The sequence below is a fragment of the Desmodus rotundus genome, chromosome 3 (genome assembly GCF_022682495.2).
Source record: "Desmodus rotundus isolate HL8 chromosome 3, HLdesRot8A.1, whole genome shotgun sequence".
NCBI lineage: Eukaryota > Metazoa > Chordata > Mammalia > Chiroptera > Phyllostomidae > Desmodus > Desmodus rotundus.
This window is the reverse complement of record NC_071389.1, coordinates 84,611,948-84,684,036: the sequence shown is the minus strand read 5'-3', so window position 1 is coordinate 84,684,036 and position 72,089 is coordinate 84,611,948. Positions and strand designations below refer to the sequence as shown.

The window sequence follows — 72,089 nt, the reverse complement described above, 5'->3', positions numbered from 1 at the left end:
CGGACAAACGGCGGGGACAGAAGCAGACCGCACAACCCAGGGCTCCAGTGCCGGGAAATAAACCCTCAAACCTCTGATTGAAAATGCCTGGGGGGTTTGGGGCAGCAGCAGGAGAGACTCCCAGCCTCATGGGAGAGGTCGTTGGAGAGACCCACAGGGGCCTAGGGTGTGCACAGGCCCACCCACTCGGGAACCAGCACCAGAGGGGCCCAGTTTGATTGTGGGTATTGGAGTGAAAGATTGAGGTCCAGTGGAGAGGGGAGCAGGCGCCATTGCTCCCTCTCGGCCCCTCCCCCACGTACAGCATCACAGCGCAGCGACCAGTGTTACCCCGCCCCAGGGAACACCTAAGGCTCCGCCCCTTTAAGTAACAGACAAGAAAAAAAAATGGTCCAAATGACAGAACATTTCAAAGCTCCAGAAAAAATACAACTAAGCAAGGAAGAGATAGCCAACCTATCGGATGCACAGTTCAAAACACTGGTTATCAAGATGATCACAGGTTTGGTTGAATCTGTTCGGAAACCAGATGAAAAAATGAAACCTATGCTAAGAGAAACAAAGGAAAATGTACAGGGAACCAATAGTGATGCAAAGGAAACTGGGACTCAAATCAACCAGATGATGGTGTGGACCAGAAGGAAGAAAGAAACATCCAACCAGAAAAGAATGAAGAAACAACAACTCAGAAAAATGAGGAGAGGCTTAGGAACCTCCAGGACATCTTGAAACGTTCCAACATCCGAATTATAGGGGTGCCAGAAGGAGAAGAGGAAGAACAAAAAATTGACAACTTATTTGAACAAATAATGAAGGAGAACTTCCCTAATCTGGCAAAGTAAATAGACTTCCAGGAAGTCCAGGAAGCTCAGAGAGTCCCAAAGAAGCTGGACCCAAGGAGGAACACACCAAGGCACATCATAATTACATTACCCAAGATTAAGCAGAAGGAGAGAATCTTAGAAGCAACAAGAGAAAAGGAGACAGTTACCTACAAAGGTCTTCCCATAAGACTGTCAGCTGATTTCTCAAAAGAGACCTTACAGGCAAGAAGGGACTGGCAAGAAGTATTCCAAGTCATGAAAGTCAAGGGCCTACATCCAAGATTACTCTATCCAGCAAAGCTATCATTTAGAATGGAAGGGAAGATAAAGTGCTTCTCAGATAAGGTCAAGTTAAAGGAGTTCATCATCACCAAGCCCTTATTATATGAAATGTTAAAGGGAGTTACCTAAGAAAAAGAAGATAAAAAATATGAACAGTAAAAATGACAGCAAACTCACAGTTATTGACGACCACACCTAAAACAAAAACAAGAGCAAACTAGGCAAACAACTAGAACAGGAACAGAACCATAGAGATGGAGATCACATGGAGGGTTGTCAATAGGGGAGTGGGAGGGGGAGGGGGGGAAAGGTACAGAGAATAAGTAGCATAGATGATAGGTGGAAAATAGCCAGGGGGAGGGTAAGAATAGTGTAGGAAATGTATAGAACTTATACATTTCCTTATACATTAAGTATGACCCATGGACATGAACTATAGGGGGGGAATGTGGGAGGGAGGGGGTGGGCAGGATGGAGTGGAGCGAGGGGGGTGGACATGGGACAAGTGTAATAGCATAATCAATAAATATATATATTTTTAAAAAGACATCTCTCCCAACATCAGGAATGAAGCAGAGGCTATCACCATGGATCTTGCAGTCATTGAAAAAATAACCAGGGAATGTTTGGAACACTTTTGCTTATGAACTTGAAAATTGGCAGAAATGGATCATTTCTCTGAAAGCAAACTATACAAACCTAACGAAGATAAAATAGATAATCTTACTATACCATAACCATTAAAGAAATTGAATTTATAATTAAAACCATTCTAAAAAAGAAACCCAGAGGCCCCAGTGGTTTCATAGCATGTGTTGGGAGCCCTCAAGGCTCTCCCCAGTTTCTGTGGTTCGTAGCAGGACTCATAAACTCACCATAGTGTTGTACTCATGGTTGAAGATTTATTATAGCAAAAGGATACAGAGTGAAATTAGCAAAGGGACAGGCACATGGGACAAAGGCTTGAGGAAATCAGGTGCAGGCTTTCGAGAGTCCTTTCTAGTGGAGTAAAATAGTTCCTCCAGTGAGGAGTCATGACCACCCATGTGAAGTCTTGCCTACAAGGGAAGCTTGCCTGAGCCTAGAAGTCCAGGGGTTTTTTTCATCAGGGTTGCTTATGTAGGCACATAGTGCCTGGGTGACTGACCACAGTCCCAGAGGTTCCAGATGGCCAGAAGGAAAGCTATGGTTCAGCATGAACCTCATCCCATGAACAGACAGTTTAGGCACAGTGAGCACTGTTCGCATTTAAGGAAACTGCTTTATCACGTTAGGGATATATTTGCCACCCAAGTTTACAAACACTAGCCAGGGCAACCTTGCAAGCAAGTTTTTGTAAGAATTACAGTCTCAGGTCTGCAATGTTAATTCTTTTCTGCACACTGGATAATTCTACCAAACAACTAACGAGAAAGTAAAAAAAAAAAATTTACACAATATATTTCAGAAAGCACAAGAGAAAGGAACACTTCTTAACTTAGTTTTTAAAATATTTTTAAATTTATTGGGGTGACATTTGTTAATAAGACTGTATGTTTCAAGTGTACGATTCTATAATATGTCACCTGTTCATCACATTGTGTGTTCACCACTCAAGTCTCTTCTGTTACCATATATTTGACTCCCTGTACCCTTTTCTACTTCCTGCTAACCTTGTCCCTCTGGTAACCACCATACTGCTGTCTGTGTCTATGAGTTTTTGTTTGCTGTTTTCTATTTTATATCATACATATGAATAAAAGCATATGGTTCTTGTCTTTTTCTGTCTAACTTTTTTTACTTAGTGTGACATTCTCACAATCCACCCATTTTGCCTCAAATGGCAGTATTTCACCTTCCTTAAGGCTGAGTAGTATTCCATCGTGTAGGTGAGCCACATCACTTTTCATCCAATCATCCATCGAAGGGCACCTCAGTTGCTTCCATGTGTTGGCTGCCATGAATAATGGTGGAGTGAACATAGACGTGCATGTATCTTTACAAATAAATGGTTTCAATTTGGGGGGTAGATATCCAGAAGAGGGATTTCTGGGTCATATGGTAGCTCTACTCCTCATTTTTTTAGGAGCCTCCATACTGTTTTCCATAGTGGCCATACCAGTTTACATTCTCACCAGCAGTGAATGAGGGTTCCTTTTCTCCACAACCTCTCCAACACTTGTGATTACTTGCCTATTGATATAGCCATTCTCACAGGTGTGAAGTGATAGCTATTTGGCTTTGATTTGCATTTCCCCTATAGCTTGTAAAGTTGAGCATCTCTTCATATATCTGATGGCCATTTGTATGTCTTCTTGGGAGAAGTTTTTGCTTAGGTCTTCTGCCCATTTATTAATTGTTTTGTTTTGTTTTGTTTTTTATTGCTGAGCTGTACAAGTTCTTTATATACTTTTGACATTAGCCATTATTTTTTTATATAGAAAATCCTAACCAAACCTGTTAGAAACAATAAACAAATACAGTAAAGTTGTAGGCTACAAAATTAATGTACAAAAATCTATTGTGTTTCTGTATGCTAACAATGAAATTTCAGAAATAGAAATTTAAAAAAAACCACAATTCCACTTGCAATTATAACTAAAAGAATAAAGTACCTAGGAATAAACTTAACAAAGGATGCAAGGACCTATATACACTGAAAACCATAAGATGTTATTAAAAAAATTGAAGAAGACACAAAGAAATGGGAAGATATTCCATGTTCATGTATTGTAAGAATCAACATAATTAAAATGGCCATGTTACCCAAAGTAATATACATTTTAATGTAATCTCCATCAAAATCCCAATGGCATTTTTCAAAGAAATAGAACAAAAAAAAGTCATTAAATTTTTATGGAACCACAAAACACCCCAAGTTGTTAAAATAATCCTGAGGGGAAAAAACAAAGCCAGCAGTATCACACTCCCTGGCTTCAAACTATACTACAAAGCAACAATAATCCAAACAACATGGCACTGGCAACAAAATAGACACACAGATCAATGGAACAAAATTCATAGCCAAAAAATAAATCTACATGTATATGGTCAAATAATTTTTGACTAAGGAATTGAAAACACACAATGAAGAAAAGAAAGCCTCTTCAATAAGTGGTGGTGGAAATTTGGAAAGCCGCGTGCAACAGAATGAAACTAGACTGCTAGGTGACACCACACACAAAAATGAACTCAACATGGATCGAAGACATACATATAAGACCTAAAACAATAAAATATATAGAAGAAAAACGACTAAGCTTATGGACCATGGTCTTAGAAAAGGTTTTGTGAAGTTGACCCCAAAGGCAAGGGAAGTAAAAGCAAAAATAAATGAATGGGACTGTATCAAACTAAAAAGCTTCTGCGCAGCAAAAGATATCATCAATAAAACAAAAAAGCAACCAACCAAACGGGAGAAGATATTTGCAAACAATATCTCTGATAAGAGGCTAACTCAGTTTTTGAAGCCAGTTTTATCCTGATACCAAACTAGAGAGACAATACAAAAGAAAGAAAACTACAGACCAAGATTATTTATAAACTTAGATGCAAAGATCTTCAACAATTTCATCAAACTGAATCCAACAATGTATAAAGGGAATTATATACCATGACCAAGTGGAATTTATTCCAGCTACACAAGGCTGGTTTAACATTTGGAAATCAATCAGTATAATCTATCATATCATAATTACAAATCATATATCATATCAATAGATGTTATAAAAAGCATTTGACACAATCTAACCTCCTTTTATGATTAAAAACTCTTAGCAAATTAGAAATGAAAGTGAATTATCACAACTGAATAAAGAATGTCTAGAAAAAAACTATGGCCCATATCATAACCAAAAACACTGATTGTTTCCTCTCTAAGATCAGAAATGCAGTAAAGATGTCTGCTCCCACTGCACTTATTCATAATACTGGGGGTTCTAGAAGAATAAGGCAAGGAAAGGAAGAAAAAGATATAGAGATTAAAAAGAAACTATTTGCAGAAAACATAATTGTTTATGTAGAAAATCCCAAGGAATCTACAAAAACAAATTCCTATAACAAATGTGAGCTCAGTAAAGTCACCAGATAAGATTAACACAAAAATCAATCACATTTCTATATGCTAACAAGGAACATATATAAACTAAACTGAAAAACACCATATCATCTATAATTTTTCCAAAGAAAATGAAATGCTTAGGGATAAGTGTAATAAAATATGTATAGGACCTGTGGAGGAAAAATTAGAAAATGCTGATGAGAGAAAGCACAACAGTTCATGGTTTGGAAAACAACATAGGAAACATGTTAATTCTGCCCAAACTGATCTATAATTTTAAGAGAATCCCTATCAAAATAAACAAGGTAATTTTTCATAGATAGAAATAAACAAGCTTATTCTAAAATTTATGTAGAAATACAGGTGCTAGAAAACTAAGTAAATAATCTTATTTTTTAAAAGATTTTATTTATTTATTTTTGGAGAGATGGGAAGGGAGGGACACAGGGAAGGAGACAAAGAGGGAGAGAAACATCATGTATGAGCAATACATGGACCACTTGCCTCTCATGCGCACCCAGCTGGGACCCTGGCCCACAACTCAGGCGTGTGCCCTGACCAGGAGCCTAGCTGGTGACCTTTTGGTTTGCAGGTCAGTGCTCAGTGCACTGAGCCACACCAGCCAGGGCTAAGTAAAATAATATTGACAAAGAGGAATAAAGAGGGAGGAATTAGTCTTTTTTATTTAAATCATTTTTCACTGCTTTTAGGGAGAGAGGAAAGGAGACAGAAAAATTCATGGGAGAGAGAAGCACGGATTAGTTGCCTCCCATAGTGCCCCAACCAGGGATCGAACCCACAACCTAGGTATATAACCTGACCGCAATGGAACCCACCACCTTTTGGCTATAGGATGACACTCTCACCAACTGAGTCACACCAGCCAAGGCAGGAATTACTCTATTTTTTTAAAAAAATTGATTCAGTTGTTTTTAGAGAGAGGGGAAGGGAGGGAGAAAGAGAGGGAGAGAAACATCCACGTTAGAGAGAAACTTTGATCAGCTGCTTTCTGTACATGCTCCGACCTGGAACCAAACCCACAACCCAGACATGTGCCCTGACCATGAAATGAACCAGCGACCCTCTGGTATACAGGGAGATGCTCCAGTCAACTGAGCCATACTGGTCAGGGCAGGAATTAGTGTTTCTGAGAGTAAATTTTACTCTATAGCTAAGTAATTAAGATTGTGATATGGGTGGAGAGAAAGACATATTATAAATCAATGGAACAGAATAGAGACCCTGGAAATACAGCCACACATATGTGCCCAAGTGGTTTTGAAAAAGGTTCAAAAACAATTCAATGGAGAAAAAAAAATAGCTTTTCATCAAGTGGTGGTACTGGAACAATTGGACATAAGTAGCTTCCCCTCCCCCGCAAAAAGATGACCTAAACTTCTAATTTTTTTTGTTTAAATAAGTGCTTTATGGGTTTACACATGAGAAAATCTAGGGGCAGGGTCATTGTTTAGAAAGTTTAACGGTGCCATCAAAGACACGGATTCTTTCATCACACCACCAGCTTCATTCCCAGACAGGCTGGGCTCCCTTTGCAGTCATTACATTGCTGCCAAGAGCATCTGGAGCCACACGCGTCCTCACTGACATTCTTGGTGGTTTATTTGTGAGTGGCAGTTCTTGGGACTGTGGCAGCCTTCAGAATATTCTACAAGTTACCCCTGCAATCTGTATTATCCTCTACAACTGGCTCATGTGATCTGTAATTTTTGTCCAGTTCTCAAACTTTCATTGTCATTTGAACATTCCTCTTGAGTGCATCTGTTTTTAAACGTCCTCTGCGTCTTTTGGCTTCCAAACTTCCTATCAGCTGGCATTCTGTTGGCTGTTCACTCCATTCCTCGCAAGATCGGCTGGGTGTCCCAGTCTGGTGCATAAGAGCAAGTGGATTCAGCTCCCACTTACCCTGCCGCCATTTTTCCCCTCCCTAAATTTCATGTCTTAAAGCTAGCCAAGATAAATCATAGACTTAAAGGTAAATGTATAACTATAAAACCTTTAGAAAAATTGGATGAAATTTTCATAATTTGGGGCTGGCAAAAAGTTTTAGGCTTGACATTAAAAGCATAGTTCATTTTTAAAAATTAATAAGTTGGACCTCTTCAAAATTAAAACCTTTTGCTTTGTGAAAGTCCATGTGAAGAGGAGGGAAAGACAAGCTACAGATGACAAATATTTGACAAATGATTAGTATCCAGAATGTACAAAGAATTCTCAAAATCCAATAGTCAAAGAACAAACAATTAGAAAATGGGAATATAAGATGAAGAACTACTTTACCAAAGAGGATATACAGTTAGAAAACTAGCACGTGGAAATGTTCAACATCATCAGGCAGCAGTGCCGAAAACACTAGCAAAAGTTGATGGCAGTTTTTTGACAGACAAGTCCTGAGTCGGCAGAGAGGTGTGCTGAGAGGTGAGTGGCTCAGCACACTGCTGCACGTGCAAACTGTGACTTGGATGCATCTCCAGGAAATTATGCTGGGTAAAAAAAGTCCAATCCGGTAAAGTTACATACTGTATTATTCCATTCATAATATTTTTGAAATGACAAAGTCTTAGAAATGGGGGACAGATTAGTAGTTGCCGGGGCTTAGGCATGCTTGTAAAAGCACAACCCGGGGGTGATCGTGGTGGTGGGAACCCCCAGTGTCCTGACTGTGGTGGCTGATGCATGAGCCGGAAGATAATAAAACTGCATGGAACCAAACACACACACACACACACACACACATAATAATCTTGAGGAAACGTAAAAATCTTAACTCATCAGATCACAGGGTTGTATTAGTGTCAGCATCCTGGTTGTTATATTGCACTGTAGTTTTGAAATACGATACCATTGGAGAAAACTGAGCAAAGCACGTGAATCTACAATCATCTCAATGAAAATTCCAATAAAAAAGAAGACATTTGATTCTTCCCTACTGAAAAATCCTGTTTGGGTAAGCGCTAAACAAACTTCCATGCCTTCAAGGACATGTGCCCTACATTCCTGGATTAGAGGGCCCTGCAGGGCTTTCTTGAGAAGGTTTGCTGTGCAGGGCCTTGCCACCCATCCCTACCCCGTTTCAATACTGCTGGTCAATGTTAAACTTAGTTTCTTTCCGAAGGTAAATAAAAGTGAAACAAAGTTTCTCCCCACTTGGACTGTGCCCATTATTATTGCTTCCTACATAAAGGAGAAACTAGGGACTGAGCCCTCTGGCTTTGACAAATACTAGTAGGGCACTCCCTAGTGGCTAACTGGCTAGTCTGCAGTCTCTGGCAAAGCTCCTGGAATTCGAACCACGTGTTGGAGGATCAGATAAGAAATAATTCAGACCTTTTTAATGCAGGCCCCACGTTAGTCCAAATTTAAATGTAGTATAGTGGGTCACCGGGATGTGTCAAGGGGCGATGTCCTTGGTTAAATTTGCACACAACAGACGTCTTGAGGAGCCTACTCTGTTCTGCACCGGGTGGATCTGCGTGAGCGGCTGCAGCCCTTACCTGGGCGGGCTGAGTAAATACATACGATGGAGCCCCGGTATAATTTTGCTCAATCAGGCAACAGCGTGGGCATTGGAATCAAGGCAACCCACCATGCTGCTGCATAGACGGTGGGGCAGATGGGGCGGAGTGGGTTCAACACACAAGGTCAAACAAAGGATTCGGTCCAGAAAAGAACTGCTGTTACTTTCTGTTCCAGAAAATCTGGGTGCCTCCGAAGGGGCTTCACAATTCTGTCTATTCATTCTGGCATGTTCTAGGACCGTCATCCCAGAATGCTATTTTGGCCACGGGAAGCCAGATGGACCTGGCACAAGATGGAGAGGGGAAGTGTTGGAAGGGAGCGATGAGCCACTCCGCGTTTCCTCGGGAGGAGTTGGGAGTGCTCAAATAAAGGAACATCCCAGAGCCAACATTTCCTAACAGCTCCAGGAGCAGAGTGGCTGTGTCCGATGCCATGTGTGTGGGCCCACTGTCTGGTGGGATGATGCCGAATAAATCATAATTAGTATAGTGTGGATTTTAAGTTGAGACCAAATAGTCCATGAACTTTTAATACAAAAGTCCTCTGTGTGTGTGTGTGTGACATGCAGTCACCATGCTGTACATTACATCCCCATGACTTACTTATTTTAGAACTGGAAATGTATACATTTTGACCCCCTTTTCATCCATTTTGCCCACCACACCCCTGAAATTATATTTTAAAAAAGATTTTCAACAAGCTTCCCACTTCAGCCTTCACCCTCCATAAAGTTTAAACAAGGATAAAATTGCCTTTCTAACCTAGCATTCCACAAGGGAAGCACTCAGGAGAAAATAGTTTCTACTCTGGAAGGATTCTGTGGAAGTTAAAAAAGAAAAGCAATGACGTGTAAGGCATGGTCTTTGCCAGCAGAATGTTATGACGTCGTTGAGAAGATGCTTCCTGTACAAAAGAAGAGTCACCAAGGAAGTGGAAATGCCACTCATGTGACACAACCAGCAACCGGTGCAGAGTAGGGGAAGGAGGGATCACTGTTTGCAGAGGCCAGGGAGGGCGCGGTTCTGCAGGGGGACACAAAGGGACCAATCAGCTGAGAAGAGGGACTAGAGCAGTTCAGCTGGGGTAACTGCTCGAACAAAAGGACAAAGGCAGCGGATCCCTTGGGAACTGCATTGGGTACCTGTACGGAAAGCCCAGCAAATGGCTTAATCCAATCATAATATTATTTTTCCTTTTTAAAATTTTTTTTACTTTTTATTTTTTGAGTATATTTTATTAATTATACTATTACAGTTGTCCCATTTTTTTAGCCTTTTTATCCTCCTCCGCCCTGCACCCCCTCTCCCTCCAGCATTCCCTACCCACTTAGTTCATGTCCATGGGTTGTACATATAAGTTCTTTGGCTTCTCCATTTCCCATACTATTTTTAACCTTCCCCTGTCTCTTTTGTACCTACCATTTATGCTTCTTATTCCCTGTACCTTTTCCCCCACTCTCCCCCCACCCCCAGCGTACTGATAACCCTCCATGTGATTTCCATTTCTGTGATTCTGTTCCTGTTGTAGTTGTTTGCTCAGTTTTTGTTTTTGTTTTTTAAGTTCAGTTGTTGATAATTGTGAGTTTGTTGTCATTTTAATGTTCATAGTTTTTTATCTTCTTCTTTTTCTTAGATAAGTCCCTTTAACATTTCATATAATAAGGGCTTGGTGATGATGAACTCCTTGAACTTGACCTTATCTGGGATGCACTTTATCTGCCTTCCATTCTAAATGATAGCTTTGCTGGATAGAGTAATCTTGGATGTAGATCCTTGCCTTTCATGACTTTGAATACTTCTTTCCAGCTCCTTCTTGCTTGTAACATTTCTTTTGGGAAATCAGCTAATAGTCTTATGGGAACTCCTTTGTAGGTAACTGTGTCCTTTTCTCTTACTGCTTTTAAGATTCTCTCCTTATCTTTAATCTTGGGTAATGGAATTATGATGTGCCTTGCTGTGTCTCTTCTTGGATCCAGTTTCTTTGGGACTCTTTGAGCGTCCTGGACTTGCATGTCTATTTCCTTTGCCAGATTGGGGAAGTTTTCCTTCATTATTTGTTCAAATAAATTTTCAGTTTCTTGCTTTTCCTCTTCTCCTTCTGGCACCCCCATGATTCAGGTGTTGGAACATTTAAAGTTGTTCCAGAGGTTCCTTAGCCTCTCCTCATTTTTTTTTTTTTTAATTCTTGTTTCTTCATTCTATTCCGGTTGGATGTTTATTTCTTCCTTTTATTCCAAATTATTGATCTGAGTCCCAGTTTCCTTCCCTTCACTGTTGGTTCCCTGTATATTTGCCTGTATTTTTATTGTATAGCCTTCATTTCTTCCTCTATTTTGTGAACATAATCATTTCTGTCAGCATCCTGATTACCAGTATTTTGAACCCGGCATCTGACAGGTTGGCTATCTCCTCATCACTTAGTTATTTTTCTGGAGTTTTTATCTCTTCTTTCATTTGGACCACATTTCTTTGTCTTACAATGTAACACCTGTTACATTGTAAGGGGTGGAGCCTTAGATATTCGCCAGGGCAGGGCAATCTACCCCACTGCATTGTAGCACTGTCTGTGGGGGAAACGTCAGAGAGGGAACAATACCGCTTGAGAGCTAGTTCGGCTCTCACCCCACTTTCTGTCACTTCCCTCACTTCCCACAAGTGGATTGTGCCTTTTCAGATGCTGATTCCTGGGTGGGTGGATTTGTGTACATTCTAGGATCCCATGGGCCTCTCCAATGGACTCTCCTGTGAGACTGGGAGTTGTTCCTGCTGCTGCAACCTCCACAGGTTTTATTTCCTCACACTTGGTTTGTGTCGCTCCCCAGTTATTTCTCCCAGCTTATTCACACACAAAAGTGGGACATCCCAGTCCACCAGTCACTGTTCCACCTGCCCAAGTCTGCCAGCTGCTGCCTTGCCACAGGTGCTGTCTGCCCACTTGCCCGTCTCCACCCCTGCTACCAGTCCGCATGAATGTTTCTTCTTTAACTCCTTGTTTGTCAGACTTCCATGCAGTTTGGTTTTCTGGCAGTTCTGGTTGTTTTTTATTTTTAAATTGGTTGTTATCCTTCTTCTGGTTGTGCGAGGAAGCAAAGCATATCTACCTACACCTCCATCTTGTCTGGAACTCCCCTGTAGTATTATTTTTCTCTCATAACCTAATGTCTCCAGGTAGGCAACCCAGGGTTAGTATAATGGCTGTTTGATGCCATCACGGCCCTATTCTCCTTCTATCTATATTCTGTGCAGCCCTCCTAGGCATGTGGCTTTAGTCTTCATGTGTTTCAAGCCTTGTATTCACAAGATGATGGCTGCTCTATATCCTTTGTAAGAAGAGGAAGGGGAAAGGGGAAAGGCACATACCTGGGGAGTCTGCCTCTTTTTAGAAAGTCCACAAAGAAGCATCACCCAGAGACTCCTAGAGATGTCTAGAGATCAAAAACATCCTCCCAGAAATGTGTCCCGTGGCGTTCCCCTACCCCACAGGCTTGCTCTGCACATTTTCACCCAGAACAAGATGGTAAAGAAGATGCAGAGACTGGATGGTGGTGGTAAGTACAGGCAGGAAAGTGCAAGACATGTTGGGGGCTAAACGTTAGTGAGGCAGAAATCTGTACAATAGTTCCTGTGTGGCACAGTTAATTGTTTTCCAATTCCTTGCACATTTCTTTTTACTATGGTAGGAAACTAATTTATAAGATATGGGGTGCATCTTATTTGTCAGAAGCTTTGGATAGCTACTAATGCTTCCCTTCCCCTTTCCCAGGGCAGCAGTGGCCCCTCTGGAATGTATTTTTAAATGTTTGCAATATACACCAGCTTTGGTGCTGTCTGTCAGTCTCATATACTTTGGGCAAAGGCTCTGATGACTTCTTGACTGAGACTGAGTGATTTCATTGTACTGATGCTTGGACCTCTTTGCTCTTTTGGGTACTATAGCTTCTCATGCTTTTATGATGGTTGACCCAAAACTTGAGGCACTAAAGTTGCATCGTGTCATGGCCCACACTTATGCTCCATTGTTGTGGCAAGAAGCAGCCTTTTGTCTTATGGCCCCGCACTCAGGACTCAGACCTGTGCAGGACACGCTTTGTCCACCAATGCTGAATCACAACTTCCCTCTGATGCCTAAGGTGTTATCATGAGCTCAATCTTCCTAAACCTGGCTCCTTCCCCACTTAGAGGGGGTTTCTTATGAGAAATCCTTTGGTGATGCCTGAATAGAGACCTTGCCCCTTGCAGTGTGTAGTGGAAGGGTACAGAGCACTCTGATATTTCTAGTCTACAGAAAAGCTAAGTCAGTTTGAATCAATTTACTTTCTCATCCAATAACTATACTTCAGTTGGTTCCAGGGGCTAGTCCTTATATTAGACACAGAAGGAGAATACCAAGATGAGTAAACATTTGATCATTGGCTTCAAAAAGCTAAAAGATTGGGGTCATTATTCTCCCTACCTGCTCTTCTCTATCTCTTTCTTTGATTTAGTCTGTTCTTCCCACTGGGATTATAGGAAAATACTAGTGTTGGTTTGGAGGCTCTTCATTTACCCCAAAATAGACATACTCTCATTTCCCCATGCTTGAAAACTTGAAAACGCATCAGCTACCTTTTAACCCTCACATCTAATCCATCTTCAAATCCTTCTGAGTTTGTCTTTTGGATTTTCTCCCTCCTTTCTAAACCCCAAACCACTATTCAATTCATAATTTCATAGTCGAATCATGGCACTATGGCCCGGTGGTCCTTTCCCTACCTCTATAATCTCTCTCTTTTCCATATTATTTATATCAAACTCTTTATGCAATTCTCCTTAAATGGTCTACATCACTGGCCTTCAGAGTCCCTCCCTAACTTCTTCCTACCTGACTGACATCCTTTTTATCGCCCTGTAGGAATTACCATTGCATTCATGCTGATCTTCTTGTCTTCCACACATTCCCCGCTCTCCCCTGCACTTCCTTCCGGGCCGTATTTTCATTGGTGTATATTCTTTTCACCTTTCTACTCATACTTGTTTTGGCCCCTACAAAGCCCAGCTTGAGACACCATCCCTGTGAATCCTCCACCTAGTGATTCCTCCAGTCTCCTTTGTTCCTCGGCTTCAGCACAAGCATGAAATTTGAAGTATATTATTGTATATTTGTTAAGATGCTATTGTACAGGAATGCTTAACACTGCTTTCCTATGGTGGTCCTTCTTTTTTGTTCTGGGAAGATAAATTTATCTTCCATTCATTTTTAGTGTTATGTTATACTTGGCTCAACAACTGAAATCATCAGGTTTTGAATTAACATCATTGACTTATTGATTGAAATGTTGGACTCAGTCTAAACAGCCTAACCCTTCTAGTCGTTTCCTTGGTGAGCTGCCAGTTAAGTAGAATATAATGACTGCTTGGTTGTGGGTTCTGTCCCCTCAAAGTTAAGTTCACCCAGAGAAAAGACCTGTAGTGTGACCACCTGCTGTACCTCCATCTCCCAACAACCATCTTAGAGAAAGCCATCCTAGGGGTCTTGTGTAAGGGGGTGTGGGGGGCTCGGCATAAACTCATTGTTCTTGTTAGATTCATGGCCTAAATGACCCAGCGATGGATTTATGATGGTGGATCAGTAAGTGAGCTTCATAAATCACACATGTTATGTGATACAATACAAAACAACATTTTGCCAGAATAGGTTGTATTATGTTTAAGTAACAGATGCATGCCAAAATCTCAGGTGTTTAAAACAATAAAAGTTTATTTCTCAGCCAGTCAAGGCCACTGAATGGTGGGTTGCACTGAGGATAACCCTCCTCCCTGTGGTCACTCAGTGCCCTGAACACACTGCTGCCACCTTGTGACTCTCTTCCCAATAATCACCAAGGCTGCGGGGGAGATGGTGGAGAAGCTGAGCACTGGCCCCTCAGTGCTTGGACAGAGGAATGCAGGTCACTTCCACACATAGCTTACTGGCCAGAAGGCCACAGGGCCCCTCTGACTGCAAGAGTGTAGCTACTTGGCAAGCAGTAAACATCTCTACCCAGACACGATCGGCTGCAATGAACCGACATGGATTTCGAAGTTGTCTAACTGACGGTCTTGGTGTGGGTGAGAGCCTGAAATAATGTACTGTATATTATTCTCCCAAAACAGCATTTGTAACCACAATTGCTCATCCAAAGAACGACTAGACTTAGATGGATTTAGGGTAGAGAATGCTGGCTAAAGACAATAATTAGTTCTTGCTCCGTCAACTCTGCCTTCCATAAATAAATCACGCCCCTCAGTGCTGTTAAGCATCGCTTTCCTATGACAGTAATGGCGTTTTCTTTTCATCGTTACCATAAATTTGTGTGTACAATGCTTGCTCTGTGATTAGTGGAGGGTTTGGGGGCAGAGTGTTTATGAAATTAAAAACTTATTAAACTTTACATTTTTTCAAAGGAATATATGTTCACCATTATAGCAAATGATATGGTTCACCAGGGCTTACCTCAAACGGTCAGTACTGTTACTCCACTTCCATCCCAGATACTACTCTGGAATGACACTACTCTCTATTTGAGCTACTCAGTTTTTTCTTTGAGGATACAGATAAGTAACCAACCTAAAGTGCTATTTCTTGACTTTCTCCCCAGGTTTGAAGTTATGCATTAAAATACTGCCATGGGAAATGACGATTTAGAGCTCAAACTCACCACCTTTTTCATGCACTCTTCTATTTATTTATGCATCATCCCAATAAAATCATACACCATGTTTGGTAAATTAGTATTCAGAATTTATCTTATTGTGACCATGGAAACATTGTCCATAGCTGGACCACGTAGTGCATTGTAACTGTATTTCCTTCATTGTACAATTTTTCTTGTTTTTTTTCCCTGGAGTTTGTAATTGACTTATTTAAAAATTTTTATTGTTCTCCTAGTTTTCCATTTCACTGCCAATGATTCATTCATAGTCAGCCAAAGACTTTCCTGCTAGTAGTCTCAATTACATTTCTAGTTTCATCTTTGAGAAATTTTATAGAAGATCTCTGTGCCTCCTCGGCCTACCCTCTCCTTCTCGCCCCCCAGGACTGGAAGCTTGCAAACTGGTCATTCAGACTCCTTTGACAGCTGAATTCTATTCAAGTCTGCCAGTTGGAGGCATTTGCAGAAATTAGGAAGTGTGAGAAGAGAGAGCCTACTGCTGGACGGCACAGTTCTAACTCCAGTTGGCTTTGCCTCCCAGCAATCCCAAAACAACATAAACGGCAGTGATCTTGCAGTTGAAAATTATGACCAAGAGGATTCCTCATGGCGTGGTTTCATGAGATCCCTGAACTATGAGGAAAGAGAGAGGGACCGGAGAAGTTTCCAGTGTACTAGCCCCATGCATGAGCTAATGTTCTGCTGTTGATATATTGAAAATCTCAATGCTTTTTAAACAAGGGACCCCACATTATCATTTCACACTGAGCCCTTCAATTTATGTAGTTGATGCTGCCTTTTGTACTAACTTTCCAGTTTTCTTTTTTTTTTTTAAAGAGTATCTGTATTTTTACCTTTTTGTTCAAATTTCTGGAGATGTCCTTAAGTTTTTATTCTAATTCTTCCTTGGGATCTTTCATGGTTGCTCTCATATTTTTTAATTTCCAAGAAGTTTTTCCTGTTACTAAATATTACTTTTCTTGTGGCATCTTTATTTTTTCAGGAAAGCACTATCTTTACTTCATTCTCCTGAGAATGCTATTGATATGTTCTTGAATTTTCCTATCCCATTTTGTGTTTTCTCTTTTGAGTTCTCTCTTTTGAGTTCCTTTTTCTTTTCCAATTTTTTGGGGAGGGCTCAATATTTTATGTTAGAGGTAAAAGTAGATGCATTCAGTTTGGAGAAGACAAAGGATTCCCCTCGCTGCACCCTCCCCCACCCCGCCCCAGATGCAAGAGAGAATGAAAAAAGAAAGAAACAATTGCAAATATTTTAATGGGAAAGAGGCAATATTGAGGAAACTCACCTGAGGCAAACTTCACATCTGGAAATTAGAAGAATTTGTTTCTCCAACTGTGAGGTATCAGGAAGGGCAAGAGCTAAAGATCAAAAGGAAACATTTGGAATATCTGCAATGCAGGAATCAACAAATGTTGAAAGCACTGAGTGGCAGTGAAAGCTACTCTGAAGTCCAAAAGCCTCACTTTGCTGCTGGCCCAGGCTCCAGTGGGGTGACCTTGGCTGATGAATGCAGGGAAACAGCTCAAGATTTTGGTCAGGGTTAGGGTGTGGGGTAAAGGGGAGAGCAACAGTGAGGGGATGGGAGGATGAGAGAGAGAGAGAGACAGAGAGAGAGACAGAGAGAGAGAGACAGAGCCCAGATGAGGTGAAGTCCTGAGGGAGCCCCTGAGAAAACCTGTCCCCTAAGTTTTCCAGGCAGTGAGGAGTCAGTTTTTCAGTCCTCAGAGAATAGAAGACCTGGTTGCTGTCAAGAGAGCACAAAAATGTAAAACAATTCTACAGTTGGGAATCAGAGGCATGGAGTCAGGTCCTGGGTGGGCTGGACCTAGAAAAGGTCACATAACCAGCCCCCATCAAGGCTGTGAATCAAAGAGGTTGGATTTGGGTCTCATGTTCCCTTCAGCTTCAAATTAAGGAGCTCTAAAACAGATTGCAGTCAAAGAGGGAAATTTCGGTTACAACATATAACATTGGCCCTGTGGAGGAACCCTTTGTACGATGATGCATTTACAGGGAAAACTGAAGTATAAAATGCCTGTGTTGCAGATTCTGCGGCAGAGCCCTCTCGAAGGAACTAATGTGGACCATTACATCACTCAGCTTGTATCCCCGTACCTATTGGCTACAACCATCAGATGGCGCTGTTGGCCTAAGATCTAGTGCATCCTAGCCTGGTGGTCCTGGGAGAGTCTGACCTGAATCTAAAACCTCCTTAACCACCGCATTTGATTCAAAAACAAAACAGCAGAAAAATGTTGCGCATCCCAGCGAGGTCAGAATATAGCATCTCACAGTACTGAGTGACCTTTAGGAAAGTCATCCATGGTTATTTAAAGTTTGATTTTAGGAAAATGACTTCAAAATGTAGAGACTTGGGAAGCGGTGATGCCAGGCCAGCATACCTCCCCGCAGTCCCCGACGTAGAGCTTCGCTGTAGCCGCAGCGGCGTAGCTGGCAGCGCGGTGCGGAGCTGGCGAGCTAGGGGGACCCACGCAACGTCTGTCTGTGCTGTGCCCAGATGGAAGGGGCTGCAGAGGCCTCCAGACACCTGCGGCTCTGTAGCGCGTCTCCAATTCTGGTCCCCCACCATCCCTCATTACCCCAGCTCCAGGGCTGCAGCCCCGGGGGCTCTGGCCAACCCCGCACACCAAAGCCGGTACTCTCTGATTGAGCGTTGGGCAATGTAGTTGGTGGCAAGGGAATAGGCCCCAGCTGGGAGGCCCAGTATCCAGGGCCGGCCTATTTACACACTCGAGGGGTCCTGGGAGCCTAGCGCGTACTTCCCATTAGCATTTTAGAGACAACTGTGGCTCTCACCAAGCCCCTGCGCCTCCCCACGGCGAGTGCGCTCCTGGGCAGGTGGGTGCTGCAGGCGGCAGCGTAAGCCCTCGCGGCTCTCCCCCGGGCCCGCAGCTTGGCTTCCCCTCTGCCGCAGTGGCTGCCTTAATTGCCCGCTGGCTTCTGCTGAGGTCACGTGCTCCTCGCTGATCTGGGCTGTGGATGAGCAGAAGCTGATGAATTTTTCATCGCAATTCACTTGTCTGTTGATCTGAAGGCAGCCTCTGGGTCAGGCCGTTAAGGACCCAGCTGTGCCAAAGGCAGCCCTCCCCACACCTGGACCACTAACTTCTGACCTGGGAGAGAGACCGCGTTTCTCTCCTCAATGTGTTCCTTCGTGCCTTTTGACATTGTTTGAGTCTCCAAGGAAAACTGGGGTCTGGGGATTTCAAGGAATGGGGCTGAGCACGGAGCAAGCCGTGGAAGGCAGAGTGAGCAGAGGCGCCTGTCAGTTTAATCGCATTTGGGAAAAACCCCAAACTGGCTCAGCCTAGAGCAGGAGCGTGGGTGTAGTCATATTCCTGCCCTCGAGGGTGTCCTGGGCTGCCGGGGAATTGGGACTCACAAAAGAAGGCCGAAATAGGTGAATGAAAGTGTGAGACGACGTGTACCAAGAGCCAGTTAAGAGGGGCTGACCGTGAGCTGCAGAGCAGCCCAGAGGAGGGAAGGTGCAGTGAGTGGGAGAAGGTGTTGAAAGAAAAGGGAAAGGACCAAACACGTGGCTGCAGGACAGGCAGAACGAAGGCTGGTCTAACTTTGACTTTGCAGCAGGAGAGGACACTGCCGTGTACCCTTCAGACCCCCCAATACACAGACGTACTAGGTTTCTGTAACTGACATTTTCTTAAAGTCCCCTCACGCCTTATATAACAGTTTGAAAATACATGGAGGGAAATCAGTATCCAAAGAAAAACAAGTTTGGGGTTTTTTTGTGGGGGGTTTCTATCCAGGTTTTTTCTTCCCAATATGGATTTTTTACATAATTATATGTTAAAAATGCATACTTAGTATATGTTAAAATTATTATATTTAGATATTTTTTAAAACAGGGGATCTAATTATAAAAAGTAGTGTGTTCTTGTAAATTTTGGCAAAATAAGGTAATATATGAAGACAAAAATAAAAATCACCAAGATTCCAAGTACAATAATCCTTTTAGTGTATTTTCTTAAAATATTTCTTCTGGGCATGTTTAATTTAGTTGAGACCATACGGTACTTGCTACTTTTTAAACATGGCCAATATACAAACATTAATCAAAGGCTTTGTGAAAAGGATTTCCTTATCTCAAGGTGGGAATCTTCTCAAGGATCCCAAGTGTTCACTGAACTCCCCCACCCATCCACACTTGAGGGAGGGTGCCATCCACTGGTGGGGATTCACAACACATTCCAAAGACATCCCCCCCATTCCTCCTCACAAATGATCCCAGCTCCTCCTCCACATCTTCTGTAGGGAGGCTCAGATCCTAAAATTTCTTCTCAACCACCTACTTGGAAAACCTACCCAGATATTGCTTTGTAGCTATCATCCTTTTTGGTGTCTTGCTCCAAACATTAGGTAATTCTAACACTTGTTACAAAGGAACAAAAAGACTCACATGAGAGTTGTCTCTGAAACACTAAGTGCAAAAAGAATATGGAACAACACTTACAGATTTTTGAGGAATAGGTATTTGTGAAGCAAGAATTTTGTTCTATGTCGAATTATCTTTCATATTTAAAGCCAACAGAAAGACATTTTCATTAAATAAGAAAATATGCCACCTGGTACATTTCTTGGGAAAAAAAACTTGAGGGAGGAGGATTTCCATTTCTGGCTGTGAAGGAGTAGTTTGTATCAGAATAACCCTGGTGCTGAAGAGCTGTGAAAGCTGAATAAAATAAAATGGAAAATAGTCTGATCCTCAAAGAGCAATCAGAGTTGCCAGGATTGGAAGGGCCAAGATGCTAGACAGGAGAGAAATGCAGCGAAGTGATTCCTTTCTTTTCACCTGTTCTTCTGTCCTCGGAGCAGCTGCTGATTCAGGCCCTGGCATGGGGTGTGGAACCTACACAGAACTGTTAATAGTTTGCCTCAGTCAAAGAAAAAAAATCAACGGAATCTGGCCAGGTGGGTTAGTTGCTTGGGGTGTCGTCCTGCACACCGAAAGGTTGGGAGCTCAGTTTTCTGTCAGGGCACATTCCTAGGTTGCAGATTTGATTGATCCCTGGTCAGAGCATGTGAGGGAGGCAACCGATTGATATTTCTCTCTCACATTGGTGTTTCTGATGTTTCTTTCTGTCTCTCTCCCTTCCTTGCTCTCTAAAATTCAATAGACATATCCTCAGGTGAGTATTAAAACAAAAAAATATTTAAAAATGGAGTTAGGAATACAAGATTGTGGAACTTGATGGGCCAAGACATAGAGAAAAAGGAACCAAAGAGAACTGAGTCTGCAGCCAATTTCTCCTCAGTTTCCTAATTTCTAAGATGTGCGTGAGAAATGTGAAAGGCCAAGAAACCAAACCAAACCAAACCAAACCAAAGCAGCTGCTAAGGAAAAAGCTGAGCAAAGATGCAGTATGCTCACGATGCTGGGTGGCCTGAACTTTTAGTTTACACCCTAAGAAGAAAGTATCCTGTAAACACCTGGGCTGTCAGTTGATACCGCCCCGTTCCCCGTCCCCCCCCCCCCCCCCCCCGCCCCGCTCCTCGCCCCCAAGACAAAGCCAAGCCAGGGAAGTCCAGGCAAAGAGCCAGGAGACAGCCCTCACACCATACCCATCATGGGCTCTAAAGGCCCCAGTTCCTGCCAGGATGCACCCAGACTGCCTCCTCTAGGACTCTATCTTCTGCCGCAGGCAAAAGGGAGGAAGTTATTACTCTGTTGTAGTGCCACACAAAGTTTTGTATTCAGTCCATATTTACTAGGCAAAAAATCGGGAGGGAGACAGACAATAGCAAAGGGAGTTGACACACTGTAGGAGAAGGGGCTGCAGCCAGTCCAGCACCCCTGCCTCAGGAGTTGCAGTTGGAAAATTACAACAGGAGAATCTCTCCTGTTAGGGTGCTGCTGGCAAGCAGTACTTGGAGGCAAATGCTGGCGGTAGGGGAAAGAAGAGGGACAACACCCAGATTTTCCTCTGCAGAGAATGAGAAGAGACTAGAATTGACATTAAATCAAAGGGCTTTGATTACTGTCAGGGACTGAACTGCAACTGTGTGTGTGGAGATGTCACAGGTACTGACAAGTATGTGTCTAAGATACTCCAGGCACCTTGCAGAAGCAAGCATAAATCATCCTGGGAGGAAAGCATTCCTTTGTAAGCCCCTCTGAGTCCCCCTGGCCTAGACTCAACCACATGAGTTCAGAAGAAGATTACCAGCACTCACGAAAACAAGCCATAGTTAGTAAGAATTAGCAAAGTAAACAACAGAGTTAGATCACCAATTACTTTAGAGAGTAGACTTTTCAGATAGAGTATAAAATATGATTTTTTTTAAGAAATAAAAAAATGGCCCTGGCCAATGTGGCTCAGTTGGTTGGAATGTTGGTGTGCAGGTTCAATTCCCGGTCAGGGCACATGGCTGTGTTGCAGATTTGGTCCCTGTCAGGGCACATAGGAGAGGCAACCAATCAAGGTTTTCTCCCTCTCTCTCTCTCCCTCTCTCTCTTCCTCATTTCTCTGTCTCTAAAATCAATAAGCATGGGTGAGGATAGAAAGAAGGGAGGAAGGAAGGAAGGAAGGGAGGAAGGAAGGAAGGAAGGGAGGAAGGAAGGAAGGAAGGAAGGAAGGAAGGAAGGAAGGAAATCACCAAAATTACTTAAGAGCAAGAGACTACTAACAATGAACAGAGATAGTAAAAATGAGCAAATATAACTTCCAGAAATGAAAAATATAATGGTTGAAATTAGAGCTTGATGTATCTTTTTAACGTGTTATAAACAAATTAAAAGAGAATTCATAAATTAGGGGAAAGTTTCTGAATATATTACCCACATAGAGCAAAAAGAGGAGTGAATACAGAAGAAAGAGGATAAAATGAAAAGGTCCAGCATATATCTGACCAGAGTTCATATGAAAGTACAGAAAGGATAGGGAAGGGAGGTGATATTTGAAAAGAGGGTGTCTAAAATTTTCCAGAATGATAAAAGCTATTTTTCCATGAATATAGGAAGAACAAACAGGGTAAGTAAAATATGTTCCATTATAGTATTTCACTGGTACACTGTAGTATAAAAGACACAGAGAAGATCTTAAAAACATTCAGAAAGAAAAGATAGGTCACCTACAAGATACAGAAAATATTAACATCAGAATTTTCACCAGTAACAATGAAAGCCAGAAGACAGCAATATTAAAATAAAATAAAACTATTCAAAATGACATGGTTAAATAACTATTTAAAATTCCAATTTTACTAAAACTATGTCTGAAAATGGGCAAAATAATGTTATTTTTTTTAGACAAATGAGAAAAGAGACCTGAACTTCTGAAGGATGTGCTTTAGGAAGAAGAAAAGTGATACCAGAATTTCAGTAATTAACTCTTTCAAGTATAATATTAATGTCTTGTTTATGGGATCTTAAAAAACTATATAAAACTAAAATAATGGAACACAGTAACATAATTTGAGAGGGAGGCGATTGAAGTGAAAGATTTTATGTTTCTCATGAGCTGAGTAGAGATTTTTTCCAGTTTTATTGAAATATAATTGACTGTAACATTGTATATGTTTGAAGTGTATGATGTGAAGATTTGGTAATGTATATATTGCAAAATTATATCACATTAAGATTAGTTAACATTTTCATCCCCTCACATAATTATATTTTTTTTGTGAAGAAAAAGTTTAAGGTTTACTCTCTTAGAAACTTTCTAGTATACAACACAGTATTGCCGACCATAGTCACCACAGTGTGTATTAGACCCCAGATGAATAAATATGAGTATTCACCTTTTTAAAAATTTTTATTGTTGTTCAAGTACAGTTCAAGCACCACTCCCCCCGCACCACCCACCCCCACCTCCCACCCTTGAACCCTCTTTGGCTTTGTCCATGGATCCTTTATGCACATGTTCCTTGATGGCCCTTCCCCTATTTTCCCCCATTATCCCTCTCCCCCCTCCCCTCTTGTTACTGTCAGTTTGTTCTTTATTTCAATGCCTCTGGTTATATTCTGCTTGCTTTTGTTGAGTAGGTTCCACTTACAGGTGAGATCATATGGTGTTTGTCTTTCATTTTATAACTGGAAACATATGCCTTTTGGCCAACATTTCTTCTCAACCCTCAAACCCTAGCATCACCATTCTATTCTCAGTTTCTATAAATGTGGCTCTTTTTTGATTCCACATATACGTGAGATCATACAGTATTTGTCTTTCTCTGTCTGACTTGCCTCACTTAGCTTAATGCCCCCAAGGTTCACCCATGTTGTCACAAATGGCAGGCTTTCCTTCTTTATTATGGCTGAAAAAATGCTATTTTGTGTGTGTGCATGTGTTGTGTTCTCTTTATTTATTTGCCCACGGACACTTAGATCACTTAAGTTCTTTCCATGTCTTGGTGATTGCGAATAATGCTTCAATGAACATGAGGTGCAAATATATCTAAGATACTGATTTCACTTTCTTTGACTAAGTACCCAGAAGTCGGTTTACTGGATCATATGGTAGATGTCCTTTTAATTTTTTGAGGAAGCCCTATACCATTTCCTATAGTGGCTGTAAGAACTTACAATCCCACCAACAGTGCACAAGGGTTCCCTTTTCCTCACATCTTCATTAACACTTGTTATCTCTTGTCTTTTTGATATTAGCCATTCTAACAGATGGGAAGTGATATCTTCCTGTTGCTTTGATTTGTGTTTCCCTGATGATTAGTGATGTTGAGCATCTTTTCATATATCTATTGGTCTTTGGAAAAATGTCAATTCAGGTAAGAGGATAGAAATTTGATAAACTCCTGACATTATTAAGTTTACATGGTAACATATCAAGGGTGACCCCTGAAAAGAATAAAAATAGAGTTTACAATTTTCAAATTAGCAGAGGGGAATGTTAGCCTAAGAGGGGGATGGCACAAAGACAAAACAAAGCTCAATCAATCCAAAAGCATAAAGAGAGAGAAAAGAGGCATTGGAAATGTGTGGAAACTAGAAAACATAGGTAGTATGGTTAAAATGATTGGAGTAAGTCAAAATATTTCATAATTGCAATAAATAGAGAGGATTAAACTTACCAACTGACAACAACAAATTTTATCAGATTGGGTTAAAAACAAAATCCAACTATATGACTTAAGAAAAAATAAATCTACAAATTAGGGACATACAAAGTTTAAGAGTAAAATGATAAATCAGGCCAAAACACAAAACAAAATCACCCACAGACAACAACAAAATAAAGCACCCCATAGTACCTATATTCAAATGAAACAAAAGACAAAAATTATTAAAGATATAGAGGTTAAATATGAAATATTAAAAGATTCAGTTCACCAGTAGTACATAACAAGTCTAAATTGGCATGCATTAATAAGGTAGATACAAAATATAGAAAGCAAAAATCCCCACAAGCTCAGAGAGAAACAGGTAAATCCTCTGTCATAGTGCAATATTCCAAACTACCTCTCTAGTATTTGAGAGGTTAAGATGTAAATACGGGTAGAGAAGATTTGAAAACATAGTTAACAATTTGATTTAATGGTATGTATTGACTCCTGCGCCCATTAACTGGAGAATAAACCCTCTTCTCAAGAATATATGTAGAATTTGAAAAAATTGACATGTACTAGTCCCTAAAGCAAGTCTAGAATAATTTCAAAAAAGTACTCTCAGAGAGATGTAAGCTAGAATCTGAATGAAAAATAGTAAATACCAAAACCAAAGAATGAAGTTAAAGAAGTAATTTCAGGAAAATCAAAGTGATTATGTGAGAAAAAACAAAGGTTAAGAATTAATGAATAAAAGAGCCTATTTAGATTAAAACAGCGTAAGCCCAAGAAAGAAGCAGAAATGAAAAAATAACCAAGATACTCCTGCAGAAGAAAAAGGTTGGGGTGGGGGAAATTGCCTCTTAGACATCAAAATTTACTTTATAGCTATAATCACTATTATAACGGCAGTACTGGCTCAGACATACAAAAGAATAAGCCAAAGGAACAGAGAATTGAGAGCCAGAAAAAGACCCCACTTATAGAAGTGTGATTTCCTCAGAGGGACACCAATTAATAGCATGGAGGTAATTGTTTATTTATATGGAAAAATGAAATTGGTTCCCTTTGTTACATTCCATATACCAAAATCGATTCCAACTAGATTAGAAGAAATTTTAAGGAAATGCCTTTTTGTTCTTGCAATAGGAAGGACTTCTTAAACAAGACATAAGACTCATAAAGGAAGAGGTTAATGTATTTAATCACTAAGAGAAAGGCAGGCCCAGATGAAGCAGGTCATTGTAGACTCTAAAAGAACTTGGTGGTTATACTGAGTATCAGGCAAAGACACTGGAGGCTTTGGTGTTGGAAATTATTATGATGTGATTTATGTTTTTAAAAAGGTCCTTTGGCTTCCTTCTGGATAATGGATAAGGGTGGGAATGGAGACAGGGAGTAGTAAGGAGGTTATGAGAGAAGTCTAGTCACGAGATCCCAGAGCTTGGATGGGGTGGACACGGTGGGCGTAGAAGGAGTGGATTCACAGTGGACTCTGGAAGAGGAGCCATATCAAAGATAAGTCTGAGGATGTTTGGCCTGAACAACTGGGCAGCTGTGATGATATCAATATTTATTGAAATGGCATATCCGAATAAGGAACTATTTCAGGAACAGCTGAGAAAAGATTCAAGAGTTCCGTTTTGTCTATTAATCAAGCAGTCAGCTTGGCTGGTAAGGAAAGCATTTAATGCCCAGGTGCGGAGTGCGCTGCAGAGGTCAGGAGTGGAGGTGCCTGCACAGGCAGAGTCGCCAGCATGTACACGGTCTGTACAGGCAAAGGTTAGGCAAAGTAATCTGGGTCCACAAACCAGAGAATCTATAAGCCAGACAAAGACATTTTACTCAACTTGAATCCTTCTAACAAAGTTGACATTTAGCACAAATATATGCTCAAAAATACTTGAGGATTAAAAGTTCCTGAGACTGTTTGTGTATTAAATATCCTACTTTATTACAATGTACTAAATAAATACATAGAATTTAATGCTTTCTCCCACTGGTTAATGTTAGTTAATACTGAGATGTTTTGGCATTCGTGCCAGCGATGGAAACACAACAGGCAGAATCAGAAGAATAGGGTTTTCCTGCTGGCTGTCACTTCTAAGGTATGAGACTTCAGAGTCACTCATTTAGGCTTCATTTTTAGGGATTTCTCACCTGTTAAGATCAGAGTCTTGGCCCAAATAAGATTCTAAAATTCTATGACAAAAATTGCAGTGGCATTAAAAATCCACTTTTTAATAGCAACATTGGCATTCCTGCAGAGAGAAATGCCTTTGTGTAAAACTTATTAAATTACATGAGGTTGACAGGAGAAAAGAAATGAAAGAGCTAAATATTCTGTGCTAGAAATAAATTGTTCTTTTTAGCATAACACTGATGTTGCTATGAGAGAGGGGTCGAGAGGAGAGAACAAAGAGAAGGAAGTTAGCAAGGCACGGAGGGGCAGACGCTTTACATATGTTGGTGTGACCAGTGAAGGATCCATGACCAGGTGACCAAAAGTGATTTGGGAACAAGGTAATACTCTCTTCAGTTTCTGTTGTTTGCATTGCTGTGATATAAATTCCTTTGATTTTCCCCAACTTCTAATAAAGACTCACGTTGAGTATTGGTGTGAGTATAGGTTTTAGTTATCTGCTTTCTTGGTGAGTTTTGTTTGTTTTTGTGAAAATGAAGGAACACACTATTTCCATGTCTGGACTGATTTGATATGGAAAGGAAACAGCACACAGAGGCTATTATATGATTCATATTTACAATGAATTCAGCAGAAATGAGGGCTTACAGCCAGGAGTCGCCATGGGAATGAAAAGTCTTCCTTGGAAAGTCACATAAGCCTTTGGCAGGACATCAGGCTGTCCACAGATCTTGATACTGTTCAAGCCAAAGGAATGAGAAGATCAGGGTGACCCCAGCTCTCACCAGCTCTCACAGGCTCTCTACTCATCAAATTTGCAGATTTTGGGAAATACTGAGAAAGCAGAACAGTTCCTGATGTAATACCTATTTTCTTATGACAAACTTCTTGGCACTATTTGAAGCAATTACACCTATGTATTTTTTCTCCCCCTGATAGTAATAGAGATTTATAACACCTTCCATCTGTCATTTATGTTTCTATCTAGCTCTTAGTGGGAAGGTGTGGAGAAAAATAGCATGGGTTAGAAACATGAGCTTGCATTTACAAGTGAGTCAAAAGTTGAAACAAGATCTTTTCCGATATAGGAGAAATAACTAATTGTGGTTTTGTTATCCAACATGTTTCTTATTTCTGTGTACAACATAACAAGGAACCATTCCACATGACAAGGGAAAGATGTAAAACTGTGACTTCTTTTGAAAGTTGCTTGATCTTTACCTAAGTTCTTTTAAAATTTCCTCTTAGTTATTACATCCATTATCTAAGTTTTCCCTTAATTACTTTAAAATGAAAGAGAAATTAACCCATGAATAACTTTTAAATTATGAATTTACTGAAAATGGTTTTGTGAGGAATGTAAAAACAAAAATATGTTTCCTAGTAACTTCTATTCACTGATCCTGTGCAATACTAGCAGTTGGAAGGGGAGAGTAAAAACAGGCCAGAGCCTGTAAGTGAGCTCTCAGCCACTCCAGTGGGCTGACCCTCTGGCTCCAAGAAATGCTGCCCCAAGGAGCAGGGTGGACATTGGGGTGAGGTATTGGAAACACTGGAGAACAGAGAGGGACCCAGAGACTGAAGCAAATATGGCCTTGGTTTTCTTAAAAGGGGCTTAAGGTAGATTTTGCTAAGTAATATCAGTGAGCTCATCATATTCCTTCTTCATTTCATTTTTAAAAATGGTATTCCATGTTTTGACATGCCATGACTTTTTAACCAACCTAATGTGGTGGTTATGAATATAGAGTGTGGAGCCAAGATGACTATTTTGGAATTTCAGCTCTAACACATATTGTTTGTGAAAACTTGAACGATGAAACATCCTTGCATTTCAATTTCTCATCTATAAAGTGGGGAGAGTAATATCCCCCTCATAGAACTGTTGAGGGGGTTGTTGAAGTTATGAGGAGACTACGTAGCAGTGACTGCCATTTTGCAAACACTATGCAAATATTAATGTAGAAAACCCAAAGATTTTTACTGGGTATTAAGGTATTGACCCTATTTTTTTGTAAGCATAATTTATGTTTTGATGAACGCATTTGCAAAAGTCTTCAAAAACATTTCTTGTTTCCTTAAGATAAATTCTTAGACATGAGAACATTTGGTGGGAAGGTACATACAGTTTTAAACCTTTTGATTCTTACTTCCAAATGGAGTACCCGAAAACCTTTTCCCACCCCACCTAAACACTAGGCATTTCCATTGAAAAAATAAATATATGTGTGTGTATAACCCAACTTGCTGAGTGCGGGAATGTGGAAATAGTATTTCACTGTTGTTTTAATTTGCATTTATTTGACTAGGGCTCTTCACTTGATTAATGTTCTAAACCATTCTTCTATAATTCTAGTCCCACTTGCTAACCACTCCTATTCTTTCAGGCAGCTATCTTATTTCCCTCACTGGTGGATATAGATCACCAGTTCTTTCAACCATTTATCATATGACGTAGTTTGCAGAATAGGTTTCCCTAGTCTGAATGTATTCCAGTTTGTCATTGTCCCTCTTAAAATATGGTTCCAGAACAAACATAATACTCCATGTGTGGTCAGACCAGCTGTTATGTATGCCAAGGAATAAGATGGTTCAATTATAATGTGTTTTTCTTTTGAGAATCCATTAGTGTGCTGTTCCCTTTGAGTTTCTATTGAATCTCACAGTGATTTAGAGTGAATTTAGACCAGAACAGTTTTTGACTAAAGAACCATTTTTTTAAAGTTGTGTCTTAAATGGCTTTTTCCCCCCTCCTATCTGTAACATGCCTCTCTAGACCACACTGTATGACTATTATCTTTTGGGCTCCGAACTGTGCCTGCATTAGTGTGGGACTGGGGTATATTAGCTTTTTTAGTAGCCATCTTACACTTTGCATCCTATAGAGCAGGTGGTTAATGGGTTCTTTCTATACAGAATGTTAGAGGCACATATAAGAGGAATGGAAGTGGCTGGATCTGATTTAGCTCAGCCAAAGAACAACTTTGGAAAGGGGAAGAGAGGACTTTTAGAGTTTTTTTCTGATTACTTCTCTGTTTCACCAAAAATCCATGGTTATTACCATTGTTGTTTTAAAATCTCTCAAAATGAAATTGACTGTGGGAGCAAGGGATGGGCTGAGCAGAGGGGGGCAAAGGGGAAAAAACTGGGACAATTGTAATAGAATAACAATATAAAATAAAAAGAAAAAGTAAAACCTTTCAAAATACCTACACCCTGTGGAAATTAATGTCCTATGCTCGTTCATTTTGTCACCTGCTATACTTAGGGAAGAAGGTGGCGGACAGATGAAACATTTCACAAGAAGATAACATTAAATGTTCATGTGTGAAGCTGACTTACAAATTCCCTATATTTTATCCCATTCATTTGAAGGCCTGGGGCTATTGTGACTTTTAAAGAGGATTTAAGAGTGAGATAGTATGTGAGAACCAAGAACTGACTTAAATGTGAGTGTTACTGGAGCTGGGTTAAGGGATATATGGAATATCAGACCTAGAAGCAGTTGTGGGAAGGGTAGGGACTGTGAGCAGAGTGAAAGCTATTTACTTAACCAAGTATCTACCTTGATTCTGAGGACTAAGATTTTAAGAGCTATCTAGACTGTTGAAGCAGAGAGAGAGCACAACCAGAAGAGACAGATAGCTTGCTGAGTCCCGTGCGCTCTGGTACAGAGGGATGAAAGAGGCACATGAAGGCAGAGAAAAGCTAATTTGCTTGGCTAAGTTCCTCCACAGGCAGCCAACCACTGTGTCTGTCTTCTATGGCCATGCCCGCTTCTATCTGAAACGCTGTTTAGCTACCTGGTAGTTTTTGTGATTTTATGAGATAATGTCTACCAGGCATGAATCTACAGTGAGCTAAGTCAAAAAGATGGAGGAGTGAAGAGGAATGGGCATAGCAATGGAGAATTCTGATCTTATCTAGCTTAGTAAGTGAAGTTAGGCTTGGTTACTTACATATTCACCCAGAGGAATTCTTTCATAATGTGACATAATTAAAACACTAATCCAAATGGTTACTCATAACTGAAAAATTATCATTTTAGCTTAAAGAAGAGACACAATTTTAATTTTCATTAAATGTTACACTAGTCATGGTCTTTAGCTGGAACTTTCATGATGTTGATGAGCTCTTGGATCCACATTGCATATTTTTCTAATTGGCACTGATATTTTAAGCTCCTTTGTATGGAAAAATGTCTTACCCATAAGACTCAATTGCTCTATTCGGCAACTGCAAATGTCATTTTATTTGGAGAATATGAACTTTGAGACATCAGCTTTCCCTCATTGGCCATGGAGTCCAAAAAAAGTAAAACGGTTCCTTTGTATTTACAGTGACTTAGCTTACTTTTGCAAGTTCAAAGATCCAAAATGTGCTATCATATAAAAGAAATAAATAAGAGATGGTAAAGGAAACAAAGAAAACCTAATGTAATTGCCACAGTGCCTGAGATCCACACTCTAGAGAGAAGCTTCAGTAACACATTGTACCTTTCTAAGGCAGATCTGCTTGGTGTTGGGTTTGCCAGAACATTCTTTTAAAAGGCCCTATGTTCCCTACTGAACAGGGGTGTTAATTTTTCATGGACTCACACTGTGATGAGAAGCATGAAAAGGATGAGAGAGCTTTAGGAAAATAGTGTTGAAACAAAATAAAGGAAGCTTTGCTCAGGTTTGAGAAAGAACATGGAGATTATTGATGAAAGTTTGCTTGTTAGCAGAGAAAGAAGTTAAATATGGAACACTGTAATGCAATTAACTCTTTGTTGCAAATTTCTTGGGAGAGGAAGGAAGGTTGTACCAAGACTAGCCCATTTAGAATCTGCCCAGGCGCTGTTGGAGAGCCAGTAGCGATCACATTGCCACTCTGGCAGGAGAGTCTGCCCAATAAAGAATTGCTTGACCAAAGGCAGTGTTTGCCGTGGCCTGAGGTCAGCCACCAGCCATCTGGGCCTCTAATTCTCCACCTGTTAAATGAAAGTTAAAAGTTTCCTCCTGTGATAAAATTACCTAAATCTACATCAAAGAGTTTTAGTACATAAAATAGTATTTTTTTAATTTTGAATCTGGGTTGGAGCTGCTGTTTACAGTAAAAGCTATACTGATAGGCACCTTTTTCCTTCTATTTCTTTATATTGATGTTATGTAATAAAGCTGTGATTTTTTTTCTGTGTTACTTAATATTGACACATTTAAAGTCAACATTTTGACCTGAATAGCTATGCAGTCTGTTAGGCATTATTTAATGTCAATTAACCACAATTTGACCTACAAGTATACAAATGTCAAAGACATAATGGCTTTTTTCCTACTAGATTTTTCTTTCATTTTGGACCTCAGGTATACAAAGTTGAATTAACCACACTCTTCAGTTCATGGCAAATGGTCATCTCTGGTGGGTACTTAGGGCTGTGGTAGGCAACTTCTAAAATGGTCCCTGTGATCCTCGTCTCCCGGTGCTCATGCCTTTCTGTAATACTGTGACCTGAAATGTGGGCAGGCCGAGTGACTTGCTTCTGATAAGCAGAGTATGGCTTCCATCTTGGACACATTTTCTTCCCTTCCCACTGAGGGGTCAGGCTGTTGTGCTGTGAGCTGCCTTCCCTACAGAGAGACCCAGATCACAAGAGCTGAGGGAGGCTTCTGAGCAACAGCTGGTAAAGAACTGAGGCCCTCAGTCCAACAGCCCACAAAAAACTGAATCCTGCTAATAAGCACATGAATGAGCTTGAAAGGAAATCCTCCCCCACTTAAGCATGCACTTTAATGATCTCAACATTTATTGGAAAATTTGAAATTCTATTTTATGTGTTTTCATTCTTGCATAAATGTCATTGTGTTATATATTCCCATTCCAGTTTTTACTTTTATTTCTATACTCTTTGCTTTTGAGATCTACTCAAATTTCTTATGTAAATATAATTCATTATTTCTAATTATTGTTGTAGGCATTTCACTTGTTCATTTTCAAGTGGTGACACCTAGGAGGTTTCTAAGTACTTGCTACCTCAAAACAATATTGTGATGAACATCATACCTGTCAATGGGTCAATTCATGGATAATTAAGGATGCTTTTAGCATTTCTTCTTAAAAGTGGCTTAAATCCGAAGAACTTAAATTGTCCTATGTAACAAGAGTTCTAGAGGAAGCATTAGCAGCTCAGTGATGTAACCAAAGACTCAGGTGTATTCGTTCTTTCTGCTCTACCATCATCCTCCGCAAGTTCCTGTTATTTTCCCCAGTGGTCACCATTGATTGTGGCAGCTCTGGGTATCACACACAAATATGATCTCAGCTGTGAAGGAAAAGAAGGTGACAACTTCCCATACATCTATTTTATTATAGAGGAATACCTTTACCACAAGTTCTTTAGTAGATGTTCCCTTGGGTCCCATTGACTAGCATTTATATATGTAGCAATAGAGACTAGGCAAGCTAGTGCCTTGAATATTTGCCTCCCAGATGAGGAGAGGGGAAAGTTAATTTTATGGGTCAACTTGACTGAACCACAGGGTGCCCAGATATTTGATTAAGCACTGTGCTGGGTGTGTCTGTGAGGGTATTTGTGGACAAGATTAACATCTGAATCAGTAGACTGAGTAAAGCACATTGCCTTCTTCCCCAATGTGTTTGGGCCTCATCTAATCTTTTGGAGGCCTGAACAAAAGGCTGGGTAAAGGAGAATTTGCTTTCTCTGCCTGTTTTCAAGTTGGGACATTGGTCCTCTGCTCTGGGACTGGAACTTATGCAATCAGCTCTCAGGTTCTTAGGCCTTCAGACTTAGACTGGAAGTCGACTCCTGCCTCTCCTGGGTCTCCAGCTTGTACCCGGCAGATTGCAGGACTTCTCAGCCTCTGTAACTGTGGGAGCCAATCTCTTACAACACAAACAAATTGACTGTTTATACATAGACACCCTATTGACTCTGTTTCTCTGCAGTAGCCAGGCTCTGCCAACAAGGTACAATGGAGGAGGCTGTGTGGCAATTTCTACTACATAGCATATGTGCTATTTACATTTACTAAGTACTAAATATTACACCAATATGTTAGTTAGCTGTTACCAAAATTACACTGGAAACCAACTGTCCCAAAACTCAATGACTTAAAGCAACAATAATTTATTATCAGCCAGCTTGGAAGTTAGCTGGGATGGCTCTAAGCTTCAGGTTGGATTCAGGTCTGTTCCATTCCCATCTTCCTTAGACTGGTATATTTAGCTAATGCATATTCTTTTCGGGGCAATGGAAGAAGCACGAAGGATGAAGCCCAACCAAGCACACATACTTCAAGCACCTGCTTGAGTCCCTTCTTTTAATATACTATTGACCAAAAAAGTCATATGGCCAAGCTTGATGTCCAGCAGCAAAGAAGTTCACAGTGAAACCCATTGTGAGACCAAATTGAGTCACATGGCCAAGCCCAATGGGGAGGGGAAAAGTATACCTCCTATAAAACTGGTGAAGAGGTAGTGAATATATGTGAACAATAATCTAATACATTGTAACCATTGTTCTCTCACACCGGTAGTACATGAGTTTCCTATAGAGCAACATCAGCACTAACTTTTGGCATTTACCAATATCTATATTTTTGCTAGCAGAATGGGCATAAAGTTGTTTAAGTGTATATATGCCTCTGATTATTAGTGAATGAAGTTCAGTATTTCTTCACATATTTATTAGCTGTTTGTGTTTCCTCCTTTTCTTAATTACTTATTCATAACCATTGGACATGTAAAAATTGAGTTTCCTGTATATATTTTTATATAATTTTTTTAATTTATAGGAACTCTTTGTGAACTATTTACATTAACCCCCAGTCCATCTGAAATATTGCTTATCTCTTTCCAGTTAACCTCCATTTAACCATATTAACCTTGTGGTATTCTACATTGAATAGAAATCTTTAATTTTTAGTCAATAATATTTTTTTCACTTTGTGTATTTGGAGGGTTAAAAACTCCATCCATTCATCCTAATGTCATAATATTTTAAAAAATTAAATGTTATATTTGCTTTATGGTTTTAATCTTCATATCTAGGTTTTAATCAATTTACATTTGTATTTTTGTAGACATATTTCTTCATTCTATGAGCCAGTTCTCCTCACATCAGCTACTAAAAAAGTATCTTCTTTCCCCATAGGCTTATAATGCTACTTTTATAATAGAACAAATCCCCACATTTAACCTGGGTTTGCTTTTGAGCTCCTTATTCCAACCCATTGATCTCTTTCTGCTTTCTGATACAGATACCACCATTTTTTCTTTTTAATTACTTCATCTTGGAAATACCTGGTTGGGCCAGTTTTCTTGCTTTGTTCTTCCAGGTAATTTTTCAAATGAATTTGTGAAGATCATAAAAATCTTACTGAAATTTTGTTTGGAATTGCATTTTATTTGTAGATCAATTTGGGAGAAATGTTTTGTTCAAAGTGTGTGAAGAATGAGTTGTTTCCGAAGTCAACATATTGGAATTCTCTTCTTTGGGTTGAATTAGATACTCTTTCTTAATTGTCTGGAATAAGCCTGGGGTCTCTAAACATAGAAGGAGATGTGTATATTTTGGAATTCAGTTAGTTGTAGTGACAATGACTCCTTAACTATAATGCCTACCCTCTTTTCTTTACCATTTCTGATTGTAAGTGCTAGTGCTTATCCTATTCAGTGATTCTTTTCGTTCTTGAAGGGATTATACCACTCCTAGCCTTTTATAGAACATTTCATGGAGCTATTTATATCTCTTCAAACTTGCCCAGTGTTTCATTTGTTTGGCTAGGTGCCTAATTAGCGTACCATGATAATGAGACAGAGCTCATTAGAACAATCTCTTCTGGAGTCTTTTAGCTTCCTCCTAACCCTAGCCAATCATCTTGCAAATATATGTTGTTGAGGACAAGGGGAACCTAAAGAGTGTGCTTGAAAAATTTCAAACCCTTCACCACTCCTGGAAAACACATCAGGAGACATAAGCTTACTAATGGCCTAATAAAGGATAGAGGCTGATCATTATTTGCAGCTCATTTAGGGTAGTTAATGAGGAGTAACCTAATGGCTAGAAAAACATAACACAAGGGTGGTCTTGAATTGGTTCAATCATCTTTGTCCAGTGAAAGTCCATTCATCTTTTTTAACCCTTCAAAAGGGAGTCCAAAGGGGTGACTCATTTGAATATTTAGCTACATATTAAATCCAGTTTAGATTCAGTATTGTAAGTTTTTAGAAAAACACTGTTTAATGAGAGCATTCCTAACATGTAACACACTGAAAGGATAAACATGTCTTTTTAATGTGCTATTTAAAAAAAGAAATGTATTAAATGAGCCCAGAATTGTTAAACTTAGCTCTGTAAATGTTCAGCAGTTTTATACTTTCCCTTACTTTGCCTACATATCTCCCATTTCTTTCCAGCCTTGGTTGAGTTCTTTTTAAAGCTACTGTCTTCTAAATCACATAATTTTAAGTAACAAGACAGCTAGGTGACATATTGCAATATTGGAATTGTTGAGTCAGGTCTTCTCATGATTTCACAACTGTTCAAATCCCCATTTGGGAAAATATGACTAATTCCTTCTAATTCTCAAAAGCCTTCTCCAGAGAAATATCACATTTTATGCCACTAGAATGTCATACAAACAGCTCCCTCATGGCTTCTAACTTAGCTTGTTGTAGGCTAACCTAGTAGTAGGTTGATGCTCATAATCAATTGTATTAAAAGCTCTTCTCATAAATGTGTTTAAGAGATGAACAGGGCAGAAACTACTGTACACACATGAGTTTGAATTCTATCTAAATAAAGGTTTTGTATATGGTCCAAACAAGTGGGTTCATGCATTTTAAGGTGTTTTTAAAATTCCTCATAGGTGTTGTCTGAGCTCCTCTTGTTTTGCAGAAACCTATAATTTCCAGGTAGCTCAAGATGCATTTTCCAGATCGCTGAGAGATGGCAGAGATCTATAAGATTTTTGGAACATGTGTGGTCACTACATTTCTTCTGGCAAAATAACCATAGCCAAGGTCCAGTTGAAATTACTTGCTTATAAATAATTATAGTAGCTGATATTTCTCAGGGCTTACTATGTGTACTTCCTGAATTGTCTATTTAATCCTTACAACAATGCAATGAAGCAGGTATTATTACATTCTCCATTTGGCAGATAAGCATCAGGAAGCAGGGCAGGTCAGTAACCTCATTTTGTGTATGAGAAAACTGAGTCTAATTGAAATCTTTGCTCCCTGGAGCAGATGATGTCAATGTTTTCCTCCGATCAGCTCTATTTTCTTTTGTGCCATTTTTGTGTGCCCATTGGTTATGGATGCTTTCCTTGTTCATAGCCACAGGGCACTGCAGCCTTTCTGGCCTGCAAAGTCTGAAAGCAGGAAGTGCCAGGAACTTACTCCCCTTATCTGGTGGCAGTGGTTATAGACGTCTGAGGGAGCCCCACCTCCCTGGGTGCGCACAGCACACTCTGAGCTGCTGAGCGCTCTGCAGGCTCACTCTGAGGCTGTCTTCTGCCAGACTTTGCCTGTTTTTGACCTCTGCCTATGCCTCTTTCCTTCCCTATTTTAGGGACTATTTTAGGGCTACTTTAGGCACTTACCCCTGACTTGTCCTACTCCCTCACTCCCCTAGCACCCCTTCTTTAAAAAGTTATTTGCACATAAATCTTTATCTCAGGATCTGTTTCTGGGGAGCCCAACCATAAATGCAACTCTTTCTTATGGTTTCACAGGACAGTCTTCTCTTGGAGCATGAAAGTGAGGTTTAGATTACCTTCAAATTCACTTGTAGAAGGTGTGGTCCTTTATATGCCTTTTCTGCAATGTGCAGCTTACCTAGGGATATCTGAGGATTTTGTTTAACCTTCTACTTCATCATTCTAAGGAATAGCCATGTTATGGTTCTCAGTTAAATTGGTCCAGGAAGAAAAGCCAGATCTTTGTATTCTTAGGGCATCCCTTAGCTTTGATCCAACTAACTCATTCTTGATACTTTGTCCCCAAACCATGCCCCCTCCTTTCAGTCCTTCTGATACTTCTCTCTGATATAAGAGGTCCATCTACATTTTAAAGCAAGATGAAACCTATTATAATGGGGAGTTTTCTTTAAGAGAGATATCATTTATCCAGGGGCAAAAAAAAGTGGTTAGCCCTGGCTGGTGTGGCTCAGTGGTTGAGTGCCAACCTGAAAATCAAAGGGTTGCCAGTTTGAATCCCAGTCCCAGGACACATGCCTGGGTTGTGGGCCAGGTCCCCAGTAGGGGGTGTGCAAGAGACAGCCACACATTGATACTTCTCTCCCTCTCTTTCTCCCTCCACCCCCCTCTCTAAAAGTAAATAAATAAAATCTTTTTAAAAAGGTGGTTAGCACTAACTATTAGCAGAAAAGGTCTCAGTACCTGAGAATCTGTGGAGTTTGGAGGACAGGCAGGCAAGTCTTGGGGAAAGTGTGTATATTTGTATCTGTGTGTATTAAAGAACCATGTGCCTAAAGAACTCTAGCATTGTGAGCTCAAGTCATGGCATGGGAAGGGGTGGAAAGAGAAAGAGAGAAAGAGTTTGTTTTCTTCTACCCTAACACTGGGACGCAGAGATGGTGGTGGCATTTTCTCATGGCAGAGACAGGACCTGCAGGGGCATAAATGGCAGCATATACTCACATACTCATAGCACCAGAGATCCTAGCAGTGAGGTAAGAGGGTGCAATGATGTTACAAAACAGACCGGGGGCAAGGGGGCTGAATGATATAAAAGACATCCCCCTTTTACTTCAGGGGTTCCTCCCCTGCACTAGGTTTGCTTTGCCCACTGCCAGAGGAAAGACGTCTCTCAATGCCAGAGATTAGTGAAAAGGAAAGGGATTATTATTTATTTGAAATAATACAGACTAAAGTTCTTTAGAATACCCACAAGTGCACACAGTCCTTCCTTCTCCCTCTGCCCAGTCAGGGGAACTGTATCTCAGGAAAGAAGTAGAAGTCTGTGATTCAGGGTCCTGGCACCGTCAACCGTGTCACTGCCACCATCTCCAGTTAATCCAAACACATGTGGCACCTTCGCATGGCCCACCAGCAAGAGTCCTTTCACCCCTTTTCTTCCAGGCAAAGTCTCTCCTGCTTCCAAAGCTGTATGGCAAAAGGGAGCACCCCAAAGCCACATGGTCCTGACTCTCGCCCAAGCCACGTGGTCCCAACCTCTGCTGAAGCTGTGTGGTCCTCTAAAGACATGTGGTCTCAAAAAGATGCCAAATGGCTGTCATGCCTGGGTTTAAATCCCAGTGCCAATCTTCCTCTGCAGCCCCATTTCTGGCTCCTTCCACAATTGGCCACAGCTGCCAGCATTCCGGGCAGGTGTGGCCCTGTGGTATGGGGCCAATTCTCTCCAAGCTCTTCTGGACCCCATTACAAATTCCTATTTGGGCCCCCCTCTTTTACAATGAGAACAAATACTATGTTTAAAGGGTGACCCCAGGTGCCCTGGTCAGGTGGCTTGGTTGGTCGGAGCACCGACCCATACACCAAAATGTTGCGGGTTCAATCCCTGAGCATGTGTGGAAAGAAACCAATCTATGTTTCTCTCTCACATCAATATATTGATCTCTGCCTGTCTCTCTCTCTCTTTCTCTTTCTCTAAATTCAATAAATATATCCTCAAGTAAGGATTAAAAAAAAAAAGAATGGCCCCAGGTGGCAGCCATAACTGCCCCAAAGAATATGATTCTTCTCAGTACACCTGCATGGATTCTGAGGGAGTATAGTTAAATTTTAGTTTTTGGAGTTAAACAGGTTAGGGTTCTCATTTTCTCTGTAACCTTTATATTGCTCACGTGTATTGTGTAGGGTCTCCAATTTCTTTGAACATTTTATTTATTTGAGCTTAAGAAGTTAAGCTCCAATTTAAGAGAACAAGGCAGCCCTGCCTTTGGGGCTTTCCCTGAGGACTCTGGGATGTTTCCTCTGATGCTGAATTTGGAGACACAGCCTTTCCATTAGCTTTTATAGCCTTCCATCAGGACAAAGCCTTTATGCTACACATTGTCTGGTTTTGGGCCCCAAGAAGCAGCCTTTGCTGCCATTGTGAGGCTTTGAAAGGTTCACATGTCTTGTTACCTGAACTCTTCACTCATGGCTCAGCCTTTCTCTCCAGGCCTTGGGGAACCTTGTTCTCCTTTCTAGTTCAACTCTGATTCCATGCTGATCCAAGCAGTATGCTTTGGGTTTCCTGAGTCCTTAGATAGCTCTCGTCTGATCCACCTCTCTCTTTCCCAATAATGAGATGAACAGAGCAGAAAAGACATGAAGCCAAAAGATGGTTATTTTAGGGACTCACCCCTGACCTGTACTAGTTGGGTGACTTTGAACATACCTCAAACTATTTCAGGCCATTTTTCCTCTTTAAAAAGGGGATATTCATACCTCCTTCATTTATTTTAAGAATTAAATGTGTTAATGTATCTGAAAACACTTTATAAAATTTAAAGCACTTATGATAAAAATAGAAAGAATCACTATGTGTTATTATACATCACTCAGATTCAATAGCTCCCACTCTGTCTAAATTTGAGGATTCTTCAAGTGATGGATCTATTCACACCTAAAAAAAATTATATACCTTACTTTTATCTGCCTTCTGGCAGGAAAGCAATCTATTGATTTTCTTCCTAAAACCAAACTTATTTATGAGCATTTGGAAGTACAATCCTTTAAACATACTTTGTCATCATAGGAGAAGTGTGTTAATTATTGATTAAGGCTGCAGAAGTTGGGAAAATGAGAAAAAAAGAAAGCAAATAAGGCATTACATGAAAGTCCACATACTGTCAGATCCCATAGCACATTCATGCAGTAGGAGAAGGGCCAGGAGGGCTGTGAAGGAATCAAAGTGTCTCCAAAAGGGCATTAGAACCCTGGCCAGGTGGCTCCATTGCTTGGAGCATCGCCCCTCCCGCCACCCCCCTACACCAAAAATGTGGTTTCAATTGCCAGTCAGGGCACCTCCTTAAGTTGTGTGTTCAATCCCTGGTCAAGGAGCATAGAGGAGGCAACTGATTGATGTTTCTCTCTTCTCTCTCTCTCTCTCTCTCTCTCTTCCTCTCCCTCTTCCTCTTTCCCCCTCCCCCTTCCACTCTCTCTAAAATCAATGAACATATCCTTAGGTGAGGGTTTTTTTAAACAGGGCTTTCAACAATTGATCTGGATATGAGGCAATGATCTTCTTCATACTTCTTGAACAATTTAGGAACCCACTGCTGGTTCAGGGTAGGAAAAAGCAAAGGATTTTATTGTTTTAAACGCAGAGAGGCTCATGCATAGCAGAGGCCCTGTAAATACTTGTTGCATGCATAAACGGTTTTGGCAACTTGGACTCTCAAAATCTGTGTCTGACAAGAGGAATAAACTGTTTCCAGGAACTGAAGAACAGAAGTTCCCAAGTTAAGAACCATTATTTTAAGAGTGTCTTGAAACACCTTTGCATGAAAATTAGTGTAAGAAAAGATGAGAGATGGGGAAATCTTCCAGAATGAAGGCTTAGGAGACTCCTCAGGACAAAAGTCATTGAACATGACTTCTTCTTACTGTTGGCACCTATGGTATAAAGAAATCTGGCAATGGAGGCTGAGGAAACAGCTGAGCAGGGGAGTGAAAAAGAGAGAGAGAGGGAGAGAGAGAGTTGGGGAGGAGGAGGAACTGCACTGTGCTAGTTTTTATATGATCTTACACTTGTCTGCCTACCAACCTTATCAAGTAGGTATTACTAGCCCCCTTTTTTATCCTTTATTTTAATTGTGATATAAACAAGAAAATTTACTATCTTAATCATTCTGGAGTGTACAGTTTAGAAACACTAACTATATTCACATTGTTGTACAACCACTGGCATATTTATCTTCAGAACCCTTTCATCGTGCAAAACTGAACCTCTGTCCCTATAAACACTAGCTCCCCCTTGTCCCTCCCCTCAGCCTCTGGCACCCACCATTCTACTGTCTGTCTCTGTGATCTGACTACACTGGAACCACATATGAGTGGAATCATGCAGTGTTGGTCCTCCTGTGACTGGTTTGTATCACTTACCATATTGTCCTCAAGTTTCATCCATGCTGTAGGATTCCCTGCTTTTTAAATGCTAAACAATATCCCACTGTGTGTACTATCCCCCCTTGTAGATGGGGAAACTGACAGTGGGGTTCAGAAACCTCCCTGAGGCCACTCAGCACAGTAACCACCATTAGTGCCCAGATATGGCTGTTTCCCCAACCTCTGCTCTTTCTCCCACATACACCTGCCTCCTCACGGGATTCATGGAGTGTGTGACTGGGAATCCTTCACATGCCCTAGAATCACCCCCCACCTCCCAACACCTCATTATATTTTATGGCATGAGGGAAATCACTTCAGGGAAGGTGTGTGAAATGAACTTGGGAGCGACCTCACAGAGACTACTACAGTGCATGCTTGTTTTACTGAGAAAAGAAAAGTTTAATGCACACACCTGTGCTATGCGTTTTTAAAGTTACACTTGTAACCTCATGTCAAGGTTTCTCCACAATGTATATTTGGAGGAAGGAGAAGCTCAGGATGATGGCAGCATGTGGTTGAGGCACATGCACTGAGGAAGCCTGAGCCAAAAGGAAAACAAGATTGCACTCAGAACGTATCCTATCTCCCAACTGGTAGAGGTGCCCACGATATATTGCTAAATGAAAAAATGTAAGCTGTAAAGTATTGCATGTAATATGGTTCCATTTCAGAACAAGAAAGAGCCAAAAAGTACATACCTGGGCCAAAATATGTGTGTAAACTGATGCGTGTAGGGTGAGCTTGGGATAGGAACCTCGTGTGACTCCTGGGTGCCTGGCACAGAGTAGCTCTCAAAACTCTGTGGTCACTGCCGGGGTGAACGCCACATCAGATCTCCGGCAGCCAGGAGGAACCGACAAAAGTCCATCTTCAGGAAGCTTCCTACCATGCCTGGGAATAATTGTCAATTTTATTGGTGGGATAAAGTCAAACTTTTGATGGTAGCCTACAAGATTCTGCATCCTTTATCTCCACATGCAATGCTCACTATCATCTCTTAAAATATTTTGCCAGTCCACTCACCTCCTCTGAATAAAGTCCAACCAGCTTGTCCTCTTGCAGTTCCCTAAGTAGGTCAAGGTCTTTCCTACCTCAGGCCCTTGGCACATGCTGTTTCTCGCGCCGTTCTACGTGGCTAGCTTCTTCTCCTCACTGAGTCTCAGCTTTCACGTCCCCTTTTCAGAGAGGTCTTCCCTGACTATCATATCTAGAGAAGGCAGCTCTCCTTACCTGCTCACTTTCTACCTTAGTCCTTTTGTTTCTTTCTCTGTCCTTTAAAAACTTACACTTGTTTTATTTATTCATTTTGTTTCTATTTCTACTGTCTCCTTCCCTGGATGGAAGGTAAGGCAGGGCTACAGCTGTCTTGCCTGCCATCCTATCCATGGTGCTTAATACGTAGTAAGTTCCCCATACCTTTCTGTGGAATGAGAGCACGCAACACCGGTCGTGCAAGTGTGTGGCAGGGCAGAGGAACAATCGCCAATCCTTAGCACAGAGCCTGTCCCATAAGCATTTGTTGAAGTTTTAAAAAAGGAGATTTGAGGGCAACAAGGAGAAAGGAGAGGCGAATGAAGGAATGAAGCTGATCTTCTACTTGTAAGAATTCCACAGAGAGGATGGCGATTCATGCTGTGGTTCAGGAGAGGTCTCAGAGCCCTGGAGCAATGGTGGGACCCAGCACCGGGCAGGTGAAGAGTGAGGTGGACAGCATCTGGGATATTGGCATAAGGTTAAAAACATAAAACTGTGGTGGGCCCCAAAGAGGTCACCTCTGGAGGGCAAGAGCTGGAGTATCCTGGAACAGAAGTCAAGAAAGGTGTACCGAGAGGCCTGGCACTTTCCAGGAGGATTTTCCCCATGGCCTCTGTATGTGGTGGAAAGGGGTGTTTCTAGTCGGGTGCAGGCAGAACTGTCTGCAGAATGGTGACCAGTGGTTGGAGCCCATGGCCATCAGAGTCCAGGCCAGCAGGCAGGGGCAGGGATGCTGAGACACAGGAGACTCAGAGGGCAGACCTGAGCAGAGGCAGCACTGGGCTAGGAAGGTGCACTGCCTGCAATCCCAAGCCTTTGGTACCTCACACTCAAAGGCTGAATATGTTCTGATTTCCCTGACAGAGAAGGTTAGAAGCTGTGGCCACAAACCCAAATCTAGAAAAACAAAAAGCTAGGCTAGGGAGAGAAGCATTAACTCCCCCATCTTTTGTTGATAATCTCATTTCATGAGAGGTCTCATGGCTCTGGGAAAAACTTCAAAATCTCTACTGGCACTCAAAAGGTTGGAGAGAGAACACACTCCGGGCAGGGAGATGGGCTTGCGTTGTGAAGCCTGCTACATGGCTGCTGCTCCCGGGTTTCCTGCTCCAGTTCTGGCCCTTGCCATGACCGGTGCACCCTCTGACCTTCCAAACCGTCTCTGTGAATTGGTCAGGACAACTATTGCTCATTTAGAGATGAGAAAACAGATGCAGAGGAGATAAAGAGCTGAGACTACATCTTCCCACTTGCTGCCAAAATTATTCACTTTGTACTTCCCAAGGTATACAAAAGAGAGCTGTGAATTAGAAAAACTGAGAAATCCTTTTAGGTGTAGGCCTGAATGTTGGCTTTCAGCTTTGTGGGTGTTGCTGTTCCATTTTGCTGCTGGAGGTAAGAGAAAAGAATGGCTTCCTCAGCTGGTCTCCCATGATGCTTTTCCATTAGTCCCTGGAAACTGTACACCTGGCTTCCTAGGGACTGGAGACAGTGTGAAGGAGGGGGAGGCACCTCCCTCCTTTGTCAGGTATCCCTGGGGAATCTAGGTTCTGAGGATGCTGTGTGTGATTCTCCCTAATTAATGCAGGGATCCCAGTGACCCTCCAGAGAGAGCTCAGGGCACCAGAGTTGGCAATTGACCAGCGCTCTGCATTGCTGCTCAAACAAGAAAGGACTCAGACTCAGAGAGGTGGCACTCTGGTAAACCGACAAGATCAATTTTGCATAACTAAAATGTGGAATCATCTCAGGCTGTGAAGTTTCTCAGCCATTTTTGATCCAAATTCTTCCGCTAAAGACACCAATTTTATGAGAAGCCTTTATGTGATTTGATATTACAAATAAATATCACAGTGAAAACAGATGACAATTTTAGAACCTGTTTTTTTCTCCCCACTCACCAAGCCCTCACTCCAATTCTTAGAGGCTTTGCCAGGAAAATTCCTTTTTCATGCAACTGTTGAAAATCACTTGCTGTTTTTTACAGAGTATGGATGGAATGCCTCAAGGTAGTGATTACTGAAGAAAGGGTCGTGAATAAGCCAGCCCAGAGATAGTGGGTGAAATTGTTGAAAATCAGATTCCAGGGTTCCACTCCCTGAGGTTCTAACTGAGTTAGTCTGGTGAGACTAAGGAATCTGTATAATGAAAGTGCTCCCAAAGGTGGTTCTCACAGATCTGGGAGCCAGCGAGGCAGAGGCTCTGGCGGAAGCATTAACTTCACACGCAGGGCCTGTTGGATCCCTTCCTCCAGCCCAGCCCAGACCTCTAGAAAAGGGCTGTTGAAAGTAACCTCTCATGTCACAGTCTTCCTCCACCCAGCTGAGTCCCTCTTAGTGAAATAATATGTAGCACTTAGAAATAAAAAGTTCATTTTGCAGAAGCCCAACTGAAGGGAATTCAATTAATGTGAAAGTGTGTTCATGTAACTCATTGCCCATTCTACTAAATTGCATTCATACCTGTCATGTGAGGCCAGAAGAGGTTCCATCAGCCAAGTAGAAACTGGGTCATAAGGTGTGTGAAGCTCACGGCTTTTCCCAGCACTTTAGCTCAGCCACCCAGGAAGGGGCAAATAGCTAAAACCCACCCACTGACTGTTGGGATTTAACAGAGCTCCTTAGCTGTAGGAGACCACACACAGCTGTCTTGAATAGGCTGTCTCCCATCTCACCAGCTCACCAGGCTTAGGTCCTGCAACCATCAGACTAACAGACTCATAATCAATGTCCTTCTCTTTTCTCTTGTGATGTTTCTATTAGGAAGCTTATCTTGGCTTTGGGTTATGATGATGTGGGTGAATCTCTGGTGCTCATCTTTTTCATTGTCTGTTGGATACTTCTCAAATTAGATCAAGTTATCTGCACCCCAACCAGTTCTTCCCTCCAAATTTCCTTTTCCCTTTATGCTTCCTCCCTGGCTGCCTCCACTGCTGCTCCTCTTTCATGACCCCCGTAAATCCTCCCATTCAGGGAGATGTGCTCCCTTCTGCCCTCTCGTTGCTGTTCTCACAGTCAGAATTCCAGCTCACCCCTTCCTTCCAGCCTTTCCTCAACTACTGATGTGACCTCTGCCTGGCCTGTCCCTTCTCACTGTTGTTGTAAAGCCTCCCTCTGCATGTTGCTCATTCCTCTGTTCACAAAGTTGGCCCTTAAAGATTTGCCAGTCTTCATTGTTCTTTAAACCTCATTTCCGCCTGTTCCCCTACCCATGCTCTATGTATGCTCCAGCCTGCTATATACATCCTGTAATTCCTTACCCCTGGGCCTTTGTAAGTGCTGTGACTTTCCTTTGGACTATCCTTCCTTGTTGTTGAAATCCAACAAGTGCCACCAACATTTTCATGATGCCCATTCTTCATCTGGATAAGGGCTGCTACCTCTGTGGTTAAACCTGGCAAACAATTCAGGGAGAAATTTGCTGAATTGTTTTCAGAATTGCACACAAGCCCACAGACATACTGATGTATCCTACACACAGATATAATCAACCATGCCATCTTTCAAATCCACACTTCTCTTTGATTGTTGTTTGAGAACCTTGGGATGAGGTGCAGAGGTGAAGCCGTGAGTTCAGTTACTCAGCACAATTAACTAGAACATGGGAGTTAGGTAATAGGGTGGAGGGAGAGGGAGTTGGCACACACATTTCTAGATTTAATCTTGGTCTTGTTGCCTTAACAACTTGATGTAGATTTCAGAGAAGTGGCCTTTTATTCCTCAATAATCTTTTTGGAAATCAGAGTTGTCATAACAATAGCACTGAAAATAGCCAAGCCTCTATCAGATGGCTTTTGTTGCTGGTTTTTCTCATTAAGAAGGGCTTGTAGAACTTTGGGATCAAGGCCCAGTAAGGAAAAAGAGGACAGACAATTTGTCCTAAATGTAAAAGTCTTATGCCTATGTCCATGATATCTATTTCCAATCCCAAAACACAGAGACTGATTAATATTGTTCTTACTGCCTTAGTCTGTTCTATCAGCAGCTTTTTATGATGAAACAGTGTCTTAGATACACTTCATTCATTCATTCATTCATTCATTCATTCTCTGGTTCCACTGTATTTACCATAAAATACACTAGTGTTACAGTGGAGGCTGAACAAGGAGGTGCAAACATTCATTACAAGGTAACGCGACAGAGAGCAGTACCCTAGCTAGACTTGAAGCAACTAATTCTATTCTGGCAGGGGTAAACCTACATAATTAAGTTTCACACTTACAAAGTTATCTCTCTGAATTCAGGAATAAGAGGCATTTGGTTGTAGATACAATTCCATCTACAGGTGCTAACTTTATTTAAAGAAAAACACTCTGCATTAATACTATGGCTTGAGGTGTCTTATGTGATTTCTAAATCCACCTAGCGGTCTCTTGTTGTGATACAATTTGCAGCTGTGGTAAGAGACTACACAGCCCTGGCTCTGATGCGGTCTTAGGCTCCAGAAAGGCCGTTGGCCATGTAGCTGGCTGTCACTGCTAAATCTGTGGCTTGCAGAGGCCTGAGAACTGGGTTTGCCAAGTACAGTCCTCACCATTGAAGCTCTTCCTATACGTAGGACATGGATCATGCCATTCCAAACAGGCACAGTACAAGCGCTGTGGATGAACTGGTTGCAGGGTAATTGCTGGACTTCTTCTTTTACTGCGTGATCTTCTTTGCTTACAGGACACTCTAAACCCATATCAACTTGTTCCTGAGTTACTGTCACTGTAGGAAGAGATGTGATCTTTTCCTTGTGAGCTGAGGGAGGCCCCGTGTTTTCCAGTTGTCCTGAAAGCTGGATTACAATGGATTCAAGCCCTGTTTGACCCCAGGTGGAGTCCCCAGGGTTGGAGTGCAGCATCCCAGTCCAGGTAAAAGGGAGAGGGGATCCATCAGGACCTGTAGAACTTGCAGAGAACCCTACAGAGATCTGTTGTATTAATCCCTCAATAGCTGGTGATCTATCAGGATGAGTTTTCTTTTGTGATCTGTATCTCTGAGTCATTGACTGTCCTGAAGGTCAACTTGGTCCCCAGAAGTCAGTGTGAGTCTGGTGACCTTTTTCATTGTCTCTGTCATCTTGGTCCAGTAAGTTGCTACTTAAAAATGGTCTAAAATCTTGTATAATCAGTGTGTGGTCAGACTGAGCCAGAACTCTGCAAAATGTGTTGATGTGAAAATGTCCATCCAGCTGCCGTGGCTGCCACCACCTAAAAAACTGGAATTATCCATCAGTTCTTCAATAAAGCCTGATTCACTTCTGGGACAAATATATTCTGGTCGTTTGGGACTGACCTCGCCCCTGCAAAAGTGACAGAAAAACCACTGTGCAGTGCCTGCACCCCAGGCCACCAGAGAGGCTCTTCCTCACCATGTCTTTTCTCTCTTCTTTGTGGGTCACAGTCCAAGAGGGTAGCCAGCCCCACCCTCCCCAGGCTGCTATCTCTGCTGCCACCGCTTCCTTCTTTTAGATACAGTTTTAAATGTATAAAGGACACATGGACAAAGCCAAAGGAGGGGAGGATCGAGGGTGGGAGGAGGAGATGGCTGGTGTTGGGGGGAGTGGTGGAGGAAAATGGAGACAACTTGAACAACAATAAAAAAAAAAGAGAAAAAATTTTTTAAAAAACAAAATTTATATGTCATGCTTAATCAAAAGTTAAACTATATGGGAGCTCTTATTTTCTTTATCATAAAAGTAATTTTTGGCCTATGTTTCTCCGTCGCTGGCCCATGAAGTAGTGAGATTAACTTTTAGTATCCTCCTTGCCTATGACTCTCTTCCCAGGTGTAGCATTCCCTTCTTGCCTTTCCTCTCTTTTCTGTGCTCTCCTGGTCTTCAGGAGGGAATATATGTTGTTACAAGTATGATCTGGTTTGCAATCTGCTGCTCTAAATTATAAATGCTCCACCATCCACGTGTTTTTCTTCCTTCTGCCCTACCTATTATACACTGTATCTGGGTCCATTTGGGCTGCTTTAACAAAAGACCACAGACTGGGCATCTTATAAACAGCAGACGCTTATTGCTCACAGCTCTGGAGGCTAAAACTCAGAGATCAGGGTGCCAGTAAGGTCAGGTTGTAACCGAAAATGCAGGTTCCGCTGCTTGCCCAAAGGAAGGCCAGACTTGCGAGACAGGTGCTGGCAAAAAAGGAAAGAGATGTGTTCAGGTGCCACGACCTGGGAGAACGGTGCATTCCCAACTGAAAGACCATCTCCCCTTTCTGCTCAAGCCCCGGGTTCTTACAGGGATAAGGAAGGTGGGCTTCTTCTTCTTCTTTTCTATCCAATTATCTTGCTAGTTCTTGATGGCTGGGGTCCTGTGCATTTATCTTTCTAACTTTTAACGGCAGTGTAAGAACCTCCCTCTGCGCCATCTTGGCTAATGGGTGAGACTCCCCAGGACTCTCGGACTGTCTATGGGGAGGGGAGGCTGCAGGACCTGCCATCCAGAAGCCTGGAGATGTCATAGCCCTCAGCCCCCTCCCAACACTAGACACAGCACCTGCACACCCAGGGGAGCTGGCTGGAGTCAGCAGGGCACCCGTGATCCCAGTGCACTGGCGTCCTCTGTGCAGCCCCGCTTTACACTGCCTCCCTCCGCACCGCCCACCACTTGAAGTGGCCAGCCAGGTAGGTGCGGTGACTGATGGCCGCCTACATAACAAGGTGAGGGCTGTCTTTCCAGGCACAGACTTCCACACATGGTGGAAGGACAGGGGAGCTCTCAGGAGCCTCTTTATAAGAGATTAATCCTGTTTCTGAGGTCTCTGCCTTCATGACCTAATTACCTCCCAAATGTCTCACCCCCTAATACCATTGCATTGGGGGGTAGGATTTCAATATATGAATTTGGGGGGACAGAAACATTCAGACAGACTGTAGCATGCTCAATCAAGGCAGAATAAATACTTATTGACCAGGGTGTCCACAGGGTACATGCAACTGAATGGCCTGCGTGAGCTGATCACTTTCCCTCCAAGGGTAGGCCTCTTATGTAGGAGGTCACCCAGCAAACCTTGATGGAATATATTCAGGTATGCCCTTGACATTCGACCAATATTGACTTGGATCAAGTTTCAAATGCTGTTAAGGCAAATGGCTGGAATGTGGAAAACCTCTTGTGTAGCTTGGCCACCTTCGTGTACTTTGAGTCCTCCAAGCAGAGGTTGAAAAGGTTGAACTAGGAAGAATTGGATAGTGTGCTGTGTTGGCCTGTGGGGAGTGCCTTGTGGGAGGCAGAGAACATCTATCCTATTAGCTGTCTCTTTCAAAGTATAAGCAGAACTCAAGCTCCTGCATTCTCCAAACTGTGGGCTCTGACATGTGGATTGTAAATGCAGAGAGACACTGGTGCTTTGAGAAGCCCCCAGGAATACTCTCTGTTCTCAGATTCCCCTTCCGAGCCATTGTTGGTCATTTTATCTTTCTTATTTTCTTATGCAACTTTTAAGATTCTTAGGGAAGAAAAAAGAAATTTTTTTGTTACTTCCCACTGGGATACCTTAGAAAGAAATAGTGGGGCTGAAAATGCAAAGTGGGACATAAATTCTAAAACACCCCAGAGTCAGCACTGGGAATTTTATCTAAATTTTAATTCTTCCAAAGGGCGAAAACACTCCTCTCATATAAAATACACACACAAAATAGAAAATTTCTCCACACATTCAAATTTATGGCTCTTAAATGATGTTGTTGGATGCTGCTGCATGATGTATACCATCTATATTTCTGGCTTCCAGATGGAAAGTGGGAAATGGTGTGCTAATGAATTATAGGTTTGATTCAAAGTTTAAGAAAATAAGATGTTTTTAAGCTAGTTTTCTTTTGTTTTCTTCATTTTAAATCCAATTATTGCCCTGCTCTGTTACAAAATGTGACATTTGTCATTCATTGCTTTATAGGTTGGACTTTGCAAGGCACACACTTAGGAGATTGTTTATTTCCTCTTACCCTCCTTGCCTACAATTAAGATACGTGGGCAACAAGTGGACCATAGTACTTACAGCTCGGCAATGTAAATGTTAACAAAGAGAAAACTGGAGTGTTCTCAGTGAGATTTTGTTTTTGAATTATCATTCCTCCCAAAAGTAGCTTATCATAAAAATTGCAACATAACACCTTTCTCTAATACTGCTAGTCACCATGCTATAAAGAGGTGATTTTTTCTAGAGTAACATAATAAGGAAGACAAATTCCTGGCTGGAATTCCATCTCATTGTCTTAGCATGGGTTTCCCCTCTTTGCTACTACTTCATTGAGGAGTAAACTCCTAGGAAGCAAGAGTGAGGGATGAGGGGCAGAAGCGAGAAAGAAAGGAGAGTCAGAAGACGCATTAGTGAACTGGCCACAGAATGGGTGGCTGGTGGCTCTGTGTCATGGGACTGTGCTCTGATAAGCCATATAACTGTGTTGTTGGACAGACCATTTAGGAAGAGAAACAGGAATTGTCCACCTGCTCTTGCATCCCATTTGTCCAAGGTAACTCCCATGGAGGTTAATCTCCTGCCCTCTGGATTGACAAGTCATTCTCATAGCTCTGACCAGTGTGTTTCCTGATGAACTTTATTATATTTTACTTTCTCTTGGGCTGTTGCCATGGTCTAGGCATCTGGTTTGCTCCTTAGAAAATGATAGACTGGCCCTGGCTGGGGGGCTCAGTTAGTTGGAACATCCTGTCTTGTACACCAAAAGGTTGTGGGTTTGATCCCCAGTCAGGGCATATACCAATGTTGCATGTTTGATCCCAGGTTGGGGTGCATATGGGAAGCAGCTGATTAAGGTTTTTCTCTCATCCCTCTCTCTCTCTCAAACCAATAAACATATCCCTGGGTAAAGATTAAAAAAGAAAGAAGGAAAATGATAGACTGTCAAATGAAAGACACTTTTCTTTGGGGCCATGAACTATGGAGACCAATCATGGCTGCTGATCAAATTGTTGAAATCACTCTTGTAGATGTCCTCTTGATCCACATACTTTGTAATGCAGCTGCCCCCAGAAAGGAATTACCTTTTCATTGCTTCCTAGACAATGATATAAGTGAAAGGGATGGGGTGAATTCAGTCTATATGAATATTTGGGATCCCATTCTGACCATTCCTAAGCATGATGCTTCTTTTTTGACAGCAACTTGAGTTGGACAGGTTGCTACACCCTCAAAGTGGCAGCCCAGACCAAAGAGGCTTAAGGGATTCAAATTTATTCTGGTTCAGCCACCTGGATTATCTGGTGGGGTTGCCATGATCTTAGGTCAGAGGATAATGACCATTTGGTTCTCACAGAGTCCCTCTACAGTGTTCTGCATGGGGAACATAATGGATCACTATAAACTTTATGAAAACATTCTTGTGTGTTTTGCACCTGATGCTTCTGGATGAACAGTCTGGATAGTCTGGATACAAATTGGGAATGATTGTAGAAAAGGCAAAGTTATATCTATTGGAACGGGAAACTTCAAATTCATGGTGGTGGAAGAAGAGTAACAACCTTAATGCTCTGGGGAGAGAACATCTTAGTTCCAGAATGTATAGGGGATGAAAGACATTAATGATATGTGTCTTTCAGAATCACCCCCAAGACTTTTCCTGCTGGTTTGGCTCTTCTAAACAATTGCAAGCACCTTAACTTTAACTGAACGCTGGGTCTGCCATCTGCCAGTAGAGAGCTCTGACCTCTTTTGGATCACCAAGAAGCCTTGGAAACAATAGGGCATGGTGGCCCCAACTTCTGAGTCTTTCCCTTTAAATAAGTGTGAACCCCAATTCGTGAAGCCATTCCAAAGAGTGGATGCAAGTCACCTGCTCGGTGGTGTGGACACATGGGACAGGTCACACTGTCTTCCCTCAGGCAGTCCCTCCAAAAATAAGAACTAGACTCAATTATTTGAACTGAGCTGGAACTCTAAGTCTAACAGGCAACCAGAACTGTGAGCTTGTGTCCTTGACTGATATGGGCCTCACTTTGGGGCCTAAGCACTTAGAAGCAACACATTCCTTCTGGGGCATCGCATGGCCCCTTGAGACAGACCGTGTTTCTTGCATGGAAGCCAGGCATTAACTCCCTCCCTAAAACACAATGGCCTTTCCTTTAGGGATAGTTTTTGTAGTTTGTTTGTTTTCATTAAAAAAGATATTTAATGGTAACACACTAGTTTTTTCCACTGGAGATGTCTTTATTATCTGTTAACAGTTTTATTGAGATATAATTACCATATCATACAATTCACCGATTTAAAGTACAAAATTCAGTGACTTTTAATGTATTTTCAGATTCCTGCATCCATTATTACATTCAAATTTAGAATATTTTCATCTCCCAAAGAAACCCCTTGCCCCGCCTGTACCATCACCCTCAAATTCCCCCATCCCCTCAAACTCTAACCAACCTCTACTCTATTTATTTTTCTATAGATTTGTCTATTCTGAACATTTCATACATGTGGAATCATACGGCATGTGGTTCTTTGTGATTGGCTTCTTTCACTTAGCATAAATTTTCCAAGGTTCTTCCCTGGTATAGTATGTTTCTGTCCATGGTCCATTTTTACTGCCACATAATATTATATTGTATTTAATGTAGCACATTTTATTTGTCTATTCATTAATTGATGGACATTTGTGTTGTTTCAACTTTTTGACTATTATAGATAATGCAGCTCTTAACTTGAGTATCAGATTTCTGTGGGACATGTTTTCATTTCTCTGGGGTACATACTTAGGAGTGGAATTGCTCAATTATATGGTAATTCTACATTTAACTGTCTGAGGTACTGCCAGGCTGTTTGACCTACTGTATTTTCCAAAGTGCCTGTGACATCTTACATTCCCACCAGCAGGGTTCCCATTTCTCCACATCTGCACCAATCTTTGTTATTGGCATCATTTATATTTTTGATTCTTGCCACAGTAGTAAATACAAAAGGTATCTCATTGTGGGTTTGATTTCCATTTCCTCCATAGCTAATCACATGGCTAATTATGTTAAGCATCTTGATATATTTTCTTTAGGAAAGCAGCTATTGAGAGCCTTTGCCCATTTTTAAATGGGTCATTACTTTTAATTGCATCACTTATTATTGAGTTGTTACATATGTGTTTTTTAGGTCAAGATCCCTTAAAAATACATAATTTAAAGAAAAGTTTTCTCTCATTATATAGCCTGTCTTCACTTTCTTGAAGATTTCCTCTGAGGTGCAAAAGTTTCTCATTTTGATGATACCCATTTTATCTCTTTTTTCTTTTGTAGCTTGTGATTTTGGCATCATACTTATTCTTCGTAGTTTTACTCTGCATTTTCCTAACTAACAATATTAGGGAAATTATTATGTGCTTACTTGCCATTTATATACCTTTGGTGAGATGTCTGTTCAAATCTTTTGCTTTTTTGAATTGGGGTTTATTTTCTTATTTTTCAGTTGTAAGAATTCTTCATATATTTTGGATACAGGTCTTTCATCAATGTGTTTTGCAAATGTTTCCTCTCTGGTGGTAGAATTTTAATACCCTTCACAGTGCATTATGAAAAATAGGTTTTACACTGATGGAGTTTAATTTATAACTTTAAAAATATGACTCTTACTTTTTGTATATTGTCTAAGAAATTTCTGACCAATCTAAGGTCATAAGTATTTTCTCCTGTGTTTTCATTTAGAATTTTTACTGTTTTAAGTTTAACATGTAGGTCTGTATAAGAGACCATTCTGTGTGGCATGGACCCAGCTCCCACTCAGAAAACCCGGTGGGGAGCAGGGCCTGGCACACAGGACCCACGCCACAGATAGGCTCTCCCATGGGGAAGCAGGCCTGCATTGTACCTAGGCCGCTATGAGGCTTGCTTTTGCTAAAACTTCCCCACCCTGAATTAGGCAGCAAACATTTACTGCCTATCTCTAAAGTAACTTCCTAAAATCTATGCTAAACCTTCCAAGGACAAGTGTAACCAGTTCAACCACTTTTCCCTTTACATTTGCAAATGTCCTTCTTTTTTGATGTAACTAACAACACCCTCTCCTTTGTTTTCTGTAAAAGTTACCCACCCAAAGAGAACCTGTGCATAGTAAATGAGGACCATCTTCAATGTAATGTGCCCAGAAAAGCAATAAAGGCCTGTCAAGGCAAGGGTCCAGGTGCTCTCCTCTTGAGAGAGTGGCTGTGCCGTCTCTTTTCCTCCACATGACTCTGTAGTCTGTGTGAATTTGTCCATTGCAGCCACAACACATGGATCCCATGGGCCAGGATCCGCATCAGGTCTATGATTCACTTAACAATTTTTATGTTTGGCGTACAAGGTGGGTTAAAGTTCACTTTTTGCATTTGAATACTCTCTTGTTTTAGCACCATTTGTTGAAAAGGCTATCCTTTACACCTTTAACACTAGTTTATAGCAATTTGATTATGATTTTTTAGTGTGGTTTTCTTTAGTTTTATCTGTTTGTGGTCCTTTTGAGCCTTATCAATATGTGGGTTTATAGTTTGATACGTGGGTTTCTCAAATTTGAGAAATTTTAGGTCTTTATTTCTTCACATTCCTTTTGTTTCCCCATCTCTCTCATCTCCTATTGATATTTCAATTGTGTATGATAGATGGCTTGATATCATCTCATATCTCACAGAAACTCTATTTATATATTTATTTTTGGTATTTTTTTCTTTCTGTGTTCATTATGGAATAGTTTCTATTGCTATGACTTCAGTTTCACTGATATTTTCTTATACCATGTCTATTCAGTTGGGTCTTTTTTATAAATTTAATTTTCTTCTTATGATGCTCATATTTTTCTCTACTTTCTTGAACATATGTAGTACATTTATAATAGCTATTTTAATATTTTTATATAGTAATTTTACAATCTTTGTCATTTCTGGCTCTGTTCCTATTGAATGATTTTTCCTCTGATTATGGCCTATATTTTCCTGCTTCTTTGAATGACTGATGTCTTTGCATTGGATGCTTGACATTTGGAATTTTATGTTCTTTGCTACACCAAGTTTTCTTTTTTGTGGGGGGTGGGGTGGTAAAGGCTATTCTTTTAAGTACTTGTGGACAAAGACCACAAATTAAGTCCACAAATTAACTGGAGTACAAATAATTTACTTGGAAACTTCTTTATACTTGAGAGGCTTGCTTTAAGTTTTGTTAAGCAGGTATTATGGACTGAATGTTTGTATCCTTTCCAAATTTATAGGATGAAGCCTTTATTCCCCAGTGTGGTATGTAGAAGTGGGGGTTTGGGTGGCAATTAGGTTCAGAGGTGTCCAACCCATGCCCTGCGGGTCACATGTGGCCCCAGATGGCTATGAAGGCACCCCAACATAAAATAGTAAATTTACTTAAAAGATTATGAGATTTTTTTGTTTTCATTAGTGTTTGTGTATTTAATGTATGGCCAAAGACAACTCTTCTTCCTCTGTGGCCCAGAGATGCCAAAAGGCTGGACACCCCTGGATGAAGTCTTGAGGATAGGGCCCTTATGATGAGATCAGTGTCCTTATAAGAAGAAGAAAAAACTAGAGCTCTCTCTCTTTCTCTTTTTCTGCTGTGTGAGAAAAATAGATGTCTCCAAACTGTGAGAAATCGATGTCTGTTTCCTAAGCGGCCCAGTCCGTGGCACTTGGTTATAGCTGAGACAGCAGGTCTAGCGTGACCTTCACACCTTGCTCCACTACACTCCCTGCTGAGGACTCCAGTCCCTGCTCGGTGTATCAGAGGTCTTTCTACCCTGGCTGCTGGAATACAAGCAACTCTTTGTCTCTGGGGTTTTTCACCAGCTCCTTTTCAGCATCCCCCTCTGGCACTGGCAGTTTCTCCCCATATGTACACACATCAAGGACTTACAAGCGATTCTCTGAAGACTTTCCAAGTTCTCTGTCTGTTTAGCTCTCTGTTCTCTGTACCCTTCCCTGAGAAGTTTAGCAGCTTTGGCCTCATAAAATATTGAATTTTATTCCCCAACTCAGGAAGACCACTGGGCTCTGTCTGAACGCCCCCTCCCAGCCCTCTCGCTTGCATATGCACTCCAAGTATTAAGCTGGGCAGTCAGCTTATTTGCCTCTCTTCTCTCAGTGCCCACTGTCCTGGGATTCCTGTTACTTAGTTACTGAAAACTATTGTTTCATATTTTGTCAAGGTTTTAGTTTTTTAATGTAAAAGGGTAATTCTGATTCCTGTTAATCCACTGTAGCCAAGTAGATGTTTGCATCCCTCGTGAAGGGAGGGATGGGGGATGCTGCTGGCTTCCATGCACTGCACAAGCTGGACACGAGAGAAGCTATGACCACCACAGGAATCTGGTGCTGCAGAACTGGGGAAACCACCCATGCAGTACAGTAAGAGCTGGGTGCTGAGGAAACTGCACATGGCAGGAAATGGGTAAGCAAGTGCCCCAGACCAGGATGCAAAATCCTTTCATCCTGTAATCTCTCTCCATTGCCCTCTACCAAAGCTTAACATCATGCCATCTGGTGGAGAAAAACTATTAAAGGGGCCCATATCCATTTCCCAGAACAGTTAATGAAGTATGAATTTAGAGCCAAGAGGTAATAAATTGATAACCAGCATACATATTGTAGAAGATTGCTGCCTATCAGTATTTCAAAATTATGCGGCCATCTGGTAAGTTCAGATCTATAACATCAATTAAATGCTTTTCATGGAATATTTTGAGCTTGAGTTTTTGATAACTAAGATTTATTTAGTTCTGAGAAGAGAATAGTGGTTTATCCATTCCTGGCAAAGAAAAAAAATAAAACTTTAAAATAGCATGCTATATTTGTGTCCATTTTTCCTTATTACTTAGTAAAAGAGAAAAAAGAGAAAGGAAGGCAACTAATATCATTAAACCACTTCTATGTGCTTGGTACTTTGCATATATAATTATTTGAAAGCCTTATAACTACCCTGTGAACAAGGGGGTTGCATGCCATTTTACAGATGAGCAATAAGGTTGGGCAATTTGCATGTACAAAGATCTGAGAAGCTTGCTAATAATGAAGATGACTTGACCAGTCCTGCCGTTTTGGGTGAGGCCTAGGAATATACATTTCAAACAAACACTTGGGAGATTCTGGTGCATGTGGTCCATTGTCAGAAATACCTACTTCAACAACTTGTTCAAGTTCATAGTCTTCAGAAGCAAGCTTCCAATTTAATGAAGGATTATTTTTCTTTAACCATGTTCATCTCTTTTCCTTGTCTTATCAGAATGTAGATTAATAGTGAGAGTAGGAGAAAAATTATTGAGCTTAAACTAGCTAGTTTCAGGCCTACCCTAGAATTGTGCATGAAGGAGGCAAGCAGCTAATGAACAAGCAGCTGTTTAAAAATAAGCCCAGAGCTAGCAGGCTCAGCATTGTATTGGAACAGCACTGAGTGAGCTAGTTTACTCTTGTGATTGTGAGGTTTTTCCTTCTTTTAATCTCAGCTCAGTGATGGACTTGCAGTATGACCTTAGAAAATCATTTAATAATCAGTGAGGGGAGTCCTTCTTCACCTAGGAAGTTGATTATAGATTACACTATCAAATTGTCAGATAATGTGACAATTATATACTGAGAATACTCAATAATGAATATTTCAAAGACAAGTTTTCTAAGAAATTTGGTATCTTTCAAAGTTAATTATCAAACGCTAATCAATCATGCTCACCTTTTTTGATTGCAAATGAGAATTTTAAATGTTTTCTTGTTGAGTGAAGTGATACCTCTTGAGTATTTGGAATGAGGAAATGGAACCAAGCTGTGTTTTGAATTGGGCAACTGTATCAAACTGATTTTAGAGCGTTTAGAGATCAACGTATTATTACATAGAATGCATTCCACGTGTGAGGGACTCATTTAATCTTGGTTCTGCTCTTGATGTACAAATGTGACTTTTTGGGGAAAGACCTTATTTAAGTTATTGGGTATTTTTTCCCCACAAAAAATAGAAACAGAGCATCCACGTCAAAGCAAGATTCAATGTCAGTCAAATAAATGGGACTACAGATTCTGAATTAAACTTTGTATAGGATTCTGGCATTCCTGGCACATAGGGATTGATTTATATTTACTTTCATTTAATAAAGAACTCTACTACAAAAGACCATGATCTTTTCATGGGTAGAAAAACTAAACTTCATAAAGTTCCTCTCGAGTTAATCCATGGATGTAATGCAATTGAATTAATCTTTTAACCAGATAAATTAATTGTAAGTATTATGTAAAAAAGTAAATAAGTAAGAATGGCCAGGTCTACGAGAGAGAGAGAGATCTCTATCAGATATCAAAACATATCCTAAAGTTATAAAAATTAAAACAACGTGATATTTATGCATGGCTAGAAAACAGATAAATAGATCAGAATAGGAAGTTCAGAAACACACCCAAATACAGGAAATTAGTAAATGATATAGGTAAAGTTTAAATGTAGGAGAAAATAGGGACTATGGAGGTAATTTTTTTGGATCATGCTGATAATTATCTGGGAAAACATTAGATTCCATCTTATACATTATATACACAAAAATCTATAGACTGATTAAAATTTAGATGTTAAAAATGGAAGTTAAAAGAATTAGATGTGCACTGTCCCTCCCAGGAGCATCCCCTTCCCTCTCTTCTTCCCCCACAGTCACGCATCTCCTAGGGTCCTCAGAAGGCTTGCAATCAGGGGAGCAATGGGCAGCAGCAGCTCATCCCAGGCTAACCCCCTCAATCTGTCCCCCAGGCCCTCTCTTCTCTGACTTTCCAATGAGCTAAGGCAGCCCAGCCTAGGCTCTCCTGTTGCTTCTTCTTTGCTAAGCCCTTCCTTGTCTTACTGCCCCCAGCTTTAATAAGTGTACCTTCATAAAAAAAGAATTAGAAAAAGGTATAAGATTTTTTCAATTTTAGAGAAGCCCTTCTTAAGAGTAAATAAGACCATCAAAGAAAAGACTGATAAATTCAAATCAATACAGGAATGAACAACCCAACAGGAAAATGCCCAAAAGATATTAAAGGACAATTCATAGTAAAGGAAATACAAATGGTTTTCAAACAAACAAAATGATGCTCAACCTTATTTATAGAAAGGGAAATAGTAACTAAAATGATAATGACACATGATTTTTTTAACCTGTTACAATAATAATCCATGTTTCATTAGCTAGAAAGTAGAGAAACAGGCTCTCTCCATTGCTGGTGGGAGTGTAATCTGGTGTGATCTCTATGGAGTACATTTACCAGTGCCTTGCAAAACACGAAATGCTTGTACCCTTTGACTTTATATTTATTTATCTCAGAGATACTCACACCTGTGAAGTAACTTATAAATAAATCTGTCTTCTAGAGCCTAGTGTGTTGGAATCAATTTATAATCCTTCAATAGAGAATAGATATTGTGTATCCATATGATGGACTACTATGTGATCATTCAAAAGAATAGGACAGCTTTTTATATATTGACATGAGAAATACAACATTAGTTTTCAAATGTACAGAACAATGCATATATCATGCTACTGTTTGGGTAAACAAATGTATCTGTGTGCATGTGTGTACACATATGTATGTGTATGTATAGTGTGCATATTAACATATAAAATGTCTCCAGAAGATGTACAAGAAATTGGTCTCATTGGTTACCTCAAGGAAGGTAAACTGGGAGACTGGAGGAGAGCAGAGGGAGAGACTCTTACTTTTGATGATATCCTCTTTGGTACATTTCAAACTTTTTGCCATGCGAATGTATTACTTATTTTTTAAAATGTGTTTTTTTAAATGACTATGGTTAGTGATCATTTTTGAGAACTACTCTTAAAGTGACCTGATCTCAAGACAGCTTTCACAGAATGATGATTGCCTTTGCCGACAAGGAGAAAAGAAATAAGTGTATACGTGTTTTTTTGTCTGGTTCCTATTTTAAAGGACAGTCATAAGTACCTCAGTAACAATCCTTGCCTTCGCGCTCAGCGCATCCTCCTATAACTTCCTGGTGTAGCCTGGCTGCAGCATTGAGAGGATACAATACAGTCGCGGCCCCCAGGGTGCTGTCCGAAGTCTCAGGCAGTCACCACCAGAACCAGCCTTGGAACACAGATCTTCTGTCTCCTAACCAAGGGGTTTTCCTTACTGTGTTTGCAAGACTGTAAATATTCTGCCAATAATAACTATATTTTGGACACCTGCAATAAAAAGCCAATTAAATATACTATCCCCCTCATTCTTCCTATTTTATTATTTGTCTTATCATTGTTATCTGTTTTATAATCTTTCATTTTTCAGATAAGAAATCTGAGCATCAGAGAGTTAAATTAACTGCACTCATTCATGTAGCATACATCTGGAGCAGAGATTTGAACCCTAACTTGCTTAACTTTTGTCCCCCTTTCCTTGACTGATTCCATGCATTGCTCTTTTCATAAAATCTTTTTTAAAAAAGATTTTATTTGTTTATTTTTAGACAGAGGAGAAGGGAGGGAGAAAGAGAGGGAGAGAAACATCAATGTATGGTTGCCTCTTTCGCACCCCCTACTGGGGACCTGGACCACAACCCAGGCATGTTCCCTAGACTGAATTAAACCAGCGACCTTTTGGTTCTCAGGCCGGCACTCCTTCCACGGAGCCACACCAGTCAGGGCTGCATTGCTCTTTTCAAATGAGCAACTTGTAGTCTGTATGTGTGCCTCTCTCCTGATTGCGGTATTTTAGTCCGTAAGTACTGACTGAGTGCTTGTTCTCGAGCTGGCACTATGTGCAGCGCTGGGAGATGGCAGTTGTCTTCTCCCCCGGAGGGTGCTGTCACCTGCAGGGCACTGCTTCTTCACCACCCCTCATCTCTGCCCTGGGTTGCCACGGGGCAGGTGGGCTGCACTGCACTTGAGGCTTCGAGCTCGTGTCAGAAGCAGCTCAGCAGGAGGCATCCCATAGCATAGCTGCTTGGTCATCTCATGATTTATTCTTGTTTTTTAAAAAGGAAAATTGCACCACTGTTTTTTTCTTCTAATTTTAGAGATAATGTGTTCTTAGAGAGTAAGAAATTGGGACAATAGAGAGTGGAAAATGAAGAAAATGAAAACAACCTAAGAGCGCATTGCTAAGGTCTAAGTACCATTAACATTTTGACACATTTGCCATCAGAGTTCCTCCTGTGCATAGGGGAACATACAGGTGGGTATTGTGTAAATAGATTGAATCATTTTTGGATATTCAACTTTTCTCACTTAAAAAAGTCACAGTCATTTTATGTCATTAAATATAGTCCATATCATGGATTTTAATAAATGTATGATGTTTTTGTTTAGATATACACTTAACTAACTAGTTTGCTTCCCAATTTTTGTTAGTAGAAGCAATGCTATAATGTAACCTTCTTACATAACTGTACACACATTCCCCACTATTTCTGAAGGAGAGCATCTGTAAGTGAAATTGCTGGATCACTTGTAGCTTCTCTAAATGAAATTGCAAAAAACCAAAAAATAACCCTTGAAATTGAGGTCCCATTATTGATGTCATTAATAAAAAGGATCTCCTGCCTTTTCCAAATACTTCATTTACTTGGTATTCTCTGTACCTGCCTTCAAACATCCACACTTTCATTATGTTTTTTCTTACCTTGCCTATCTCTGTACTGTCACCTCTACTATTATCCTTTATATAACATTTGCCTTTTTGAAAAAATAACAACAGTCACTCTTAAATTTGTTTTATTATAATTTTTCTTTTTATACGTATTTCCATTTGTTGTGTCTGATTTTTCTTAGTGGAGACAGCAGGGGTCTGCTCAGAGCAGCTTAACGAAGCCATCTGTGTGTACGGAAAAGCAGAGACAATTAAAACCTGATGACAACTTTGGGCAAAGCTGCAGGCTTCATGTTCTGTAATTTATGTGAAAAGCTGAAGAACAATCAGTTCAAGCTGGTTCTTCAAAGAGGCACAGCCTGTAACATGCTTTTGGCGGGTCAGTCTCTTTGCACTACAGCAAAGGGGTATTTGAGTCCAATGAATTCTGAGATGTGCCGTAGGAGCGCGTGAACTGGCCCATCAAAACAAATGCACATGTTGCCATAAAGAGAAGATGGAAGCTGCTGCTGTTTTTTCCAGTTTTTCATGTGACTTCATTTCTCTAACAGACAAGCATATGCATAGTACCTCCATCCTATTGCTTAGTGTGTTTTTATATCGTAAGTATGAAGAGCCCACTCCAATATTTGCCATGGGATGTATTGGCAGGGTTAGGGACACATAAGGTGGCAAGGATGCTTGGGAAGGCAGTGGTGTGTGGAAAGAACTTGTGTTTCTGCCACATGAACTCGAGTTTAAATCTCAGCTCTGCTATCTCCAGCACCTGGACTACCTTGGGTAACTCTCTGTTTCGTACTTTTTAAAGTATAGAAAACAGCCCTGACAGGATGGCCGGTACACCAAAAGCCTGCAGGTTTCACTCCCAGTCAGGGCACATGCCTAGGCTGCAGGTTCAATCCTCAGTTGAGGTGCATCTGGAAAGCAATCAATGTTTCCCTCTCACATCAATGTTTCCCTCTCTCTCTCCCCACCTTCCTCTCTCTCTAAAATCACTAAAGCATATCCTTGGGTGAGGATTAAAAACAAGTAAAGAAAACAACACCTGGCTCACAGAGTTGACATAGTAGTTGGATGTAACATAAATGATATTACATTTCCATCTAAAAATTTTCATCAACCTTCCATGTCCTGTTATCTGGTTCCCACCCCCATCCTTCCACTGAAATCACTCTGACCAGGTCACCAATGGCATCTCTGTTACTAAGTCACTGTCTTTATCTTAGGTAACTTCTTAGGAACATTGAGCAATTCCATTTTCTTGAAACATTCTCTTCCTTGGCCTCCAATAATCACACTTGGATTGTTTCCTTCTCCCTCCGTGGGTACTTCTTCAGTCTCCAGGGTCGTCTTTTCCTCCTCTCCCTTATTTTAAAGTTGATGGTACTCACTTTCTGTCCTGGATTCTCTTCTGTTCACCTTTGCTGCAGTCTCATTCACATCCATGGCATCAATTATGTCTATATTGACATGCTCACCACACAACTGAGGTTCAAGCAACATACCCTAGTTGGTCTCCAGATGTCAGTACTTGGGCCCCACATATTGGTGCAGAAAATACGGAGGTCATATCCACACCCAGCCCCCACTTGCCTAGCCCAGCTTTAGCTCCCTGGCCCTTTATTGGTCCACAAGTCTCAGAAAGCCCACCAGAGGGAGGAGTCCCGTCCGCTTTCTTTGCTGTGCAGTGTGCACACAGTGGTGCTTGAGCTTATGGGGCAACAGCCACAGAACTGTTACCACCCCAGCCTGAGGGTTGTTGGGAGGGGCTGCACAGTCTGTGCCAGACACTGGGGTGGGGGTGGGAGCTTTCCAGAGAGCAGCCCATATAGAACTACTCACTGTAGAGCCCTTTTAAGGAACTAAAATTTGCTTTTCTTTCTCTGTGGGTTTGTGCCAGGAGTCCTGTGCCCACCCCTGCAGTATAGCAGGGCTCAAGACCGTAAAACTGTTCAACCATGGGCCTCTGTTCTATGGGCATCTAGGGAATTCTGTGAGCTACCCAGTCCCCTACGGCAATTGATGCAGCAATTGATGTTCTGTTTAAAATAGTCACCCTCAAACTTCTGTTGTTTGTAATAAAGGATTAAATTATCTTTTTGATCAAGATATTGATGACTGCCATAAAACACGAGGATTTGTCTTATTGGTATCACTCCCTACATCCTTTTCTCCTTTCCTTTCAATTCTTGATGATTAAATTTTAATTCTTTTTGTTAACTTTATAACAATAAATAACAAATCTCCATTTACTATCCCATAAACTTTGTCTCCTTTTCCCAGCTTTATTGAGATAGAATTGGCATATAACACATTGTATATGTTTAGGGTGTATAACTTATTGATTTGATACACTTACTATATATTGCAAAATGGTTACCACTATAGTGTGAACTAAGATTTCTGTAACATCACATAAACGCCATTTCTCTTTTGTGGTGAGAACATTTAAGGTCTAATTTATTTTAAATATATAATTCAGAATTGTTAACTATTTTTGTCAGTATATATTTTATAATCACTATACTGTACATTAGAGCCCCGGAACTTATTCATCTTCTAACTGAAGGTTTGCAACCTTTGACCAGCATCTCCTCCATTTCCCCCACACCCTCAGCTCCTGGAAACCACCATTCTCTGCTCATAAATTTTCCCTCTTATTCAGCACATCTAGGATCATAACACCTAACCTTTTCCACTATGTCTCATGGCCCTTTAACCTTTCATCTTCTGTCAGCTGTAGCTGCATTTTTATTTTGTCCAAGTTGATAACATTTCTATTCTATTCCATGATGATAATTAAATCTTCTGTGCTTTATCTCACTGGGGATCCTAAAACTGGAGAACTACTAAGCAACATTGACATCATTAAGACTATATAAATGTTGACTTTGGAGATGAAGAAGGAGCTAATGATTACATTTCCTGCTCTACAGATCTAATGTCATGATTCCTGTGCACTTACAGCACAACATTCCTAGCTTCAAGGTCTCCAGAATTTTTCTGTTCTTATACTTTATCAGTCACTCACAATCAAGTCATATTTTCCTTCTTTTTTAATTTTGGAACTTGTCCCTTTTTTTCTTATGGTTACCAGATGCTTCTTATTGGAATTTTTCTTTCTTAAAAAAAATAAACTTAGGTCTCCACCATAACCTCGTATATATCCAGCCCTTAAACAATGCTAGTTACTATTATATAGAATCCTTTTCTTCCCTCATAGTGCGTCACAATAAGGTCCCTTCCAGAATGTTCTTTTTTTTTTCCAAGAATGTTCTAACCTGGACCTGTTGTTGTCAAGATCTGAAGCACAGCCATTATCCTGGGGCTTCTCTTCAGTGACCTCCTGGATTAAAGGTCAGTCTTGGATTCATGTCATCATTTTGGTCTTCTCCTTGATTTCACTGGAATGTACACTTTGGAGACTTCCTAACACAGAAAATACGGCAGGAAACTGGGTCTTTGTATGTTGGAAAATATTTTTATTTTACTCTCGCTTTGTATTGTTAGTTTGACTGGATATAGAATTATGGGTTCAAAATATTTTTTCCCCGGAATTTTGAAAACATTGATTTATCTTCTGAATTGAATGGAAAGTTGGGTGATTCCTTACATTTTTATTTCGAGGCTTTTATGACTTTTCTCCTTCTATCTTTGGTGCTTTAAGAAGACGTGTTAGCTATGTAGCTATTTTCATTCACCCTGCTCTGTACTCAATAGATTCATCAAATGTGAAGACTTGCCTTTCTTCTGTTTGAGGAAATGTCCTTTATCATCATCATCATCATCATCATCATCGTCATCATTCTCATCTGAGGGCTTTTTTTTTTCCATTGCTTTTAGAGAGAGAGGAAGGTAGAGAGAAAAGCATGATTGGTTGCCTCCCTTATGCACCCCCTAGGCCAGAGCCTAGGTATGTGCCCTGACTGGGAATAGAACCCGTAACCTATTGGTTACAGGACAACACTCCAAACAACTGAGTCACACCAGCCAAGGCTGTCCTATTATTTTTTAAAAAGAATTCTTCCATCTGTATTTTGTTTTCATTTTCTGCACTTCCTCTTAGCCGACTGGTGGAATTCTACAACTCTTACATTAATCCTCTATAAATCTTTATTCTTGAAATTTGCTATTCTTGTGTCATTTGCTTTAAACCCTAGGATACTTAATGGCTTTGTATTTCAGCCCTTCTATTGAATTCCATGTTTTAGGTATTATACTTTTAATTTTTAAGAACTTTTTCTTTTCTTCAGTTGTCCCCTTTTCAATTATGCTATTCTTGTTTTATGAACACAGTATCTTCTCAAATATCTTTGAAGGTATTCATTAAATACTTTTAAAAAATCTCTTCTAATTACTGAGTTTTCTGTTTTCTCAAGACTTTGTATGTCTTCACTTTCATATTTCCTTCTGGTGGTTGTCCTCAAATGTCTGGTGCTTTTGTTTGTACATTTCTATTTATAAATAAAGGATTAGTTTCATAATGATAACTATCCAGTGTTGGTTTCTTCTAAATTGGGGTTGATATGCTTTTTGATAGGCTTCTTTCCTAAATGGGAAGGAAAACAGGGAACTCCATGTAAATGCACAGAGCTAATGAACAGACAGTGTTTGCGTTAGGATGTCCCCATGGGAACAGGCCTTTGCTTAGATGTTGTTTCATCTCTTCCCACCAAATGCCACAACAAGGACAGCTCTACTTTTAGACCCACACTCACACTAGAATACAAATCCCTCTCTAGCCAGTTTGTTCATCTCTTTTAGAGAAGAGTCTCCAGTTAGTTTTCCTCCCTCTTCCAGAGGTAAAACCCTGGTTCCCTTTGCTCTGTCTAGAGGGAAGGGGAACCACTAACCCTATGCCTAGACATTCACTGGCATTCTGCAAGGATGACTGGCAGCCGCCTCCCCTGAACTTCCCCTCACACTTGAGCTTTGACTTCCTCTACTCTTTCATCCATTAACAGGTTTCCATCTGCTTGCATATTCAAAAAATATGTTGAAGTCTTTGATCTATGAAAGACCTTCCTTCCCCATTTTTTCATTGTTACAGATTTATTTCATTTTGCACTCCAACACTGTCATTTTAGAGCCTCTGGCAAGGATGGTAGCAAACTTGTATGTTAAATCAACCATTTTGCACCAGACTCTCTCCCACCCCATGGTGTTGTTTTTAAAAAGAAATAGCTATGTTGAAAGTCTACTAATTTCTTATCTATATTTCTATTTCTTAACATGATATTTCTGGATATTAGGATAGAGTCTTGTTTTTTAAAAAAGAGAAAGACCTAAAAGGAAGCACACACACAAAAAAGAAAGAAAATTTAGACAATAAGAAGTAGTAAGTACATTCTCTCTTGAACATTTGTGATAAGGAGTTAAAAACAGCTTACATTATTAATCTCATTGAAAGACCTTGGTTATGTGCCATGGGTATTATTAAATGAGCAACTCATAAAGGAAACCCGGTCCTTTACACATGGGGTGAGTGTTCTTGCCGGGAAGATTCTCAGCACACAGAAAACATGGTTGTCTGTAGGAAAACACAGATAAACCAACTCCACTCAAGCTGTTGAAACAGGGTTAGAGCAAATACCTGCCTGATAACAAGCTTGCAGAACACTGATACTATAGATGTAAGGCTTAGTTTTTAAAAGTGTGCCTTCTTTCTTTATTTCTTTTCTATGAACTTAATTCTGACCCTAAAACTGTTCAGACTAAGTTAGCAGAGCCTTAGCTGGGTGGCTCAGTTGGTTGGAGCATTGTCCCATACACCAAAGAGGGTGTGGGTTCAAACCCTGGTCAGGGCACATGCTTGGGTTTCAGGTTTAATCCCTGTTCAGAGCACGTGAGAGAGGTGGCCGATTGATGTTTCTCTTTTGCATCGATGTTTCTCTCTCACCATTCACCCATCAGTGGGGATATCCTGAGGTGAGGATTTAAAAAATATAATTTTAGTTGTTACTGTAGTCTTCTCTCTTACTAGAGCTGCAACAGAATCATGGAGTCCAGAATGTGGAGAGAAGCCAGGGTACCCACAACATCAATGCTGACATCTCCATTAACCTAGAAGATTAATAGATTTCTGTCATGGGTATTTGTCCAGAGAGGAAAGTCAGTGCTTTAGGTATTGTCTTCCTCTGTGGTATGGTTATCTTTTTGAGACCTTGCCTTATTGACATCTCCATTTCTTGAAAGAACTGTAGACCTTTCATCTCTCTCTAAAATATTCTCTCTATTGAGAAATTTAGGTATCATCTCCTTATTTGGTGAGGCTTTCAGAAATAGAAAAGCTAAGCCAGTAGACCATTTCTGTCTTCTGCCCTTCCTTGAGGCAATGAATCCAGAAATGATTATCTACTTGAATATGAGCAGGGGGAAAGGAAGGAAGTAGGAGACACATGAAAGGAAGGTGACAAATATCAGAAGAAAAAAACCAGTTACTGTTTCAAAAATACCATCATGTTATAGTATGTACATTCCAGCATAAGGTGTACTCAACTGTGCCATGTGGATGATCCAAAATGGCAGCCAGCCCAGAATGAGTTTGGAGGGTTAGGCTGGAGCAGGAATGGGGGACAAATAGGGAAGATTTTTATGCAGAAATTTGCCACAGAAATTATGACAGAACCACTTGAAAAATTTGAGCACAAGATAAAAATAGCCTCCAGTTGTGGATTTGTGATTAGCCACACTCACTTTCACAGGACTTTGTCAAGGCCTTTTGCCAAAGTTGTGTCACTACATTTGAGGATTTCTGAGCCGATGAATGATGCTCCTCAAGGCTATGTGAATGTGTGTAGAGTAGTTACGTTATATGGAAATTTCTCTAATCATTAAAGGGAAGAACAAAAATCCCTTGAAAAGTTCATAGTGACAAAAAAATCAGTGGCCACATTTGTGCTTTGCTACAGGACAGGCTTGGGATACTGTCAACTGATTTCTCACAGTGTTCCAAGTAACTCTGAATTTAAGAGGGGCCATTGTGGTCCCATTTGATTTCAGCAATGATGCCTATTCACTTAAAAACTATAAAGATTCATTTACTCAAGGCAAAACCATTGAGGATGTCAATGAACGTTTAATCAAGCACATGGCTCATTGGACTGCAGACATCAATTTGGTAAGGATAAGAGTTTCTGTACCACTTCTCAGGCCCTTTGCAGCTATCTGCAGCTACCCCTTTAAGTACTGAGAAAAATAAAGTGTTTGGAGTCTGCTGGGTCCCATAAGGACTGGAAAGTCACTTGGCAGCTCTTCTGTCAGGCTATATCCTCAGCCTTCTTCCCAGACTGGAATCTCTGCTTTGCAGTCCAACACAGCCTCCAACCTCAAGTCTCTATGACTTTATCTTGGCTTTTGAGAGTAACTTGCCCAATCTCTCAGGCTGCCAATTTCAACTTTCTATGAGTGTGAATCTTGTTGACCAAGGGTCAATCATCTCTACCATTGCCAATACAGCTGTTTCTTGGGAGACGAGTTTATTTGCAAAAACACATGGTCTAGTCATGTCCCTTAGCCAAAGCTGTAGACGTGGACAGGTTATTTTGTAAGAGTACAATGGCAACAAGGCTCTGGCTAGCCTCTTCAGTACTCTATCCACAGCTGGTCCTTGAGGTTGCTAGTGTAGATACTAAAGCAGTTATATCTTAATTCAGTGCACCCTGCCTTTGATTTAGAAATATTCAGTATTTTCTATTTCTGATTCCATGTGTGGTTCCATATTCACTGATTGGATGAGTACATTGTCTTACACAATTATTTTAGGGAGTTCCACAGATCTTTAATAACTGGAATCCCTTGATGATATCATTGCTGCTGGTGTCTGCTCCAGCAAAGTTAAGGGGTGGGTGGTCGCACACACGCCTACTCCAAACATAAAGCAAGAGCTATTATTTGCCATGGCCCCATTTAATTTCTGGATTAACTTCTTCCCGGACCCCAGAGCTCACTAGAACGAATGTAGTTTCTGTAAAGTCTAAGTCACTGATCCTTCTACATATTAAGACATGTTGATAAACACAGACCACCATTCTCTCTGTGCTATTTTAACTGCTATCATTTTTGCATTTCAGCACAAGAGATGTTCTTAGCCAGGAAATGGCAGATGGCTTGGCAGACCACATTCTTACTATCTCAGAGCAATGTCATCTGCAGAAGAGAGCCAATAGCTAATAGTCAAAGAAACCCTTGCTGTTTTTATAGAAGTCAAGACGTCCTACTTCTATCACCAGGACTTTCCTTTCGCAACTGGCGTGGGTCTCAGGCTTTCTTTGGAACTTCATTCTAGGCTTAGTCCTGCCCCTAAATTCCATCTTCAGATGCAGCTCTGCAGTGGTGTCTCCTTCATATGGTTTCTCATTACTCCTCCAGCTTTAGGTATCCATCCTCCTCTCTCTCCAAGTAACTCCAGCATTCCTTGTCTGTATTCTTTGATAATTATCATTTGTTATTTGGAATTTTTAGCTATCTTTTAAAAAATGTATCTACTTCTTATCTTCCCAATTAGCTGAAAAGGTCCTCCGAGAGAACAGCAAATATTTAATTTCTACTCTCTTCATTGGGACCATCATGGTGGTTTTCACTTAGTAGGAACCAAATTAATATTTGTTGATAACAATATTGCTATTCTGAGGTTTGCTGTAGCCATATCAGAAAGTTCAGAAGAGCAGAATCCTATAGTGGATGATAAAGTCAGGAATTAAATAGTAAAGTTTAGCCAAAATATAGAGAGGGTGACTAAAGTATCTTGGGGTAAATTTCCCCAGAAATTGTTTTAATTATTCAATAATTCAGCTAGGTCACAGAAGAAGTGGCCAGGAAATTATTTTTTACATCTCTTCCAAAGGTTGCCTGTGAGTGTGGCTCCCATCCAGTGATTTCCAATGATCTGCAGATGGCTTTGCACCATAGAATCACATGTGAAATGTTGGATTCCTGGGCCCACTTTTCTGAATCAGAATATTATAGTGGTATTTGGAAACTTAGAGAACATCAGAGGAGATACTAATGATAGTCAGTGCCACCTCTGATGAAAAATGTTGCTCTAGCATCATAGATCTTAAAGTGTGGTCCCCAGACCAGCAGCATTAGCGTCGCCTGGGAGCTTGTGAGAAGTGCAAACCTGGGCTTCCAGACGACCAGTCAGAAACCCTGGGGGAGGGAGGGGTCAGTAATTGTTCTATGTTCCCGATGATTCAGTAATATGCTAAAGAGTGATAATCACTGTTCTAGAGACTTCTTATGATTATAACGATCTAATATTTCTAGGGAACCTATTTAGTTAAAATTGGTCTGATTATTTAAAAATATGTGATATAGTGATAATTTGCCAATTGTTTAACAAATTTTCACTAAGTGGCTCCTGTGTGCCAGGGACTATGATGCTAGGGGGGAATAAATAATACATAATTTATACCCCAAAGATATCTTAGACTAAAATGGGATATGCGCATATAGACAAATAATTGTGATTCAGTATGTTGAGTGCTAAAAATTATATGTGTAAAAGATTAATTTTGTTGTCAGGGATGTGACCCAGGGAAGACTTTTGAGTTCTGAACCAGTTCTTTTTATTTTCTTTTTTCTTTTTTGATATATTTATTGATTATGCTATTACAGTTGTCCCATTTCCCCCCCTTCACTCAACTCCATCCTGCCCACCCCCTCCCTCCCA

The 72,089-nt window shown here is 40.7% G+C and overlaps 1 pseudogene; it reads right to left on the bottom strand.

Moving 5' to 3' along the window:
* Positions 1-47,216: 47,216 nt before the first annotated feature.
* On the bottom strand, positions 47,217-66,250 carry LOC112297589 (E3 ubiquitin-protein ligase RNF115 pseudogene; annotated as a pseudogene).
* Between the last annotated feature and the right edge of the window lie 5,839 nt (positions 66,251-72,089).